At 41.9% G+C, this 72,089-nt stretch overlaps 1 protein-coding gene and 1 pseudogene across 2 annotated transcripts; both read left to right on the top strand.

Annotated features, from left to right (window-relative positions):
* The first annotated feature begins 19,731 nt into the window (after nucleotides 1–19,731).
* On the top strand, nucleotides 19,732–22,929 carry LOC147433621 (protein EARLY-RESPONSIVE TO DEHYDRATION 7, chloroplastic-like). Of its 2 annotated transcripts, XM_086489760.1 has the most exons (3): nucleotides 19,732–20,114; nucleotides 20,202–20,360; nucleotides 20,544–22,929. In XM_086489760.1, exons 1-3 carry the CDS (start codon nucleotides 20,027–20,029, stop codon nucleotides 21,683–21,685), a joined length of 1,389 nt encoding a protein of 462 aa, XP_086345886.1. In that variant the 5' UTR covers nucleotides 19,732–20,026; the 3' UTR covers nucleotides 21,686–22,929. The 2 variants fall into 2 exon arrangements, with proteins under 2 accessions (XP_086345886.1, XP_086345885.1); XM_086489759.1 differs by having other exon boundaries at nucleotides 19,732–20,360; nucleotides 20,544–22,928.
* Nucleotides 22,930–42,710: 19,781 nt separating this feature from the next.
* Nucleotides 42,711–43,113, top strand: LOC147433620 (small ribosomal subunit protein uS12y pseudogene; annotated as a pseudogene).
* Nucleotides 43,114–72,089: the final 28,976 nt, after the last annotated feature.

The following is a 72,089-nucleotide window of genomic DNA, read 5'->3' as shown; positions in this document are numbered from 1 at the left end:
ACCTATGAAGGTCATCAAGTGCATCTTCCAAAAAATCATGAGTTATGCGACGGTTTTTTGGGAAGAGAGCCACCGAGGATGTCTGCACAAGCATGGTTAGAGCAGAAGGAGATGTGTGATGATGGTTTTCCCCCATGGATGAAGAGACTCTCTCTATGGTACGAGCTACCATATTGGCCCAGACTCATGATCAATCACTTGCTCGATCCAATGCACATATTCAAGAATGTGGGTAATCTGTTGTGGGACCATATGACCGGCAAGAAAGATACTTTGGGAGCCAGAGTTCACCTTAGAAATGTGGATCATATGGAGCAATATTGGCCGTAGAAAGCACCCGATGGATTAATAAAACTCCCTAAAGAGATTTTGACAAGAGCCCAAGAACGCAAAGTAAAAGAGACCATTAGATTTGTGTGGAACCCCACTAGCATAATGCGCTCGGTCTGAACGTGTTTCACTGAAGAAGATAAGCTTACTGGTTTGAAGTCACACGACTGGCATAAAATGTGTTAGGTATGTTTGAAGTGGAATATATCATAGTGGCAATTGTGTAACAAATTTGTGTGGACTTTAATATCATTGCTAGACGTGTTTTGCAGTTTATTTTACCAGTGGCCATTGAGGGATGTTTGTCTCCTGACGTTCGTACCACAATCTACAAACTTGCGAAGTTGGTGCAATGGATCTCACAAAAGGAGATCAATGTAGACTCCATACCATTCGTTAAATTGAACGCTGTGGAGGTTGTGTGCATGTTTGAGAAACACTTTCTTGCCTACCATGCTAACCATTCAGGGGCATCTTCTTGTTCACATAGTTGATGAGGTGGAAATAGCTTGCACAGTACATTCCAGATGGATGTTCTTTTTAGAACGTTTCATGAAATCTCTCAAGGGATATGTACACCAGAAGGCACATCCGGAGGGTAGCATGGTAGAAGGTTGGCTGGTATCAAAGTCCCTAGTTTACATTGGAGAGTGGTTAGACGGATTTGATAAAGCCCGAGACACGCTATGGCGAACCATAGATGATGAGCTCATATCTGGGATTTTTCATGTGCAATCTCGGTGTTGAGAAGAAGATGACGGAAGATCTAGAGTCTAAAATCAATGGATTTTGCATGCTTCACAATCCAGTGATGAAAAAGTGGATTTCACAATACGAGGATGCAAAGCAAGAGCGACAAAGGGCACGAATTGAGTAGAGACGGGGAAGACAACCACCGATGCATTATCCGGCGAGTCTGGAGAGCCTACCAACATTCATGAGCTTAAGATGGTTGCACAACCAAATGAAAAGCGCATGGCAGTGCGGTGAAGAAGTGACTGAGGAGGAGTGGGAGTACTCTCGAGGTTGCGTGACCAAGGGAAGTTTGCAATTTATGACTCGCGACTTTCTAGATGTTTGAACGGCCACTCATAATCTTTGTTGGTTGTAGTAGAAGTCATACACAGCAACATGGTGTAAAGGTCAACATTTTAGGGTGGAACGGATCGACAAAAAGCGTTTTACACAAGATTGTGGGATCATGGAAAAACTAAAACAGTCTAATCGACGACGGTCCTTTGATGCAGATCTTGTGGTGGTGGAACTCACTTACTTCGGCATGCTACAAGAGATTTTGAGGATCGATTATAGAGGATTTTTTGTGGACTTGTTCAACGTGCAATGGTTCAAGATAAACATGGAGGGTTGCAACCTACTGTGCGCAGAGGAGAGTTTGGTTTCCTTGAGGTGGATTCAACTAAAAAATGGACCGACTAACTATTATAGTAAAAAATGGCTGCAGACCACAACTAACTATTATATTTGCAAAGCTTAACAATCAAGTGTTTTTTCCTATGATGTGTATAATTGTCATTGATTTACTTCTGTCAATTCACTTTTGTTCAATTACTTTTTTCAGTTTTGTATCTTTATTCTGCAAATAAAACTATGCATGATGGAGTTAATGGTTATATTGTGTTATGGGTGACTACTTTGGATCTATACCTTGCACTTTCTTTCAAAGGTGAATCTGTGCTTATCTTGGACTCATTTAGGTATACTTTATTCTGGAAACATTCAATATGGTTGATGGGTGGCAGGGCACCCAAACTTTTTTACTCTCAGGTGTCACTATAAGGTTCTGCAACGTCGCTATAAGCGTTGCTACAGAAGGACTGCAATCATCGCTATATGCGTCGCTATTTAGCGACGCGTATATGGACGCCTATAGCGACGATTATAGCGACGTTCCCGTAGTGACATCGAAAGTAAAAAAACCTAATGTATTTCCGTCACTAAAATCATCACAAGTGCACCTAACCTCTTGTAGTGTTACACAGATGACCCTTCGATTGTACTCCCTCAATGTAGTCGGCCCCGTTGGTGCACCCGATTTCTATCAGCCTTATCACAGTGTCATCAACCGTGAGGTCGTCCACTTCCTGTTTCACGTTGTGAGCGGGATGGAAACACACACAATGCCTCTATAATGACCCGACACACACTCTTGGGATGATACACACACACATTATGGGGCACCACTCGGCTTACACAACCAACCTGGCCGAGACAGGAAACACACAGACGGAGTGAGAAGAGAGAGATTTCCCACTTGCCCACTCAACACTCACACATACACACTCACACACACTCTCTCAATTCATCTCAAAGGAGGCAAATTGCTATTGTTTAGACTCAATGAAGCTCAGCCCAACACCAATGGGGCAAATAGTTTACACAGTATTGAGGAAATACACCAGATACAACCACAAAGTTAAGTAGAGGCTTCACTCACCGGAGAAGATTACACAGAAAAACAGAAGAAAATTTGTGAGGAATTTGGCAAAATGGAAAGCTCCATTGCGTCCGGAACGCCCAAAAACCCCACCTTACAGTGTCACAGTGCTCAAATCCGACCTCGGATGAGCAGTTTAGGGCCAAAAAACAGCAATTACACACTTGCGGTTGTTCCTCCTCTCTTCTCCACGTTTTTTATGGTCTTCTCTCAGTTTTTTCAGTTCCCACACTTAACTTTATTAGTTGGGAACCCTTGGCCTTTTAGATGACCTCAAACAGACCCCGAACAAGCCAAAAACTGACCTCGCAGTGCATAGTTGTCACCTTTTTGCATCATCTACACACCTGGCACTCATTTCTTTTCAATAATGCGTCTTGCAACCACGTGAAGTGACCCCAAAAAGTGGTCCTAATGATGACCTTTGTGCATAACTCTCACAAGAAAACACCCACGTTGTGTCCGTATTCATCCACGTGCAAATATTGACTCCGTTCGGCCTCCTGACGACACTAGATGCCATCTGACGCACCTGCTTACCTCATGTAGTCGGCCCGTGGATAGCTTCCTCGAGAAGTGTTACGTGCTAACAACTTCTCTTTATTATAGAAAAAACACAGTGGTACTGGTAATAGTGAAAATCGATGCACTATTTACACCCTGTCCTACCTGTACACATGTGGGCCCCACGTAACCACCTGGCTCTGAAAAATGGGCAATTCTTTATTTGATGCACCATGCATGTATATGTACATATGCGCAATCCCTTGCTCCAAAAATTTGTTGACATAATTTTCCCATCCCCTAGCCTGCTAGATCATTCATGATCAGCAACAACAAAGAGAGATATGAGACTCGCCGCATCACAGGTCTCCTCATCCGTCACCAACATTGCTTGCTCCACAGACAACTCATCTTTCTCCACCATCATTAACCTGGCATGATATAATTTAAGACGCAATCCATTTACCCTTGACTTATGTAGAATCCCATCCAGGTTAGCAAACTGATATGTACCATTTGGAAAACACTCCACTACCTTGAAAGGGCCTTCCCACTTAATCTGAAACTTATTTTGGAAGGTGTTGTCCAGCTTACTATTGTAACGCAAAACTAAGTCATGCTTCTTGATACCCTTACTTTTGACCTTTTCATTTATCTTTGCCAAAGCCTTATCCTGCATCTGCCCATAATGCTCCAATGCGCTCATCCTATCCAACTGAACCTAATGTAACTGTAAGAGCCTCTCTTTGAATGCATTACTAGACGGCCCAAGTAGCTTCTCTAGCATCTTTACTGCAGGCAGCTCTACTTCCACAGGCAATAGTGCTTCCTTTCCATATACCAAATGAAATGGAGTAAACCCTGTACCTGTCTTCACCGAAGTATGGTAAGCCCATAATGCACTAGGCAATTCCAAATCCCAATTCTTTCCTTGGTGCTCTGTCACTTTTGAAAGAATCTGTACCAACTCACCATTGAATCTTTTATTTAAGCCATTACACTGCGGGTAATAAGGAGTGGTATGCTGGTGCCTAATCTTCATCTTTGTGCATAAGAAGTCTAGCAGTTTAGCTCTAAATCGTGGCCCCTTATCTGAAAGTAGCTCTAATGGCACCCCAAACTTGCAACATATTTCATCATACACAAATTTTGCCACATCCTTTGCAGTGATCTGTTTTACTGCTATAGCCTCTTCCCATCTAGAGAGATAGTCCACTGCCATCAAGATATATCTTTTGCCCTTGCTTGTGATAGGTAATGGGCCTATTGCATCAATCCCCCACTTTTCAAACACATCAAACGCCATAATGGTTTTTCGTAGCTCTGGCTTCAACAATCTCTTCCCAAATGCTTGACACCTATTGCAAGACCTACAGCAATGGTGAACATCCTTGTGCAAAGTAGGCCATACATACCCCTCTTACAAAATCTTATGCAAGGTGATCTTTAGAGAAAAATGGCCACCACATGCGCCTTCATGATTCTATTCCAACACTCTGTAAAGCTCCTCCCACCAAGGTACACATCTCAACACGAGATCAGCCCCTTTCATGTATAAGACATCACCAATCAATTTGTACCTGTATGCTCTACGCGCAAAGCCATACTTCTTAGACTTTTGAATCTCTTTTGGAATGATTCCTGTTAGCAAAAACTCCTCTTCTTGAGCCAAACTTTCCCGGCCATGATAAAGAGGTAAAGTGGTCCTCAGCACAAATAGCTCCCCAATCATGCCTTGAGCTGCTTCATGTGCCTCTCCATTTAGAGCACGTTCAATGTGTCTGATGATCCATGCTTCGAACTTTTTTAACAGGACTTTAATTCTGAAGCACATTTCCTTCAATGAGGTGTTCTTGCTCTTCCACACACCCAGCACTTGCTTCACCACTAACAAGGCATCACCTTTTATGCTCAACCATCGAATCCCATGCTTCAAACAAATGTGTAATCCGGCTTCCAGAGTAGCATATTCAGCCTCATTGTTACTATGAGAATCCAATTTGAACCCTCTCTTGCATACTAGATTCCCCTATGGATCATAAAGTGCTATACCCCCTGAAGCTGCATCATGTCTCTTTCTGTATGAACCATCAAAGAACAACACATGTGCATTGCTGATCTGTGGCACTTCTTCAACTACCTTTCTCACCACCTCTTCCTTAACAATAAGTGGATTCTCCTTGTAGGTCAACAAATCAGCTAGGGTAGCCCTTGTACTATCTTCCACTAGAAAAGAGAACTCAAACTCTTGCAGCTCAATTACCCATTTCTTCACCACATTTGACATGTTAGTACCATTAATTAACTGTGGCAAAAAGGAATAACTCATCAAGAAAACAAAAGGTCGTGGTAGCAAGTAATGAAGAAATCATCGACAAGAAAATATTACACTGGCCATCACTAGCTCTACTTCCGAGAACTTTCTCTCCGCTACCAACTTCACTCGGATTGCACAATACACTGGCCTCATATAATGGCTACCCTTCCCCTTTTGCAATAGCATGGCTCCAATGGCATCATCCCCTACTGATGGATTTACATAAAACACTTTCTCCCAATTAGGAGCCTGCATGGCTGACAACCCCCCTAACACCTCTTTCACCTCTTGAAACACTTCTTCACACTTGTCATCCCATTGCAATGGATCATGCTTTGCCACTTGCTGTAATGGATAAAGAGGCTGCGAAGACAATGGAATAAACCGTGCCATGTACTTCACTTTGTGTATAAAAGTTGCCAATTTCTTCGTACTCGTAGGTGATGGAAGAAGAATAATAGACTTAACCTTATCTGGATCAGCCTCAATGCCATTTTCTAACACCATATGGCCCAATAACTTCACCCTTGGCTGTGCTAGATGACATTTCTTTGGATTTAGTTGTCCTCCACATTCGTCATATCGAGCCAATACCATCTGTAGCTTCTCATGGTGTTCAGCCCTACTGCTATAAACATAGAAGTCATCCATAAAAGCTTTAACACAACTACCAATGAATGGTTCCAACACCCAATTGCTCTCTCTTGATAGAAGGAAGGTCCATTTAACAACCCAAATGGAAATACTGTGTAGAAATAGCAGCCCCATGGCATAATAAAAGTGGTCTTTGTGCGGTCTTTAAGAGAAATCTTCAATTGAAAATAGCCTGAAAAACCATCACACACACTGTACCTCTCATAACCTGCCACTGAATCCAAGATCTGATCGATGAATGGAAGAGGATATGGGTTCTTCTTAGTGGCTGCGTTTAAGGGTTTAAAATATACACAAATTCTCCACTTCCCATCCTTCTTTGGACTGACTACAACTAGACTCACCCATTCTGTGGTCTCCACAGGGACTATGAACCCTGCCTTCAACAACTTGTCCACCTCTTCTCGCAAGGCTTCCATTTGCTCTTGACCCATCCTTCTGAGCCTTTTCCACACTGGCTTAGCACGTTCTTTCAGCTCTATATGCATCTCTTCGCCCTTGAACTCTCTGATCTCTTCATATGAAGTAATGAACAAATCAGGAAAATTAGCCAGCATGTGCAAATATATATCCTTCTCCATAGCTGAGAGGTCTCCACTGATCATTTGTCTCATCAATTCCTGCTTCTTTGACAACTCAACCTTGGTTTGCATCAGCCCTTCAATCACTTCATAAGGCCTTTCACTTTCATCTTCAACCTCATTCGCAAATGCAACTAAACCAAACTCCTGGATTTCTTTGTCCATCAAAAGAAATGCAACATCAGCATCCTCATCACTGCTGGTAGTGCTATCACTGTCCTCATCTGTCACCGTGGAAGAGTCTTTATCACTAGACTCATCCTCATCTTCATAAAGCTCCTCTAATCGTTTCCTTGTGTCCATATTATAAAGCTTCTTGGTACCTGTCTTTCCACAAATTAAGGGAGACGAAGGAACCAGTGGACTGACCCAGGAGGAAAAGGGAAAGACAAAAGTGCTAAGTGTAGTCACCTTGGAGAAGGCATCAAAGCTAAAGGATACATTAGTGATGCCTATTGGGAAGAGGACCACAGAGGATAAGGAAGTAAGAAGTGCCCCAGGTCCTAGTAAGAAGAAAGGAAAGAGCCATGAAGGCGAGGATGTCAAGGCCAAGAGAAAAAGAAGAGCTCGTCAAAAGTTTCATGTTTCAGATTTTCCACTAGGGGATGGGCAATTAAGCTATGACTTGAAGGAGGATGTTACAAGCAGGAAGGCAGATGTTACTTTTGGGCAGCTTATAGAGATGGTGCCTAAGCTAAAGTGACAGTTGAAGAGGATGGTTAACCCAATGGAGAAAGAGCCAGAGAGAGGTTCAGTAAAGGTGTTGGCAATGGATGAGCTACCAGACATTTGTCCAATAGTAGATGTGTGGCATAAAAGGAAAAATTTGGGACAAGGTTATGTGGATGGTGGAGCCCAAATATGCGTCATAACACACTCATGCGTTGAGAAGATGGGTCTCACAGTGGCTGGGGTGTCAGGTTTCCGAATTAGATTGGCAAACCATCAAAAAGTAAAATACTTGGGTGTTTTAAAGAGCTTAGAAGTGGAGGCATATGATGCAAAGGCAGTGGTTGATTTTCATGTGATGCCAGTAGGGTTGGGAGCAAATCATATTATACTGGGCAGACCATGGTTACGTGCAGTGGGAGCTATTCAAGATTGGCGACATGGTACGGTGACCCAACTCTCCACAATTGTAACATGTGGGCATCTGCCTCCAAAACCTACCATTGCTTTGTCCAACACCATTTCTAGGCCTTTCTTCACCTCCTGGCTGATTTGCAAACCTCCCTCGACCTTGATTATTCCCACTTGACCTAGCATGTTTAGGCTGAGATTCTTCATCAAATCTACCACTTGCCTCATGCCTTAGCCCATCATCTTGCACCGATGTAGTGACCACTGCTGGCATAACCTGAGTAGTAACAGGAACCACTGGTTCATGATGAACCCCTGACATGCGACCTTGTAAAGAGTCCATAGGCTGAAATTCAGACCTCATGGGCAAATACTCCACCCCTAACTCGCTCATTTTCCTCAACTTCCACTCTTTGTTCCTTGCTACCTCTAGTGCATCTTCATATGTCCTAGGCTTCTTTAGCTCCACTCTCCAACGTATATTCTCCCAAAGACCAGCCAAGAACCTGTCCTTCTTCATCATGTCAGGCGGGGGTACCTGTGGTGCAAAGGCGTTGCACATCCGCTCCCATGCCAATGAGAACTTACGTATGTACGCATCTACTGGCTCACCTTCCTTTTGCACCAAACCTTGTACTTCTTGCCACACTTTGTCAGGATCTTCTATCTTCACAAACTCCACTTCCAACCCATGCCGTAGATTGTCCCAACTCAATCTTACAGGTGGATCATCCACATGCAACTCCTCTTCAAATGCTTTAGACCAAACTCGTGCATCACTCTTCAAATAAATTTGGAGAAGACGTAACATCTGCGCAGGGTCATGAATCAGGTTGCTAATGTAGGCAACCTCCATCTTTTCCAAAAAATCTTCCACATCTTCATCACTTCTTCCATGAAACTCCAGATAAGAGAAAGCCATGGCTACCCAAGTTACAATGCTTTGAGAACCCCTTTGAACACACATGCAAGAACCCAAAACTTTTGACTACCCAATCCCCAGAAACTTCAATGGAGCTCAACTTTAGATAAGGACAAACACATGCACATCAAATGAGTTTTCATAGTTGATCATCGGAATTACAACAGGCAAAGGACATTCCAAGATCTCTCGTAATCTTCTTGGCCCGAACATAAAGACTATGCGGTGCTGGAAAAAAATCTTCCTTGACACATGAACATTTATCTGGATTCTTTGAGTTAAATGAAATGGAGTGAATTGAGGGCCATTTTGATCATCCATTAAAGCCAACCATGAAGCTCCCAAGAAGGCACACCTGACTTAACCTCTGATTTTGCCAAAATTTCAGCAGCATAACAGCATAAATGGCTGAAAAGACTAAAAAACCAGCCATCATAACTTGGAAAAAATTTGGCAGAGTTTCCCCAGAAATAGAGGAGTAGGAACCCAAAATATAGACTGTATATGTATGCATAAACTGTCAACAATAGAACCCGAGCATCAAGTAGGACTCACTAGTACATAGCTTATGGTGAGGTCACAAAAAGGGTGCTCCAGCTACCTGTATCACCGAAAGGATCTCCACATTTGAGAATCCCCCAGCTCAATAAAAACCTCACGCTATCGTCCCTCACATGAAGGCTAATGCAAATCGCGTATAGTCAAGTCTCAAAAATGACTATCTTCCAGATCAACTCTCAGAAATGGCTGGGACTGCCAAATACAACTAAGTATGGCTCCACAAATGCGTACAATGGCAGTTTCCACAAGTAACGTACAATCCAGCAGACAATGCGCTCAAATAGGCGCCAAGTGATGCATACCCACAACAACTGCAAGTGACATCACTGCTAGTATATCACTGTACACCAGCTACCTGTACCTGTGTGAATCACCTGTACCTGTACCTGTCCCTGTAACCTGTAACCTGTAGCCCCGAATCTTGAAGCTTGAAGCTCGAAGCAGAAGGTACTCAAAGAAGATCCTCAGTGGGGGCACCAAAAGAATGTGAGCGGGATGGAAACACACACAACGCCTCTATAATGACCCGCCACACACTCTTGGGATGATACACACACACATTATGGGGCACCACTCGGCTTACACAACCAGCCTGGCCGAGACAGGAAACACACAGACGGAGTGAGAAGAGAGAGATTTCCCACTTGCCCACTCGACACTCACACATACACACTCACACACACTCTCTCAATTCAGCTCAAAGGAGGCAAATTGCTATTGTTTAGACTCAATGAAGCTCAGCCCAACACCAATGGGGCAAATAGTTTACACAGTATTGAGGAAATACACCAGATACAACCACAAAGTTAAGCAGAGGCTTCACTCACCGGAGAAGATTACACAGAAAAACAGAAGAAAATCTGTGAGGAATTTGGCAAAATGGACAGCGCCATTGCGTCCGGAACGCCCAAAAACCCCACCCTACAGTGTCACAGTGCTCAAATCCGACCTCGGATGAGCAGTTTAGGGCCAAAAAATGCCCAAAAAACAACAATTACACACTTGCGGCTGTTCCTCCTCTCTTCTCCACTTTTTTTCTGGTCTTCTCTCAGTTTTTTCAGTTCCCACACTTAACTTTATTAGTTGGGAACCCTTGGTCTTTTAGATGACCTCAAACAGACCCCGAACAGGCCAAAAACTGACCTCGCAGTGCATAGTTGTCACCTTTTTGCATCATCTGCACACCTGGCACTCATTTCTTGTCAATAATGCGTCTTGCAACCACGTGAAGTGGCCCCAAAAAGTGGTCCTAATGATGACCTTTGTGCATAACTCTCACAAGAAAACACCCACGTTGTGTCCGTATTCATCCACGTGCAAATATTGACCCCGTTCGGCCTCCTGACGACACTAGATGCCATCTGACGCACCTGCTTACCTTATGTCGTCAGCCCGTGGATAGCTTCCTCGAGAAGTTTTACGCGCTAACAACTTCTCTTTATTATAGAAAAAACACAGTGGTACTGGTAATAGTGAAAATCGATGCACTATTACACCCTGTCCTACCTCTACACATGTGGGCCCCACATAACCACCTGGCTCTGAAAAATGGGCAATTCTTTATTTGATACACCATGCATGTATATGTACATATGCGCAATCCCTTGCTCCAAAAAACTCCTGACAACGTACCTCTCGGCCCTTGACATACTCGAAGCGTCGACCCAACCATCGGCCCCCGCGTCGTCCTGTCAACACATACATACCCTTGGTTGTCCTTCGTCAATGTAGTCGGCTATGTCACGGTAGAGTCGCTGGTGGCTCCGTCACGTACCCGTCGGCCCTCGTCCACATGCTCCATGTGTCATCAAGAAAAGCCCATAAAAAGTTATAAGTATCTCTTCATCAAGGTCACAATGCTGTGACATGCTGAACCAGATTAGTCCCTGCATAATTAAATTGCCATTTATATGTGAAAAAATGAAGATCAGAGCTTTCCATTGTGTTTGCAACTACGTGCTTTGTGTGGCTACTAGAACATGCAAATCAATGTGGGCAAGGAGAAATGTAAGACAAGCGTTCTAGTATTGGACATGCAATGAGCATATGGGATGTTGCTAGGCAGACCTTGGCTCAAAATTGTTGGTGTTATACATGATTATAGAAATCGGACATTGACTATCCGAGGAGCCAATAGAAGGATTCATATAAAAACTGACATTACTAGAAGCTGGAAGAAGGCAACGAGTCCTGAGGAATTATTCAAGAAATATGAGGCAAAGAAAATAGAGACGTATGTAGTGACGCCGACAGGGCTAAAAAAATAACCGAGAGCGTCCGAAAACTCAGATCTTAGATCTAAGTTTTCGACGTGCACTTAGGTAATCAAGGTAGCGCTCTCCCTCTCTCTCTCTCTCTTTCTTCTCCATACACACACACACGAGGAGAGGAAGGACAGCCATGTATGCTCCTTCCCTCTCCTCACTCTCATGTTCCCTTCCCCTCTTTCTGTCTCCCTCTTTCTCTCTCTCTCTCTCTCTCTCTCTCTCACACACACACACACACACACACACACACACACACACGAGGAGAGGAAGGAGAGCCAGGTATGCTCCTTCCCTCTCCTCACTCTCATGGTCCTTTCCCCTCTTTATCTCTCCCCCTCTCTCTCTCTCTCACTCACACACACACACACATTGTGTTTTTGAGAGAGAGAGAGAGAGATAGAACGAGAGAGAGAGAGAGAGAGAGCACAAGCATAAACAAAAAACTCACACACACACATGCATAAACAAAAAACGCACACACACATGCATAAACAAAGAAAGCACACACACATTCAGAGAGGAAAAGAGAGAGAGCATGCATAAACCAAAAACGCGCACACACACATGCATAATCAAAGAAAGCACACACACATTCAGAGAGGAAAAGAGAGAGAGAGAGCATGCATAAACCAAAAACGCGCACATACACATGCATAATCAAAGAATGCACACACACATTGAGAGAGGAAAAGATATATATATATATATATATATAACAAAGAGAGAGAGAGAGAGAGAGAGAGAGAGAGAGAGAGAGAGAAAGAAGAAGAAGAGAGTCTTAACATCGTAGGAAACTATCCCAAGAGACCTTAAAGATCTACTCGACAGGAGTTGAACTCAAGACATGTTATTCATAAGGGAAATGGCATAACCAATCTATCACACTTCGGTGATAGAAAAGTTATACTAGTTTTCTCCTTTTTTTATTGGAGTGCACACACACCCACACACACACCCAAGAAGAAGAGAGTTTAATTTAACGTCGTAGGAAACTAATTAAAGAGACCTAAAAATCTAGCCGACAAGGAGTTGAACTCAAGACTTGTTATTCAAGAGGAAAATGGCATAACCAATCCACCACACTTGGGTGAAAGGTTATACCATTTTTCTCTTTTTATTGGCACACACACACCCACACACACACACAAGAAGAAGAGAGTTTTAACGTCGTAGGAAACTATCCCAAAAGACGTTAAAGATTAAGTTAGATGTAGACTTACGTTAAATTAGATTTAGGTTTATTTAAGTTAAATTAAATTAGATTTCGGTTTATTTTTAGTTAGATTTACGTTTGATTAGATTTAGGTTTATTTACATAAGATTTAAATTTATGTTATATTAGATTAGATTTAGGTTTATTAATTTAGGTTTATTTATGTTATATTGGATTAGATTTAGGTTATTTAAGGTTAGAAGAAATGGCAAGAAAATTACCTGCGCTCACAGCCTCGACAGTCCATGCAGACCAACAATTCCACTTGCATGTTCGACTGCTCCTACCATACAATAAGTCGTCATGTTCAGCTAATGGAAGAGCAAATTGAGCCTACACAGAAATTAGTGATGCAAGATGACGATTCCAAGGGTCACACACACACACACACACACACACACACATCACATCCCGTCAAATCTAGATTAAGAATTAAGTGCCTTGAGCAGACATTAGCTACATTGCAAGAATGGCATACCTGCATGCTACAAACAAAAATCTACTATGAAAAGATGTTAAGATGCTGTGAAATGCTACAGCTAGAGAAGAGGCAAAGGGGTTTTGTCCACTACATGCAGTATCATGTAGACGTGGGTGTGTAGATTTCTTGTACCCACAAATATAGGCATTGACCAATAAAGACGAGATTATAACCCGGTGGTTCTGATCTCGGTGCACCTCTAGATCGAGGTGTGCAGGGATTGGACATGACTAGAGAATGTGAGGTAGTTTACAGTGTGAACAAAGAGAGAGAGAGAGAGAGAGAGAGAGAGAGAGAGAGAGAGAGAGAGAGAGATAAAAGACGAAGAATGCCAATAGAAGATTAAATTTGTTGTCCAGGTTATAATATTTTTTCCCTCATTGTGATCAGTAGTGACGAGGACGTGGGGCCATCCAACCGAAACACCTTTCTCTCAACGAGGATCTTATGTCCTTGTAACCATTGCAAGCATGCTGTGCGATGGACAAGACGCGTTTCTTTGCAGCATGTTCGCGAATTTGGCGAGTTCGATCCATCTATTATAGATCGAGTTGTTGCCAATTATAACTCGTCGGACTTTGACGCTGGCCAACATGCAGCAATCTTGCAACCCAATAGACGTGTTCGCAGGCGCTTTGGTCAAGCAGCATATGTGAGGCCACAAGATGTAGCCTCTGACAACTCGAGGGATGATCATGCAGACCACATTCCCAACGAGGCAATGTTTGAGCCCGAGATTGATGAAATGATCGAGACGATCATGGATTCAGAAAGGCTTGTCTATGATGATATGAAAAGTGAAGCCGATACGCCATTGTATAATGGAGCACATGTGTCTAGATTGAAAGCGCTCCTGGTTGTTCTCAACATGCAGACAAAGTTTGGATGGAGTGACACTAGCGTCACAACGCTTTTCAAGTGATCTATTACAATTAGTTTACTTTAATAAAACTCTAAATGTATAATGATCTGATAGATTTTTACACAATTGTACCGTATTTTTATGTTGTATAGATTTCTCAAAGAGCACATACTACCAGCTGATAATCTGATGCCAAATTCCCGAGAGGAAGCAAGAAAGATTTTGCGAAACTTGGGGATGGATTACAATTCGATCCACGCTTGTCCTAATGACTACATTCTTTTCAGAGGGGAATACATAGACATGGAGAAGTGTCCGAAATGTGATTCCAAAAGATATCGAGTAGATCTCCACGGAAAAAAAAATTCCGCAAAAGGTTTTGCGATATTTTCCTCTGCTTCCTCGCATCAAGCATTTCTTCGAATGTAAGTCCATGGCCGCCCTAGCATCATGGCATGAGGAGAATAAATCTTCGGATGGTGTGCTACGGATTCCTGCAGATTGTGCAGCTTGGAAACATATAGATGGAACATGGTCCGATTTTGCCAAGGAAGATGGAAATTTACGCTTAGGCCTGGCTATGGATGGCGTAAATCCATTTGGTCAAAGATCAACATCTTACAGTGTATGGCCCGTTGTCATCGTCAACTACAACATTCCCATGTGGTTGACTACGAAGAAGGGGCACCTATGGCTAAGCTTGATTGTGCCGGGGCGATATAAAGTGAAGAATATGGATGTGTATCTTCGTCCACTATTGGAAGAGCTACAACAATTGTGGATTGGCATAGAGGTGGTGGATATGAGCCGACACACAGGTCGACGGAATGCTTTGATCAAAGGCATTCTAATGTGGACCATGCATGACTATCCCGGACTACCAGAATGCTCAGGTGATCTATTTACACTCCTCACTGAGACACTGTAAATCTTGGTTTTTCTCAAGCTGATCTATTATCATGTGTATACATGCAGGGCTTCAATCAAGGGGATACAGAGCATGTGTCACATGTGGACCTAGACTGAATGCACGTAGGACGCCCTCACTGAAGAAGAAAATCTACGAAGTTCATCAAGTGTATCTTCCAGAGAATCATGTGTTACGCGACGGCTTTTTGGGAAGAGAGCCACCGAGGATGTCTGCACAAGCATGGTTAGAGCAGAAGGAGATGTGTGATGACGGATTGCCCCCAGGGATGAAGAGACTATCTCTATGGTACGAGTTACTATACTGGCCCCGACTCATGATCAATCACTTGCTCGATCCAATGCCTATATTCAAGAATGTGGGTAATCTACTATGGGACCATCTGACCGGCAAGAAAGATACTTTGGGAGCCAGAGTTGACCTTAGAAACGTGGATCGTATGGAGCAATATTGGCCGCAAACAGCGTCCGATGGATCGATAAAACTCCCTAAAGCACCATGGATTTTCACAGGAGCCCAAGAACGCAAAGTAAAAGAGACCATTCGATCTTTGCAGACCCCCACTGACGTAATGCACTCGCTCCGAACGTGTTTTACTAAAGAAGGAAAGCTTACCGGTTTGAAGTCACATGACTGGCATAAATATATATGCGTCATTGTATTTATATGTGTCATTGCATCATTGTATTTAATGGTCTTTGCGTCCACTCTAGGTACGTATGCTCTAGGTATGTTCTTATAAGAAGAGACGACGAGCACCTCCTCCTCCTCCTCCTCTCTCTCTCTCTCTCTCTCTCTCTCTCTCTCTCTCTCTCTCTCTCTCTCTCTATCTATCTATCTATCTACTTGTCCATGTTTTCTACTCCATTCATTCAATATTAAGTTTAAATGTTCGTGTGTTATATGCAGGTATGGATGATGAGGAGTTTCTTTCCTCTTTGTCACCCTAGCAGAGACAGTGGTACGTGGAGCGTCATCGCTCTGGCACACCATCGCGCGTTCCTACTCCATCCGCATCTCCCTCTATTTCGGAGTCCTCAGCGCGCTCCGAAGCTTCGGTGTCGATGAGATGATCTTCACACTCGTCTAGGCACCGGGGTTCTAGTGGTGGCGGTGGCGTTGGCGGTTGTTGTGGGGGTGGCACCACGGATGCTTTGATACCACCTCGTCTTCGATGAGGCTCTTTACCCTCCCCTTATTTGCCCGTCTTGACACCAGCCACGGAATCGCCATCGACACCAGGTTTTGCATGGCTGACTGCCGTTCCCTGCAGCTACACACCACTAGCTACTCCTCTAGGAGTCACTCCAGTGGAAACTCCTCGCTTCGGGGCTCAGACTCCAATGGAGACACCTAGCGTCCGTACCCCCGTTGAAACGCCGCTAGAGACCCCTACCGAGACACCCAGGTTCACACGTCAGCGGTGAGAGGGATTGCCTTACTCCGTCGACTTCAGCGGCGACATCATCTTGGATGATGAAGGCAAGAAGGTGATTTTGCGCATGCGCAGTCTTTGCTCTCAGGTGTTTAGACACTACATACTAAACACCTAGAGTGAAGTAAGGAATGAATTAAAAGACAGAGTCATCAGCATGCTTCATGACGAGTTTTTCGTTCCAACACGGGATGACCGCTTCAATGAAGATGTTATGAAGGTTCGAATGCGCAAATACTGCAAGCATAAGCGTTCCAAAGTGCAAAAAGCAATCAAGCATGGGTGGAGCAGACCAGATTGGCTGGCCAAAGAAGATTGGAAGCATGTGAAGAAAGAAGCGCGTGAGAATCCCGACAAGTGGAAGCAACAGAAGGAGGCAGCCAGAGCGCAAGTAGAGGCAGGGAGCTCGCACCACTTGGGGAGCGGCGGGTGGACATCATTCGAGGCCGATTTTGTAAGTGTTTTCGCATCTATGTTCGATAGTTTAGGGTTTATGGGATTTGAAATTCTAACATAATGGATTCTTTGTATGTTTTGACAGTGGTCGTTTACAGGACGTGATCCCACACCGTACGAGCGTGAGTACGCAGGCAGGAAGGGCTTAAACGCCCTTATAGACATCCTGACTTCTCGCGTAGGCATGGTTAGTATTAGGGTTTATTCTTTTCTATTTATTGTATTGTTTTATGAACGTCGCTATATGTTTATACTTACAAAAAGCTATCTTATTGTTTTTTTTTGCAGAATCCGACAGATACGCCGCTTGGACGAGATGAGACGTCTGATTAGACGACGTCAGTTTAGCCATAGCTAGATAGCATTAGTTTCTTTTTTGCATAGCTTATGTATCATGAGACCATGTAACTATGTCTTTTTGAAAATCTTGTATATTTTTTAAATAATGACAATGGTTTGTAACTATTACATTTGCAATGATTAACAATCGAGTGATTTTGCTCCTGTGTACAATTGTCATTGATTTACTTTCATCAATTCACACTTGTCATTTTTGTATCTTTATTTTGCAAACAATACGTACTATGGATGATGGAGTTAATGATTATATTGTCTTGTGGGTGACTATTTTGGGTCTATATTTACCTTTGCACTTTTTTTCAAAGGTAAATAGACAAATGAAACCCTGCCACCAAAAAATTTTCATCTCGTGCGTCGCTATGAGCATCGCTATATTAGGCTCTGCAGCGTCGCTATTGATGGCCCTGCAGCATCGCTATAGCCGTCGCTATATAGCGGCGCCTATACGACGCTTATAGCGACTGCCATAGCAACGTCCCCGTATCGACGCTAATAGCGATGCTCTTAGCGACGTTGGGGGTTATAAAAACCCAATGTATTTTCGTCGCTAAAAGCGTCACAAGAGCACACAACCTCTTGTAGTGTAGTGTTGTGCTCATGGATTCTAAGAATCAGGTCGATAGAACAAAGATACAATACCCAGACCAGTCCGGACACTCAAATGAAGCTTGGGGAGAGGATAGTTGAATTGGACGGATGGCCACCCGAATAGCCAGCGCCAGACAGCAGGGGAAACAAGTTTAAATATAGACCACATGGAGAATTTGATTCTATTCTGATGAAGGAAACCCAACAGCTAAAGAACCATATATTCAGAATGGCCTTCTGAGATTAAGCAATCCATTCAATGATTATAATGATGGTATCATAACGGATAAAGAAGCTGAGTCCATGGCTAAATGGAAGGGAGGAGGCCCGAATGGATTACTCCTAGACGATTGAAAAATTGTAGAGTTTATTCTTGGCTTATAAGAAAATCCCAGAATGATCAAAATCAATAAGCATCTGAAGCCAAAGATTAAGGAAAAATCCAAGGCACTATTCCAAAATTTACAAAGATGTATTTGCTTAGGAACATACGGACCTGAAAGGAGTCGATTCAGAGCTGTGCCAACATAGGATACCAGTGAAGTCAGACGCCAGACCAGTTGAAAAACCAACTCAAAAAATTCTGATGAAGAAAACCCAGCAGCTAAAGAACCATATATTTAGAATGGCCTTCTCAAATTAGGCAATCTATTCAATGATTATGATGTTGGTATCATAACGGATAAAGAAGCTGAATCCATGGTTAAACGGAAGGGAGGAGGCCCAAATTGATTGCTCCCAGAAGACCAAAAAGTTGTAGAGTTTAATCTTGGCTCATAAGAAAATCCTAGAATAATCAAAATCAATAAGCATCTGAAGCCAAAGATTAAGGTAAAATCCAAGGCACTATTCCAAAAGTACAAAGATGTATTTGCTTCGGAGCATACAGATCTGAAAGGAGTCGATCAAAAGGTGTGCGAGCATAGGATACCATTGAAGCCAGATGCTAGACCAGTCACGTCACAGAGGTACATGATGAACCTCAACTATGCCAAGAGAGTGAAAGGGGAGATTGATAATCTTCTCAAAGTTGGGTTCATCACAAAGGTTGCAAGTAGTGATTAGATTTTTTCCATAGTGGTGGTCTTAAAAAATAATGGGAAACCAAGGGTATGTGTGGACTATAGGAAATTGAATGCACAAACAATTCAAGATCCTTTTCCACTACCCTTTATAGATGATGTTCGATGAGATTGCAGGCCCCAAATGTATAATTTCATAGACAGGTACATTGGCTACAATCAGCTCACAATTGCACTTGAAGATAGGACCAACACTACGATGAAATCTTGTAAGTGAATGAATAAAATAGCAGGGGAGCGAGTAGAATGCGGCCAAGATGCAAGCATTTATGGAGTTGCAAGCAAGCATTCTTGTAATATGTACATTATGGTTGATACATGATGGCGAGATGTAACATGAGCTTATCCCTAATTTTGGATCCCTGTAGAAAGGATCGAGTCTTAACTGAAGTTTCATTTTTTTGTCTAATTAATTCGAAGAGCGCTTATGGCAAAAAAGAAATTTGAGCATCGTGGGAGGGAGTTCTTATTAGGGGCGGTTAAGAGTGTAGGAGAGACGTGTCAGCTATATATAAGCTGCTAGGTGCCGGGCGGCAGGCAAGGGAGGCGACACGTGTCGAGCGATCTGTAATGATAAGTGGTGGGTGCAGTCAGTAGGGTCTCATGTGTACTGAGCATCGCCACTCGCACGCAAATTACAGACCATTTGGTGCATGCAGATCCTTGCGCTGTCAATTTGTCAAGGCTCACCCTGAATCTTTCTCTCTCTCTCTCCCCCCCCTCTCTCTCTCTCTCTCTCTCTCTCTTCACATACGTATACACATATCCACAAATGTCCTCTGGCATCGACGCGCAGGAGCTCCAGACGGACGTAGTTAGTGATATCCACAAATGTCCTCTGGCATCGACGCGCAGGAGCTCCAGACGGACGTAGTTAGTGGTGCTGGTAGTGACGGTTGCAGACAAATGTAAAGCACCTGCGGACTTGGACATGCAAGATTTATATCATCATGGCTAGATCACAAAGGGAGCTATTCAAAAGAGGAGGTGCGCAGCTTTACCTCGTAGATGGTGATGAGAGCGCACTACTGCAGTGCGGTGAGTTTACTTTGCTTTTTGTGAAACATTCGCACTCTCCGCTTGCTGCTGTTGTCGCAATGGTCGACGACATACAATGGCCTGTAGGGAAGGACTCTCTTGTGAGCAAGTTGGGCGAGACTGGTTTTTCTTTCTCGAACTTGCCTGCCCGTCTCAAGTACGCTCTTTCTCTAGACAATCTCGACACAACAGAAATTCGAAAGCTTGAATTCCTCTTTCAAAAGTATTCCACCTATTTCCATGCAGGTACATGCGTATGGCATGCAGGTGTGTGCGTATGTATATGTTGTGATTGTGATTGTAATTAATTTAGCAAGGAAAACCCTAGTAATGTACACAAGCTTCTCTTTGTAAGAATTGACATGTGTATAACTAATTAATGTTCTCTAAGGTCCGAGTAATTCAAGTGATTCAGCTTTGGCTCTGTAGATATTGATGCTACTCAAGCAACGGCCACCTTTTGGACCAGGCTTGCCAGGAATATGGACAGAAAGAGACCCGAAAGCCTACCTGACGACGTTGATCTAGGTGGACTGGCGACATTATCAGCTGTACAAAAAAGAGGCATAGTAGACTGCATGCAGAGCCCAAACCTGGTTCGGAGGATGCAGCAGGCGAGGAGAATGTCTGCAGTTGCCAAACTCTTTGTCCGAAGCATCGAGCGCGGCACAATAAACGCATCAACCCATGTCGAGAAGGTGGACACGGATGCACACATTGAAGAATTAGCTATAGCCAGCGTTGATGCAGTTGCAAAGGTGGTGGAGGCCGTGGAGACTGCTGGTAAAACGTTGTTAGAGAGTGCACACGCTGTAGGGAGTGACATTTTGGCGGAGTCAGAGGATACACATAGAGGATCAGGGAAAGAAGTTGCAGAAAGTTTCGATGTTGTTGGCAATCTCATTACCTCCGCATGGACTTTGAACAAGGTTGGCTTGCACATGTTGTTTCGGACAATTGCCAACATTAATAGCAGTGCCAGTATGCGGACAGTTAGCCAGTCCTCCATAAGCACAGATGCAAGTGGCAGATCTTCAACCACCTCAGATCTTGGATCTGTCTCATCAACGTCAACCAAGTCACCTGCAGCTTCTGCAGAGAACAACTCATCTCAGATGCAATATGGTGCATCACCATTGCTTGGTGGGCTTTCCATGCAGAGCACTAGCGCTCAACAGGCTGGGATTACCTCACTGCCTAATGATGGTATGATCAGCAGATGTTTGCCAATTCCTGCTGAGCCAAGCCTACCGTGTTGGCGCCGAAATCCGCCGATGTTACCTGTGCATTTAACAGAGAGAACAGCAGCGCCTGGTCCACCACCGCCCCTACCCCCTCGATTCTACGCTCGATCAACAGCATCTGACCATTGTGGAAGCAGGGGTGTGATGACAGGGCTGACGCTAGCTTCTGGGGGCTCAGCCACGGGGCCAGCTTCTCCAAGTTCCCATGTGTACAGGTCACATGCAACTCCGTTACAGGCTCATATGTCCTCCACAATGACGATGCCACCACCATGTTCGCCACGACCACGTCCCCGGTCACCTCGCCCTCGACCTCCGTTTCATTGACCCCCTAGCTAATATAGCCGAGGACACAGCTCTCTTGAGCTGAGAACGGATTAATTCAATCAAGTTGTTTGGACACTCTCTCCATAAGTACATGCTGCAAACTTCTTAGGTTGGAGTCAGGCAGAAATTTATAACACCATTGGTATATAATATGGAGAGTGTTCGAGATCTCTCAGGGTCCCAAGGTTCTTTTACCCGGCCCGGCCTGGCCTGGCCTGTAGTGCGTGAGGTGATGATTGCAGATAATTGCAGATCACTCCCACAGATCTAGAGCCACCTAATTTCAAATCGGGATGGGTTTTTTCTGCAAGACGAAGGGTTTGAGTGTGACAGTCATTAAGTAAGGGTTTTTGTATGTTATTTCTTCGCATGTAATCGTGTGGGGCAAGTGGGCGCAGGTGTTTCTTACTTAAGAGGCTATATTCACTTACAATTACAGTGTTGCAAATGGTGGAATTGTAATTGCTGCAAATGGTGGAATATGTAGGCTGTAATATTTTGCCCCATCGCATATTGAGTTGCTTCTTTTAATGTCTCCCCCGAGCAATGTTCGGAAAAAGCGTGCCCGGAGCCTCGGCTTAGCTTGGCTTAGCTTTGAGCCGCTTGAGACAGTAGGAAAAAGGAAAACTGCAGTAGAGAAATAAGTAACTAGTCATGCTTTGTTGACCTTGCAGATCTGTTTATGTTTTCAAGATATAATGGGATAGATCCACTAGAAGAATGCTTCACAAATCACAACACAAAATCAGCTCTGCAGTGGTTAGCAGTCTTAACCCGAGGGAAATCAAGTCTTGAACTGCTGAGAAACAACTCTTTTCTGAGCACGTAGTCTATTTTTCATCATCCCTATGAAGCAGATTCTGCATGGAGCCTTCAATATTTACCACCGCTAAGACTACCCTACTCCAAATAATTTGGTTTGGGCCCATACCTATGGGTAATTGTTTTGATACCCGGCTTCCCACATAAGTACGACCTCACATGCCTTGCCTACGGCGGGTCTCGCTCGCTCTTACCAATGGTTTAGAATGGTCAATCCTTTATGGTTTTTTCAAGCTCACTCATGAGCGCGCACAGAACTCGCATTATATCGCTCATTTCTCTATTCTCTGTTTCTATAATCTCTTATGTATGCATGTAAGTGTGTTTATATGTGTGTCCGTATCTAGGGGTGTGCATATGTCTATAAACCATTTTCAAGCCTATATGAAAAATCATATCGCACGGGTCAAGATCGATATATCAGTTTATTTGTCCTATTCTACCTTTGACAATGGTTCGAATATATATAAAGGTAGTATTTGTGCTATTTGTCCATAGAGTTAAGGATGTTCTAATGTGAGCACTCTACTCGATCTTACCAAGGCGTGATTGTTATGGCAATTTTAGCTAGATTCATAAGGTGAGTGAAGATGGTGTCACATATTGCAACTTGACTAGAAAGGATCAATTAGATTGAGTAAAGAAAAATTTATCGATAGCCCTCACCTATGTGAATGGGTGTTAGCCTTGAATGCAATAGTATGAACAATTAGATTGAGCAAAGAAAAATGAATCGATAGCCCACACCTATTTGAATGGGTATTAGTCTTGAACTCAATAGTATGAACATTTAGTTCTCATACACTGAGAGAAAAGCTACATTGTATAATTGATTGAGGACTAAGCCATTGCTATCTCATATGTATCATAAGCTTCATCCCATAGAAGTGCCACCGCTTTGGAAGAAGCTAATAGGGATGACTACACTTAAATTGAAGAAACTAGTAAATAGTGCTTTACCCTCTAATTGGAAAGCTAAGATTCTACAGACAAGATATAATGGGATAGATCCACTATAAGAAGATTGCTTCACGAATCACACAAAAAGATCTTCAAGATTAGGAGTCTTTAACGGTTAACCCAAGGGAAATCAAGTCTTGAACTGTTGAGAGAGAAATCTTTTCTGAGCCTATTTTCCATCTTCCCTATGAAGCAGATTCTACATGGAGCCTTCAATATTTACCACCTCTACTTTAGATAATTTGATATGTGCCCATACCTAGGGGTAAGTGTTTTGATAGCCCGCTTCGCACAAATAAGTAGGATCTCACATGCACCATCTACGACGGATCTCGCTCACTCTTACCAACAGTTTAAGAGTGTGAATCCTTTATGGTTTCTCAAGCTCACTCATGAGCGCGCACAAAACTCGCATTATATCGCTCCTTTCTCTATTCTGGGTTTCTATTGTCTCTTATGTATGCATGTAACTTTGTTTATGTGTGTCTCCGTATCTAGGGGTGTGCATATGTCTAAACCATTTTCAAGGCTATATGCAAAATGGTATCGCATGGTCAAGATTGATATATTAGTTTATTTGTCCTACTTCTCTACCTTTACAATGGTTTGAATATATATATATAATGGTAGCATTTGTGCTATTTGTCCATAGAGCACCAATTAAGGATATTCTAATTTGAGCACTCAACTCGGTCTTGCCAAGGCGTGATTGCTATGACAATTTTAGCTAGATTCATAAGGTGAGTGAAGATGGTGTCACATATTATAAGTCTAGAAAGGGTCAATTAGATTGAGCAAAGAAAAATGTATCCATAGCCCTCACCTATTTGAATGGGTATTAGCCTTGAATGCAATAGTATTATGAGCACTTAGATTGAGGAAAGAAAAATGTATCGATAGCCCTCACCTATTTGAATGGGTATTAGCCTTGAACTCAATAGTATGAACATTTAGTTTTCACACACTCAAAGAAAAGCTACATTGTATAATTGAGTGATGACTAAGCCATTGCTATCTCATATGTACCATAAGCTGCATCCCATAGAAGTGCCAACACTTTCGAAGAAGCTGGTAGGAACGAATGGACTTAAACTGAAGAAGCTAGTAAACGGTGCTTTATTCTCTAATTGGAAAGCCAAGATTTTACAGATGCAAGAGATTGGTTAATATCGGATAAAAAAGGGGTACAAAATTCATAAAAGATATTTTTTGCAAATAGAAATAAAAAGAAAGTACAAATGTAGATATTTGAGAAAACCAATAACATCATTTAGTAACTTAAACCACATCAGTATCATACATGGAAAGACATAGTCAGCATCGATGTTGGTGGACACCATCAACACAGCATTTGAAAGAAAAATTAAACTAATCATTGGTATGCGAACTTTCTTATGCTTTATGGGTCATTTGTTAATATCTTGTAAACAAAGCAACTTGGCAACAAGCGATATGTAATTTTACCCATCATTAATGCTGGCTTTTTGAATGGAGTTGGCTAGCTCATAGACTCTTTGTGTATCCACAATTACTGATTGCGTTCAAAGAGGTTTCTGTACGTTGGCTCTCTCCAACTGGGTGAGGGTCTCTTCCTTGTTGGCATAGTCCATGATCTCTCGTGCAGTCATGGGGATATCCACAGTGTTTCCTTGTGGGTCTCTGAATGTGCCTTGGTAAATTGTCGGACCTCCTTTTTCAGAGTTCCTTTATTCACCTAAGCTTTTTGTTGGCTTTAGTCATTGGGGATTGCATAGGGCTCTATTGCTGCAATTATGTCTCTCAAGGAAAGTCTCTTCTTCTTTTGCAATTATGTCTCTCAAGGAAAGTCTCTTCTTCTTTGCTAAAGATTTGTTGGTTTCCATTGATCGTGTGTGCACGCCAAGTGCAAAAGTTAGTGTCTTTCACAAAATCTGGCAGTTGATCAGTTTCAAGCTATCCAAATGACTTCAAAATAGAAACATAAGCTAATTAGAACCTAAGGGTGCGTGCTATACAAGTTGAGAAAAGTGCATTTTGATGTTTGAATCATGCTGCGAGACATTATATGCATATGATGTCTAAGTGCTCAGAATGAGGTGATATTTCATATGTGTATAGCTCATGGAATTTACATCATGTATATATGCCTGGATTTCAATCTGGATGTCATTTGGCCAAGTTGTGACCATTAGAACTCTTTTCCGGATTTAAAGTTGGATTTTGGCTTAGTTTTGAGCAATTGAGGTTAAAATGGGATGATACTTGGTAGATGCTCCCACAATCATGTGATGAAGGCTTACACTGGATTAAGTTAGGTTTAAGCTTCATTTTCGGCCTAAGGAGACATCATACACGTATGATGTCTACTTTGTTCAAAAGGGCTCAAAATTGCATTAGAGCTAGGTTCTAGCTTTGCATAGACTCATGTCGTATCAGACTTTGATTTGGAATTATTCTCATGTGTTTGAAGCCAAAAATCAAGTATAGAGCTTCAAATTTTCAAAACTTGGGTTTAGATGGATATACAGAGTTAAAACTTGATGGAACTTGAGTTGTGGGCTAACAATGATGGGATAATGACATTGTAAATGAAAAACTATCCCAAATTGGTCATTTTGGCTTCTAGAGACATCATATGTGTATGATATCTCTTATGGGATTTTTGGCCCAAACTTGATCTGTAGGATCCCTAGATGATAACTCTTATCATCTCAAATTTTGATTTGAGATGGATTCCTTGTTGAGAGAGAGAGAGAGAGAGAGAGAGAGAGAGAGAGAGAGAACAAGAGATACACCATGTACGCTCCCAAAGACTGATTCATATTGAGGACAAGATAGAAATATATAGGTGTGTTAAGTATGGAGCCTGATTTACCCTTGTAATTTTCTGTGGTAAAAGCGCACATTTGTAAGGCCCCATTATGAGGAGAAGCCATCGTGCGTGAAGAAAAATCACTCACCGGAAACCAAAATTTTCACCGACAAGAATCAGGGGCAACTTTAAAGGCCTCGGGGACGTAGGCCCCCGAGACTTTTTTTCCGCCGGAATATTATGGCCGGACGGCGGCCGGAAAGTGGTCGGAAAACAACCGGTCGGTTGGCCGGTGGCCGGCAGTCAATGGTCGGTGGTCGGAAGTCAATGGCCGGTGGCCGATGGTTGGAAGTCAATGGCCGGTGGCCGGTGGCCGAATTCAATGGCCGATGGCCGAATTCAAAAGCGGACTTGTCTTCTCAAGGGCGGCCACACATGGACGGATTTGAGGGTCCGATTTGGACTTATTCGCACAAGGGCGGCTACACATGGTTGTCTCTCATAAGAGAGGGCAACCCTTTTGGCCTATAAAAGGAGGCCATTTCTACACACATTTCATAGTGTGAAGTTGATGCAACAAGGTGAGTGTGAGCTGGTGAGAGTGAAGCAAGGCGGGAGCTCCATTAAGGGTATAATCCCTTTGTAAACTACTTCTTGTTTTGAAGTACTAAAGCCATTGAGTGGCTACTTTCCCGTGGACGTAGCCCACATTGGGTGAACCACGTATATCGTGTGTACTCTCTCTCTCTCTCTCTCTCTACTCTATAATCTCGTGTATATAAATCTGTCTCTCTCCATTAAGTAATCTACTCAATTATCTATTTAGCTACGTCTTATTAATTCCTAACAACTGGTATCAGAGCAAGGTTTGCTCGTAGCTAAATTATCTCAAGGAAAGGATTCCTTGAATTGAGTGGGAGTTATGGCGGAGGAAGGTAAGCTCAAGATTGAGAAGTTCAACGGCAAAAACTACCAACATTGGAAGATGCAGATTGAAGACTATCTCTACCAGAAGGACCTCTATTTGCCACTAGGCGGTCTTGCGAAGAAGCCCACAACAATGGCAGATGAAGCATGGATTGTCCTTGATGGAAAGGCACTAGGAACAATCCGGTTAAGCTTGCCGTCAACGGTGGCCTTCAATGTTTCGGAGATGAAGACCACGGAGGACTTGATGAAGTCACTTGAGGACTTCTACGAGAAACCATCGGCATCCAATAAGGTATTTCTTATGAAGCGCTTGTTCAATCTAAAGATGGCAGAGAATGGTTTAGTTGCAGAACACCTAAATGACTTTAACACAAACATAAGTCAACTTCGATCAGTGAAAATCAATTTCGATGACGAAGTGCGAGCTCTCCTTATACTATCATCTCTACCAGATAGTTGGGACAGCCTTGTGATGGCTGTAAGTAATTCTATCTCTGGCACAAATACTCTTAAGTTTGATGATGTTGTGGGTGTTCTCCTAAGCGAGAAAATGCGAAGGAGAAGCACAGGAGAATCATCAAGTGCTGCACTATTAGTGGAAACAAGAGGAAGGCTTAAGGAGAGGTTCAAAAACCAAAAGGGTCGTGATCGCTCAAGGCGGAGCAAGTCACGCACAAAGTCAGTTCTTAAATGTTGGAACTGCGGCAAGAAGGGCCACATCAAAAAGGATTGCTGGTCCAAGAAGAAGAAGGAGATAGAGTCTCAAGACAACAAGCCAACATCGGAGGCCAATGTGGCAGGTAAAGTAGAGCAAGATGCTCTAATTCTCTCATTAGACAATGTGTCTAATTCTTGGATAGTAGATTCCGGGGCTTCATTCCATGCGACACCACACAAGCAACATTTCCAAGACTACACCAAAGGTAATTTTGGGTATGTATACTTGGGAGATGATGAAGCTTGTGAGATTGTCGGCAAAGGTACAGTTTCTGTCAAAACTGCTAACGAAAATGAATGGAAGCTTAAAGATGTTAGGCATGTTCCTTCTCTTCGCAAAAATTTGATCTCTATAGGACAATTGGACGATGAACGTCACAACATTGCATTCGGAAACAAACGGTGGAAGATCTCAAAGGGATCTTTGGTGGTTGCCAAGGGTGAAAAAGTCAGTACACTTTACTTGTGTACTGTTAGCACACAACCTTCAGCTTGTGCAGCAACTACAGAAGTTGACAGTGCGGTGTGGCACTACCGACTTGGGCATATGAGTGCCAAAGGAATGCAAATCCTTCAAACAAAGAAGCTTCTCCCAGGTTTGAAAGAAGTGGACTTAGAGTTCTGTGAAGATTGTGTTTATGGTAAACAAAAGAGGGTAAAATTTCAAAAATCAGGAAATGAAAGAAAAAATAAAAAACTTGAGTTGGTTCATTCTGATGTTTGGGGTCCTACAAGTACACCATCACTTGGTGGCTCATTGTACTATGTAACATTCATAGACGATGCGACTAGAAAAACATGGGTTTATGTCATGAAGAATAAATCCGATGTATTTTTCATATTTCAAAGATGGAAAGCCTTTGTGGAGAATGAAACAGGTACCAAGGTTAAATGCCTCAGATCGGACAATGGAGGCGAATATTGCAGCCAAGCTTTTGAAAGCTTTTGTGCTAGCAATGGCATTCGGAGGCAAAGGACAACCCCAAGGACACCTCAACAAAATGGGATTTCGGAAATGATGAACAGGACAATCATGGAACGAGCACGAAGCATGCGGCTACATGCAGGCCTACCGCTTGAGCTTTGGGCGGAAGCTGTAAGTACGTCTGTGTACTTAATCAATCGGTCACCCTCAACGGCATTGGATGGGGGAGTTCCAGAAGAGGCATGGACAGGTAAACCGGTGAATTATGCATTTCTCAAAGTGTTTGGGTGTGAGGCTTTCATGCACATAGATAGAAGCCTAAGATCAAAGTTAGATGCAAAGTCCAAAAAGTGTTTCTTCATTGGCTATGGAGAAGGAGACTTTGGGTATCGCCTATGGAATCCTGAAGATGGTAAAATCTTAAGGAGTAGGGATGTAATTTTTAACGAACAAAATATGTATAAAGATTACTTGGAAAGAAAACAAACAAAAGAAACAGGTGATGAGTACATGGAGCTTGAGGACGGTGAAGACTCAAGGACTGCAAACGGTGACAATGTGCAACAACACCAACCAAATGAGGAGCCTCAACCTATTCCTCGAAGATCTACAAGAGCAAGTAGACCTCCAGAAAGGTTTGTTCCTTCCTTCAACCATCTCTTGATCTCAGATTCTGGAGAGCCGGAATCATATGAAGAAGCTATGCAACATGAATCCAAAGAAGAATGGACGAAGAGCATGCAAGTGAAGATGGACTCACTACATCGCAACCAAACATGGGAGTTGGTTGAGTTGCCTAAAGGTAAGCGGGCACTTCAAAACAAATGGGTGTACAAGCTAAAGGAAGAAGAAGGTGGGAAGAAAAGGTACAAGTCTAGGCTTGTGGTAAAAGGTTTTTCTCAAAAGAAATTAGGTATTGACTTCAATGAAATATTTTCTCATGTTGTAAAAATGAACTCGATTAGGCTTGTCTTAAGCCTTGTGGCTGCTCATGATCTAAATCTCGAGCAAATGGATGTAAATACAGCATTCCCTCAGGGTGACTTAGAGGAGGAAATCTACATGCTTCAACCAAAGGGGTATGAAGTAAAAGGTAAGGAGAAAATGGTTTGCAGATTAAAGAAGAGCTTATATGGTTTAAAGCAAGCATCAAGACAATGGTACTTGAAGTTTAATCGATGGATGTTGGATCATGGATTCACAAGATGCAACTCGGATCACTGCGTCTACACGGAGAATTTGGGAGATGGGAAATTCATCATCCTAATGTTGTATGTTGATGACATGTTGATTGCAAGTGCTAACATGCAGGACATCAAAGACCTAAAAGAGGAGCTGTCCAAATCTTTTTCAATGAAAGATTTAGGTGCTGCAAAGAGGATACTTGGTATGAACATATCAAGGGACAGGACGAAGAAGACAATAAAGCTATCTCAAGAAGATTACATCAAGAAGGTACTAGAAAGGTTTGCAATGCAAAATGCAAAACCAGTTTCTACACCTTTGGCTGGTCATTTTAAACTAACGAAGGATATGTGTCCAAAGACACAAGAGGAGATAGCCTATATGTCTAAAGTTCCATATGCTGCAGCGGTAGGTTCTCTAATGTATGCTATGGTCTGGACAAGGCTAGACATTGCACATGCAGTGGGAGTTGTGAGTAGGTTCATGGACAACCCAAGTAAAGAGCATTGGCAAGCTGTGAAGTGGATACTTAGGTATCTAAAAGGGACAACAACAAATGCTTTGTATTTTGGAGGAACTGATATTTTTCTAGAAGGGTATACTGATGCAGATATGGCAGGTGACAAAGATACTCGAAGGAGCACTACTGGCTATGTGTTCACGGTTGGAGGCACAGCAGTAAGTTGGGCTTCAAAGCTGCAGAAAGTGGTTTCACTTTCTACCACGGAAGCAGAGTATGTAGCAATGACGGAGGCAAGCAAAGAAATTATGTGGTTTCAAAGATTCTTAGAAGAGCTTGGATTCAAACAAGACAATTGTGTCTTGTACAGTGATAGCCAAAGCGCTATCCATCTTGCGAAGAACTCAGCCTTTCATTCAAGGACAAAGCACATTGAGGTGAGATATCACTTCATACGCACTCTTTTGGAAGAGGGACAACTAAAGCTAGGAAAGGTGCATACAAGTGAAAATCCTGCAGACATGTTCACAAAGGTGGTCAACAAGGAGAAGTTGAGCTTTTGCTCATCTTCAATCGGCATTCAAGGATAAGAAGCCAGAATGGAAAGCAGTCACAGGTTTGGTTTGGAGATCAGTCTCCAAGTGGGAGATTGTTAAGTATGGAGCCTGATTTACCCTTGTAATTTTCTGTGGTAAAAGTGCACATTTGTAAGGCCCCCATTATGAGGAGAAGCCATCGTGCGTGAAGGAAAATCACTCACCGGAAACCAAAATTTTCACGGACAAGAATCAGGGGCAAATTTAAAGGCCTCGGGGACGTAGGTCCCCGAGACTTTTTTTTCCGCCGGGGATATCATCGATAAGGAGGCTTGTTAGGCGCTGAGCTTCCTTGAAGGAGATCAATGTGATGGTCATCATCCCCTCATTTTGGAGGTAAGTCCATAGGGATATCATCGATGCACGCATCTTGAAATCCTTTTAGAAAATCCGACAAGTCTAACTCTTCTTGATTCTTATCATTTACATTTGATGAAACATTAGGATCTTTTAGACACTCTTTGAAAAAAATCATGTACACAGAAACTGAGCTCTTTATTGACTTATCAAAAGCAAGAGGATTTACAAGTGGTATAGTGTGACCACGCTCACTAGCATCTATATACATGTTCTTTCCCCTGTAGGTGAAGTAGATTCTCCTTTCAGGGAACTTCATATTGGTAGCCATGCGATCAAACCATGGCGCCCCTAGGATAGCATCCTCATGTTGGAGAGGAGAGATGGAGAAGTCTTCTTTGTCAACATAGCTTTGGACATGAAGCCTCAACTTCCCAATCAAGGGAGTAACGGAGGCTTGTTGTCCCTTGAAAGCTGCATCAACCATTACCATATCTCCCATCTCGAAAGCTTGAATACCCAACTTGGTGAAACTCTGGTTATATGAAGTTGTGAGTAGAGCCAGGGTCAAACAAGATGAAGACATCATGCTCTCTTACCTTTCCCCAAGCATAGGAAAGTGATGATCCTTTGCAATGAGCATCCTCTTTTGAAGCTTCGATGGTGGAAGCCCTAGGAGTCTCATTGCGAGTATTCTTCCTGGGGCAAGAATGATAGCAATTTCCTTGCTCCCCACACTTGAAACACCTATGGTCCTTGAGAAAAGCTTCAAGATCTTCAAGAGAGAGTTTTTTTTTACCTTTGTAAACTCCCTTCTCTTTGGACCGATTCTTGTTGTTGTTGTTGGAAGTGCCTTGGGAAGAATTTTGAACATTGGTTTTTCCCTTTGCATCATTTTTGTCTTTGTTTTCCATGGGCTTGACATTACCTGTAGCCCCTTGATGAAAATTGATGTGTGAAGCAACCATGGTGTGATGGATTACTTCGCTAGTAGTACCAGGCCATTGAGAGTTGATGTATTCGGCCATCTCTTCAGGTAATCCCGCTCAGAATCGCTGCCTTTGCTAGGCAAAGTCTATCTTTTGAAAGACACTAGCCTTGAGATGTAAATCCCAAAACTTTTCTGGATAGACTCATGAGAGAGAAGCTTCAAGCTGCACCATTTGGTAAGCACTTTGTCCTTTGCATCGCTTGCAAGGAATTGTTTCATGATGGAAACTCCTAGAGTTTTCCATGTCTTTGGAGATTCACCATTGCCACGAAGGCTAGCCCACCATTAACAAGCTGATTTTTGGAAGTGCATAGCTACATGGCGTAGCTTGGAGGACTCTGTGAAGCCCCAAAGGCCGCATCAAATTGTTGGATGAAGGCCAACACTTTGTCGGTAGCACCAAAGGTGCCATCATAGGTGAGAAAAGAGATACTCTTTCCTCCATCCTTGAACTTCTTTAGCTTTTGTGACCTTCGCCATGCAGGAAATGATTTGCGATGTCCTCCCCTCTTGTATTCTCTAGGAGAATAGCCATAGCTTTCATTGGAAGATGAGGAAGGTGAAGAAGAAGCAGAAGAGGGTGACCTCTTCTTAGCCCTTTTCTTCCTTTGTTTCCTCTCTTCCCTTTCGGAGTGGCGAGGAGAAGGACTATGTGTTGATCTTTTCCTTTTGGGAGGAGTGGGCGATCGTCTAGACCGCCGTCTTCATGGAGCCACATCTTCAGAGGAACTTAAACTTTCATTGCTTTCTTGCTCTTTGGATTCCTCCTCTCGAATGGGAGAGAGTATTATTTTGGGGGTCTCTTCAAGAGGCCTCCTAAGCTCTCTCTTCTCTTAGAGAGGAAGGGAAATTCCATAAGCACAAAGTTGTTGAGTAACGTCATCTTGCAAAGCAGGTTTGACCATAGCTTGCTGCAACCTAGTGACGAGATAATTCACAAACATGGGAGCATCATCATTAGCACCTTCATGTGCAAAATCAAAACTATCAATGTTCATTCTACTCTCTTGATTATTGTCAGCCATGTTAATAAAATTTATGTATGTACCTAGTGTATGATTTGGCAATTCAAAACCTTAGTTACCACTCATCTTAGCCTTTGAAAATCGGCTCTCAAGTATCTACGTCCATGGCTCGAAGTGGTTAATTATAGAGAGTAGAGGAGTAGGTCTAACATAGCAAAGTTGTCGAGGGCTAGCTCCTTTCGGACTTCTTATGACTCAATAATGGTAAAGCTGTAGGCAAGTCTAAAAAGACTTCATTATTAAGTCCAAAGCTCCCGAGGTGCACACCATATCCCACCTAGTGGGCTCAACAAAACCGATAATTAATAGATCCCAGTTCCACTTACCCTAATATAATTAACACTAGTTTTGTAATTGAACACTTAAGTGTCATGAGACACTAAAGTGTCCTGTTTTCCTTCCAAGTTTTGGCAATTTATTTGTCAAGCTAGAAAGAAGTTTTTTATACCTTGCTTCTACCATAGGTTGGTCATGAGGGAAAGAAAACACTCAATTTTTCTTCATGTCAAAATACAATCCGTATGGATAGAATTCTCGTAAGTTCTAAGTCATAAAGTTTAGTAAAATTTCAAGCTGTTCTGCCCAAAAAATTATAAAATTCTTATATCTTTTTATAGAGATCACCCTTTTTAAGTTTGTAAAAGCCAAGTGTTAGCATTTAGTGTTACAAAACAGTGGAATGCACTTTAAAGACAAGTTTCCAAGTCACATGCAAGTTATAGACATAATTTCATACTTGAGCACGTGCTGAATTAGAGCATAATTTTGGTCTTCCAAAGCTCCTTCCATGGAATTGGGGCTATTCTAGTGCAATTTGACAACTACAAATGACTTTATATGTTGAAACCAAGAAACTACGTATTTTTTGGGCTCCATAACTCAATTAAATCTTTTTGCTTGAACTCTATCTTGAATTTTTTATCGTGGAAAAACTCTTCAAAATCTTGAGTTCTCAATAATAATATTAAAATCAAGGTTTTGGGCACCCCAATTGTGTATGTACCATGTACTTCGATACATTTAATTGATCTACATAGAAAGTTTGATATTATTTGAGGTTTTGAATGCTTATGTCTCAAGAATGAAAATATCAAAGTTCTCTCTTATGCTGTTTTGAATATTTAAAATAATCAAATAATTGTTGCATACCAAAGCCCTTCTATTTGCCATCTTGAGCCCTAGATGGAAAGGGTAAGCAATGCATCACTTTCTAAAACTCACAAATACATCAAAAACATATTTTTCTTTGTATACAACGATATGCTTGAAATGGATATATCAAACACATAGAACTTTCCATTATTTTATATACTCCCAGGTCAATTTTTTTTCACATGAAACTTTCAATTATCTACATCAAAATTGTGGAAAAGACACCTAAAATTTTCTACAAGGTCGCTTCATATTTTCTTGAGCTTATAAAGTTGATTTCTTAAAAACATCAATCCCAGTCTTATGAGGGTCAACTTGATGAGTATAGTTATGGATCATGATAGATTCTAAAATGCAAGGTTATATTTTTAAAATACCCTCTAGCTAACATATTTAAGAATATCAAGAGGGTTTTCTTAAATAAATTGTCTAATGCAAGAAGCATTCAATTTAAATTTGTAAAAAGAGGACACTTACGTGTCTTGTTTTTGTACCAAACTAGTGTTAACAACATCAATCATTTACAGGCTACTTAAGGACCTCTCTTCTTAAGCAAGAAAAGAGAAACCAAATGCTCTGAAACTAATGTAATGGAATTGGTCTATTTAACTTGAAAGTAGCGGAAATTAATGAGAGTACTTTTGAGAAATGACTTTGTGAGCATAGCAGGTGAACATAATTGAAGCTAGCAACATAATCATAGCAATTAGTTAACTTGGCATGAACAATAATTTTGCAAGAGAGAGAATTTAGAGAACATGACAACAGTTGAGGACCGGATTTATGTGGAGCCGATCCCCCCTCCAATAGGCATCTGTATTATGATTTCTCCCATTAAGAGAGACTTGTTACAATACAATCTTTGTGTTCCTTGTGACCTAGGTGATGCTTGAAGTTCATTGGACCCCTCCAGGCCTAGCTAATCACAAGCAGGAGGCATTACAAGCAGTAAGGGTAGCCTTGGGACAAGTGTCCTCCTTTCCCCTTTGACAGAGAGGACTTTATAAATGCAAAATCAATTAATTAAATCTCCTAAATTATCATTGGACCCCTTGGGTGGCCAACCAATAGTCTTCAGGCACACCATGAGGGCAACTTGAGGAGGAACTTGAGAAGTGTCCCTTATGCTGTCTTTGTACCATGCATGCCTAGTGTGAGTGTGTGAGTGTTCTCTCTCATCCCACTCATGTACAGATCGCCCCCTCCTTGTAGGGATTGAATATTTGACTTTTTCACACCTCAAGCCCCTCATGCATAGGCCCAGTTCCCAGCACAAGCTTGACCCTTAAGCACTTTAAGCTTGGGCTGGTTTCTCACCTCAAGTATAACCCTAGCATGTCAATCATCAAGCACCTCAATCATCTCAAGCACCTCAATCATCAAGCACCTCAAGCACCTTAGTCATCAAGCATGACAAGCAGGACAAGCACCTCGAGCTGGGTCGGGTTCCCGCCTCAAACTCAGCCCTAGCTTACCTAAGGTGAAAGGACTTTTACACACATTATTGGACGTCTTCAATGAAGCTAACCCTAAGGTCTTATGCTCCATTTGGTGAGCCTTGCTCTTTGATAGACCATCTCTCATTTGAGCCCCTTTACCATTGGCCCCGTGTTGAGATAAATCTATAAGCACATGTCTATATATTAACCCTTGTTCCCGTTTATTCTCCCTCATTAAGTGATCACTTTAATATGAGATGACACCATGAATTGAATCGTTGCGTGATTGTTACCGCTCTGATACCATGTTGAGATGTAGAGATAAAGAGAGAGAGGAGACAAAAAAGACACCATGTACATTTTTAAAGAAGACCGATTCAGGTTGAGGACAAGAAAAAAAAATATAGGTGAGACCAAGTTGAGTAGAGTGAGCCATATATAGCTCCAACATTCATGTGGTTGGGAACATAGATTGTGTCCTAGGCTAGGATCTCCCTACTTTGGAGTCTAAGTGGTCACAACCTTCCTCAAACTTGTCCAAATTGCATGCATGGCCTTTATACTATATACCATAAGATGCATCCCATAGAAGTGCCACCCGCTTTGCAAGAAGTTGGTAGGGACGAATGCACTTAAATTCAAGAAGCTGGTAAACATTGCTTTACCCTCTAATTGGAAAGATAAGATTTTACAAATGAAGAGATTGGTTAATATTGGATAAAAAAGGGGTGCAAAATTCATAAAGATATTCTTTTCCGAATAGAAATAAAAAGAAGAAATTGCAAATGTACATATTTGAGAAAAAAAATAACACCATTTAGTAATGTAAACCACGTCAAGTATCATACGTGAAAAGACATAGTTAGCATCGATGTTGGTGGACACCATAAAAGCAAATTTGAAAGAAAAATTAAACTTATTATTTGTATACGAACTTTCTTATGCTTCATGTGGTCATTTGTTAGTATCTTGTAAACAAAGCATCTTGGCAAGCACTTTGTAATTTCACCCTTCATTAATGCTCGTTACTTACACTGGTGGTAAATGAATGTTTATCGCTACATCAATGATTTTGGTCTCTCTCTCTCTCTCTCTCTCTCTCTCTCTCTCTCTCTCTCTCTCTCTCTCTCTCTCTCTCTCTCATCTTATCTTCCATGGCTCTTTAACTCCAACTCAAGCATTCACCTCTTGAAGCCTACCTGATCCCGCTCAGAAATTTCAATGGCATCTCTCTACCGCTCTCTGAGCCTCTTTCTTGTGCCACATGGAAGACTGAAGAAGGGCTCTCCCTTATAGAGTAGAATAGATGGTGCAACAATGATGTGTGTGATGAGAGAGAGGGATAGAGGTATGTTCGATATCCCCTTGCACCCTTGCTCTACTCTAGAAAAGTCACCCGCGCACACACATACACGCACACAAAGATCAATATTCAGCTTTTCTCAGTCTAGACCATGCCGGGGACGATGCACACATCACATGGCCTTCGTATCCATTTCGACACTTCTATTCCCCTTCTTGTTGGCACCTTTTTTAGCAACTTAAGTATTTGACCTTGATGCCATGTTGCTGAAGTACAAGAAGTTTGAGGGTGGGAAAACTGTTGAGGGTGGTGACAGAGACATTCTAAAAGAGACAACTCTATTTGCAAGCAACCAAGGTAATGTCAGTGTTATATATCTGTCTCCTCCCATGTTTGAATCATGGTCACCGTGTTCATTGTTGTCACAATATGCTACCCAGGTAAGTGGTGACTCTGTAAGGATGACAATGTAGCTGAGGTAGAGGATCCTAAAATGGAATCAACCCTGTAATTTGTAGGGGTGGATATGCGGAAGAAGAGAAAGAAGCAGGTGGAGGATGAGCTGTCCTAGGACCCCAAAAAGATTACTGGCATACTCCCCCCAAAAATTAGAGCATGCAAGAAGCTTTGGCTTCTTGCAGCTTTGTATCTTTTTTTTTCATGCTATCTTGTTTAGATTGCAGCTTTGTATCTTTTTTCCCTGCAATATAAATTTAAGTAATCTCTCTTAGTTTCGGTCCATTTGTGCTATGTACTGAAAATTCGTGTGGTTGGCTCAAAACCCCCACCACCCATGATGAGGTAGAGCACATTGATCGCCAGCTTCCTTGCTACAAACCAATGTCTTGCTTCCCAGTCCATAGAGATTTGGCAGTAATTGTAGACTTCAACAATGTGCTTTCTTGTGTGCATGATAAGCACAAAGTATTGGAACTCTCAGATTTAAACACACTGTACTTTGACAAAGTAAAGGAGGATGATAACGTCACGTACTATGTACAGAACGATGCAGAGTTATTCTTGCTTGGACTCAGTCGATAGCAGAGACTTTTTTGTGGTCGTCGCACGCCTACCACAATCTTGAGAAGGGTATGGACAAGTCCCTATCTCAGGCCAAGCGTTATCTAGGTGGGTGGCTAGCACATAACTGCTGCCATGTTAGTAGTTTTTGAGAATATGGAAACCCCCCAAAGCAAATGTTTTTCAAAAAACTAGAAACCTTTTGGTACCTCTTTCTTAAGTTCCATAAGTCTAACACTTTAATGCTGGCTGATTCCCTTTATAAGATGTGCCTCAATGTACCAGTAACTTTGTCATTCTACCTGGGATAGAACAACAAAATTTGAGGCAGTGGGAAAATTTCCTCAAGGAGGATGTTGCCTTATTTATAATATAGTGGGATGAGACTCCTGCCAGAGCCAACACTGTTAGGGAATGTCCATTTGATGCCAAGAAGGATGAACTTGCACAATTGGACTAGGAGCTGGCCGCACATGGAAAAGTACGGGCACAACACAAAATTCTTGCATTGAAAATGCCACCTCCAGCAACCAATTACAAGCGGCCACGTCGACAAGAATGGCCAGAGCAGTCTTCTAACTAACTGACTTTACTCCTTGAAAAAGCTAACTCCCTATAAAGAAAATTGTTCTTGTATCTTAACCTGATATACTATGAAGAATTTTGCAAGCTAATTGTTTCTGCTGCTGTCAGCTGGATTGGGTGTTAAATGTTGGTTAAGTGGTCAAGTGGTTCAAAGTGATGTCCAAGTGATACAAAGTGCTTAAAAGTGCTAGTCAGGTGGTCCAAAGTGGTCCAAAGAGCTGGTCAAGTGGTTCAAGTGGTTGTTAAGTGGTGGTCAAGTAGTACAAAGTGATGTCCAAGTGGTTTAGGGGGTTGGTCAAGTGGTTCAAAGTGTTGGTCAGGTGGTTCAGAGTGCTTGTCAAGTGGTATAAAGTGCTGGCCAAGGGGTTTAGGGGGGCGGTCAAGTGGTTCAAGGGGCTTGTAAAGTGGTATAAAGTGCTTAAAAGTGATGGTCAAGTGGTCCTAAGTGGTCCAAAGACCTTGTCAAGTTTTTCGAGGAATCTCATAGCTCGAGCGAGATTCTCCGAGCAATCCATAAAACGAGCGAGATAGGGCAAGGCACATATACAAAACAAAAACCAAACATGATTTCTTAGGTGACTTCAAGCACAATAACAAAAAAATTAATTGAAGATTGCACCTATTTTTTATGGTAAATCAACCAGAAATTTTTGACCGACAAAACCCTTTGAACAAGGTTTGGGTAGAGTGTTTTCTTTGATGGGCTAGAACACATGGAACCATTATAATGGCATATTGATATTCGTCTCCAATTTCAGCCCCCCAATCAAAGGATTAAACCACAAGCTTTACACTAAAAAGGTAAGGTTGTTGCCACTAAACTAATCTCATGAATAAAGAGAGTTTGGGAGCTCTTCACTTCTTCTTCTTCTTCTTCTTCTCCTCTCTCTCTCTCTCTCTCTACATCAAGTTATTATGGGTCTTCAGGAACGTTTAGAGATACCAAACGTCGACTTTGATCTGAGCCTGCCCTCGATGAGATTGACACCCTCCTCCTCAGTTCGCCCCATGGACCTCCATATCTGTGCTACGTGAGAATGGATAGGGATCATCTCTCTCTCTCTCTCTCTCTCTCTCTCTCTCTCTCTCTCTCTCTCTCTCTCTCTCTCTCTCTCTCTCTCTCTCTCTCTCTCTCTCTCTCTCTCTCTCTCTCTCTCTCTCCCCCCTTCCTTTTAATGGGGTGTAATCATTGCCATTCGGCTTGGAAGGAAATAGCAACGAAGAGGAAAGCAAAGGAAAAATCTCTGACAGGGAAAGGATAGCCTCTCTCTCTCTCTCTCTCTCTCTCTCTCTCTCTCTCTCTCTCTCTCTCTCTCTCTCTCTCTCTCTCTCTCTCTCTCTCTCTCTCTCTCTCCTTCCATTGAAAACTGTCTTCTACTTATTGTCTCATCGTGCTACCCAGTCGGGAAGACCTCCAACATCTGCCTCTTAAGATGTGTCACAATTGCCTCGCACAAAGCTGGGTGCGAACACATATGCATGAGTGGTGCCAACACACCCTTAAAAACATTTGCGGGCATATCCTCGAGCAGCATGTTGCATGCATACCTCTCTAACCATGCAGACATGCGGCTGACCAAAATCATCGTAAACTCCTTACTGCCATTCTCTTTGTCACTATCTAGCTGTATATCCTCCTTTTACTCTCGCTGCAATTGCTGCTCTATGAAAATCACATTGGACCAGGGTTCCAAATTGTCAGAATTCCCTGACGCATCATTCACTATACTGATGTACGTCCGCCATGGAAGAATTTGGCACATAATCCTTTGCACATGGACAATATCAAGGTAAGGACATATAGTCTTCAAGAAGTGTGACCTTGAGTCTCCATGGAAGTCAAAATGCATGGGAGTTTTTATCAAATACTAATAAGTTCCTGGCCTACCATATAAAGGAATTAAATAGATTGGTAGCTCTAGTTTTAGCTATGCAGACGTGCACCTACGCATGCAATATCATGACCAAACAAAATAAGTCTTCGAGGAACGTCAGCACCGTTCTTACGTTCGTCATTCTACAGAGTAGCCACGTTGCAATGACGGTGTTGGGATGTGCTGGAGACGAGCAGCGATGCATAATAAATAACAATACAGGCTAGCTAATTAGGCGAGCACTCCAAGATCAAAGGTGTTGAACGTTACTGCTTGTCTCCGGGTTACGAGCTTGGTAGCGTTAACTACTATGTGCGACGTGTAATTGTGGACAACACCCGTCGCTCCTTTCACATGACAATGGACACAGCCTCCGACCTTACGTGGTTGCAATGCCAGCCCTGCCACCCATGCTTGGAGCAGCTGGACCAACCCATCTTTGACCCCCGAGTGGACTCCACGCCTTTCCATAATCAGAGGTGACTCCCCTCTCTGCAATCTCCTAGGCCGCCTCCAATTAAATGTCGAGGCCGGACAGCTCCACCTGCACCTACCTCAAAGTGTACCAGGACGGCGGCATGCCCGTCGGCAAGATCATCTCCAACACTCGTGCTGCTTGACTTCTTGTCGGTGCCAAAAAAAGACTTTTGCGCCTCTCTGTTATGTGTTGCGCCACATCAATGAGAATTCGTCCTCCTCAGAGTCAGCTCCAGCATGCAATCAAATAAAATCTTTAAACTTTCTGTTTACAACCTGCAGGTGCGGAACTAATGCTTGCATGTACATGTGCATCTCTCTCTCTCTACTCTACTACACCTACTCGCTCTACTCTTATTAAAATACAATAACAAAGAATATTCTTTCTTCCCTACATGAATACCTTTCCCCAACCTTGGTTGTATCGCCTCCTCTGCGTGGGCAGCAACAGCAGCCCCGTTGTGCAACAAGTTTTCCTCCACTACGCATCTGCCACCATGCTTACTGCCATACAGAGCGCATGGACAACAGGACCTCGCGTGAGAGAGAGAGAGAGAGAGAGAGAGAGAGAGAGAGAGAGAGAGAGAGAGAGAGAGAGAGAGAGAGAGAGAGAGAGAGAGAGAGAGAGAGAGAGAGAGAGAGAGAGAGAGAGAGAGAGAGAGAGAGAGAGAGAGAGACTGTCACATCATGCACCTTCTCCTGCTGATCAACCCTCCAACATTGTTCAGCCCTTGCCATCTTTTATGTTTACCGCTAACAACTAGACACCCACCTGGGTGCCAACCGCACCCCCAATCCCTCCCATGCTGCCTACCGGCTCTCCTCACTCTCTTTCCCTCTCTAGCCGCCACACATTAGGAATTCTGATCTCATGCGAATTATCTCACACAAGCTTTCCCTGATGCAGCAGGCCATGATTCCCCTCATGCAAGCCTTCCCTCACACAAGACATGCTTTCCTCTCACTGGACTACCCGTTCGCGTCTCGTGAAAGAAAGACCACAGGCCAGCACCTGCTTAAAGGTGAACGCGTAGGTGATGCATATAAAGACAGGCCAAAAAACACAAAGGGCCAGCACCTGCTTAAAGAATCCACAGTTATTGTTGAAAAGAACCCATAAGTATACACAAGGCCTCTCTAACCGTAGCATCCTCTCCTGAAGAGACTGCGCACAACATGTGAACCTCATTATTGGACGGGTGCAAAAGAGCCTGGCTTGCCAAGGCGCAACAGAAAACGTGCTAGCTAGAGAGAGAGAGAGAGAGAGAGAGAGAGAGAGAGAGAGAGAGAGAGAGAGAGAGAGAGAGAGAGAGGTCAAATTTGCATGCATACCTTCCATGCAACTCATAGAAGTTTGGCAAATCTGCATGGCGCAGGAGAGAGAGAGAGAGAGAGAGAGAGAGAGAGAGAGAGAGAGAGAGAGAGAGAGAGCTCCTGGGCACTAACAGCAGTCGCAGGCATAACAGCAACAGCCACCATGGGGAAAACACGTGGTATGGGAGAGCTGGTCGCAAACTGGGCAGACAAGGCATATAAGAAAATAAATCTTGGAAACGAGTGGAAGAAGCCCTTCGCAGGTTCCTCCCACGCCAAGGGCATCGTTCTTGAGAAGATTGGTATTGAAGACAAGCAGCCCAGCTCTGCCATTCAAAAATGTGCCAGGGTACAACTTATCAAGAATAAAAAGAAGATTGCAGCCTTTGTTCCAAATGATGGTTGCCTGAACTACATTGAAGAAAACGATGAAGTGTTGATTGCTGGGTTCGTTCGTAAGGGACATGCTGTTGGTGATATTCCTGGAGTGCGGTTCAAGGTTGTGAAGGTATCGAGAGTGTCTCTCCTTGCCCTTTTCAAGGAAAAGGAGAAGTCAAGGTCTTAAGATTTGAGAAGATATGTGAAAGTCCTGCAGGATTTGTACCTTATTGATTAGCTTCCTGGGAATGGCCAGGGGAGATCATCACAAAAGTTTTGTTAATCTCATGAGATGAGCCAGCTGCTATTTTTCGATGCATGCATTTCCTTCTTTTGAACCATGGGATGGAGAATCATTGTGTCAATGAAGATAAAGATACTTTGTTTGTCCTCAAAAAGAGAGAGAGAGAGAGAGAGAGAGAGAGAGAGAGAGAGAGAGAGAGAGAGAAAGAGAGAGAAAGGAGATTCCTACTTTGGCATGAGCCTTAGGCTAGCATAGGCTCCTCCTAAACAACAGAGATTGATATAGGGTCTCTGGCTCCCATCTTGCAAACCTCGGAGACCAGAGCCTTGATGCCCTCAAAAGAGCATGGGGCTACATCAAGGCTCACAAGCTCCAGAGTAGTACTGAGATATTGCAGATCTTATGTGATCCTCCCCTTAAGAAGGCACTTGGACAAGACAATGTTAAGGTGTTAGAAGTGCTCAAATACTTGAGTCCCCACTTGTCAGCACATTTTTCTGTTGATTCTATTAGGCTGTTGGCGATGCAGATGGTAGAGGGCAAAGAAATAGAACAAGTAAATGTCAAAGTGGACATGTGCGTAGAAAAGCTTACGATGGTTATAATCCTGAAATAATTAAGCCAGCCGCTTCAATGCAGCTAGCTGCTTGTGCTTTTAGCAAAGTGTGTATATCATTGCTTTCAAGCACGACCTGTCAAGTAAACTTTGATATTTTGGAACTTAGGAGGTAGTATATCCATTGAAAAATCTTTTTGTTGTAGTGCATCCATATATAGCAAAAAATAAATATTCTGTTGATGATAAAATTTACTATATTGCATACAAACACTTGCTCGGGTTTGTCTTTGCTCGGAAAAACTCGCTCGGTGCGTGGTAAGACTCAAGTTTTTTAGGGGGCTTGTACATGGTGGTCAAGTGGAACAAAGTGTTGTCCAAGTGGTTCAGGGGGTTGATCAAGTGGTTAAAAGTGTTGGTTGGGTGGTTCAAAGTGCTTTTCAAGTGGTATAAAGTGTTGGCCAAGTGGCTTAGGGGTTGGTCAAGTGGTTCATAGTGCTTGTCAAGTAGTATAAAGTGCTTAAATGTGTTGGTCAGGTGGTCCTAAGTGGCTGGTAAAGTGCTCAAAAGTGCTTTTAGGTGTTTTTGGGGACTAGTAAAGTGGTTCATTTCTTTCGGTAAAGTGTTGGTCAACTTCCCAAGTGCTTAGAATTGCTTTCAAGCATTTTAAAAGATGTCCCTTATCACTCTATTGTGAAAAGTGTTGTCTATTTCAGCAGGGGTGATTAACTATAATTTTAGAGAGAAGTAGTCAGGTGATCCCCCCTTCCCCCTCATCTTTGATGTAATCCTTCTTGACTCTCTTCAATATAGTTCACTACCTTTTTTTAATTTTTTAAAAGTGCTAGCTACTGTTTAAAGTGCTGGTCAAGTCCTCAAGTCAAATTTACATAGATAAATCTTACAAGTTCTCCTCTAGGGGCATGCTATTATAGATTTTCTTGAATATGTCATTTGACATATCATATACATTATGCTCACCTTCCCTCGGGGACATGGAAAGCTTGATGCATCACACCAGATGGGAGTAGATTAGAGTAGTGGGCTTGTTGTCCAAAAGGACATAAGTATCATCTCGGCCATTTACCTTATCGTAGAATAGGCCCTCAACCACATACAAATTTTTCTTAATGATGTTGTGCCATTGATCCTTTTCCTCTGTTTTGGCCAGGCGCTTTGTATTGGTGAATTTCAGGACGTAGAAGTATGTACCTGCCTCCTCTACAGTCACTACAAAGTTCTGGCCAACCATCAAAGCATCGCTCAGGTCATCGTGGTGGCCAACATACATGGGGGCGTATTCATTCTCATCCTCGCTTGAAGCTTCTCCATTGATTTCATTTGTCACTGTGGTTTGTATTTGCAAGTATACCCACCCCTAAACATGATCTTTGTTGGCACATCTCCTCCATTGACCTTTCATGTAGACACCACAAAAGCAAGGGAGAAGTCTGTGCCTTAGTCTGTGCATATCCTTTTGACTGTAGCCATTGACACAGTGTCAAGATCAAGACCCTGTCATGCGCTTGCAATCCCATGTCATAACTCTATCAACATCATCAAGCTTGACCTCTCAAAAAGCACGATCAACTTTCTTGCCTGTTTGCGAGCATTGATTTCTGAGAGTTGCATTGAGGAATGCAGCAATGTTTGAAGTGTTATGCAGCTCCCACCCGTCAGATTTCAAATGCTCGTGTGTGTGGGCTCTTTTGACCATTGCCCTTTGTGTTCACCCTTTCCATGGATTGAAAGCAAAGAAATTGTGCGTCATTTCAAAACCTGTCATATTGAAGAATCGTGCAACAAAATAGAATGGCCGCATTGCTTTGAACACACCCAATGTCACTTGACACTATAGCCTTGTCTTTTCAGCCATTCATTGTGCAAAAGAAAACAGTGCTGCACAAACAAAGTGTCATGTGTCTTGGCATCAAAGATGTAGAAGTGAGTGGTCTTTTGTATGGCTCCAAGCACATCACGTAAGTATGAAATGTGAACAAAGATTGTGACCTGAGATGAATACCAATGCATTGACTGGATCTCATTCTGCACCTTGAAGGAATATTTTTTTTTCAAAATCCACTATAGACACCACTACATCATCAAGAAAATTGGCCAAACACTTCTTGAACTGTTGAGTTTGCCACCTTGAACTTCCCTAGTTTCCCTTGGAGCACAAAAATGAAACTGAGCTGCTAAACCCACGAGGTCTTTTCAACATTTATCTAGACCTTCTTCATTTGTTTCCTGTGTAGGAACCTTGTCAAAAAGCATGACAATCAGTCTAGAGATACCATCACTCTCTTTGATGGGACACAACAAGAGCCTTTCAATCCCGCAATCAGTGCATGTTCCCAAAAGACATTTGCTATTGTTAAAAGCATTATCAGTTGGCTTTGGACACAATACAGACTCCCATAGTTCTATCAAGGATGAAAAAGTGGCTTTTGATGTTGTGTACTATGCTATTACACCACTCGCACTGCACACAAGACACCTGCAAAAGCATGACGTTCCATGTAGCCCGTATCTTCCATGGCGCATCTGATTTAAGCATTCCTTCTAGTAAACAAGCTAAACATGGTATTCACAATAGTAGTTGTTGAGGTCCTTCAACTTGCGTACGAAGTAAGGCTTCAAACCCTCAAATCATCTAAGGGACATCCTAATGTTAGGATGAGCCTCCTCAAACCGCATGTACAAATCCCTTTCCCACACAAAACTACTATAATGTACTCAAATCTAATTGCAATGCTTACCTACTACCACCTCGAGGTGTATTTTCACAAAAGTAGGTATGACTTCATCTTCTGTCCACCAAAAAATTAGGTATGTCATTTGTCCACCTTTTCAACCAAAGTGAGGTGGGGTTGGTTGAGCAGTGGGAGTTGGCATCTATTTCTGAAAATTCACAGTTTCTACTTCAATTTTTTGTACTATTGAACTTATGTCCATTAGTGAAGCACTTTAATGCACTTGGAGAACACTCTCAAGCACTTTGGGGCACTTGAAAGCACTCTGAAGTACTTTGTGGAACTTTCAAGCATCTTGTCATGCACTTTGGTGACTTTGAAGCACTCTACAACATTGTAAAGCACTTTGGGGCACTTGAAAGCACTCAAAATCACTTTAGTGCACTTTAAGAGCACTCTGAGGCACTTTGTGGCACTTGATAGCACTCTTCAGCACTTTACCAGCACTTTGATGCACTTTGGAAGCACTCTAAACTACTTGATGGCACTTTAAAATCAATTTCAAGAACTTTGTGGCACTTCAAAGCACTCTGTGGCACTTTCAAGCACTATGAAGCATTTTATGGGAGTTTCAAGCACTATGAAGCACTTTTAAAGCACTATGAAGAATTTTGGGACACTTTGGTGCACTAAATAGAAGTATGTGGCACTTTGAAGCATGCTGAAGCAGTGTAAAGAACTTTTTGATGCTTTCAAGCACTCTGAAGCACTCTAAAGAACTTTGAAGCGCTTTAAAGCACTCTGCAACACTTTAAAGCACTTTTGGGCACTTGAAAGCACTCTGAAGTTGTTGACGCTAGGTCAACAACACGACATAACTCAATTTCCGTACCAAAGTCTTATCTGTTGAGAGTTATGAAATAAATATGCTGCAGATTATGGTTAGAAACATCATTTGTAATAAGTAGGTAGTCTACTTGCAAAAGCCGGGGTGCAATAGCACTTCTAGATTGTAAATGCCAAGCCATTTGACCCCTCAAACTCTATTTTTTGGTTAACCTAAGGTATCCTTAGTATATAAGGTACCTAGGTCACTTTTGTAAAAAGACTTCTATCATAATCATAAGTTTAGCGCCTACTCTGTGTGAGAGAGGAAGAGAGAGAGCGTGAGCTTCATCCTAGCACTACTCCCAACTCGTTCATCACATTGGATAATCGACAACACTATTGCGCTAGCCTCAGCAAGAGCTACGCAACAATGCCAAGCATTCCTCACGGAACGGAGCGAACGCGCTTGCGCTCGCACATCTACGAGCTATTTGCGACCTTAAGTATATCAAACGATGTCTGTTTTCTGCCTGCAAGTAGTTGTTAGAATCGTAATGACATGAGTCACGTATAGGTACTCATAGATCTTAGTTTTGGGCACTTTTAGAAGTCGACTCTGTCTTTATACGCTTTTTTGTAGATGAGACAAGAGCTAGGATTTTGAGTGTAGAGGCTTAGGGACATGTGTATCCTAGTGCGGGGATGGTGTTCCTTAAGTTTCGTATGATTCTGGTATGGTTTAGTGAGTTTCCTTCCATTTGTGTGTATGTGGCCTAGGTGGTGTATTTGAGAGTAGTGAGACTCTAGATTGTGGTTTAGTTGGCCTTCTAGAGTGTTGTATGTGTAGGATGGTCTCAACCTGACAAGCTAAAGATATTTTCTCCGTGCACCTATCGTGTCATCTGTGTCCTCGATTGACATTATGTTGATCTAGGTTGTGTTGCATGCACTTTATGGGTGGTGTGATTCACTCCCGCAACATTGGTGCCGCTGCCAGGGACACAAGGACTTAGGTAGGGATTCCTACTAACACTTCTGTGATGGTTGCTTGCTTTAGTTTCGACTAATGAAAGAATTTTTCTTAAGTGGATTTGGAAGAGGTTATTCCAAGATCAAGTGGATAGCCAGGAAGCTTGTGTCTTGCTGAGGGTCTGCGAACTAGGTAGATTTAGTTAGAATTTGTAGACTAGAGTAGTTGTTGTGGTTTGTGAGGTGATAAAAGTGTTTGATAATCGATGTGTGGCATTGAAGCATTTTTCTACTCATAGATGCAAAACCCCATATGATTTGTAGGAGTAGCTTTAGGTAAGTGATCTGATTTTGATCTAGAGCTATTCATCATCACTAAAGTATTTGCTAAAATGCTTGTTTGCATTCATGATCTCTGAAAAGTCTGATTTTGAGAAAAAATTACCAAAAACAACTGTTTGTTGACATTTTTGCATGAATGATTGGTGCTGAGCATATAAGAGGGCACGTGCAAGGGTTTTGTGAACAAAAATTGCAATTATGTAAACTTGGACTTTATATGCGTATAAAGTCTCAAGGGGCATCTAGAGACCAAATTTGAAAAATCTGACTGCACGAGTGTGTTCAGAAGGGGGGTTTTACCCCAAGTACACATTGATTTCTTTGTGAAAACTGATGATTTTGTGTACTTTTGACACCCAAAATTTGTTGTGAGCACATATTCTTGTTCTACACACTAAGGAGCACCTCTAGTAGAAACAGAACTAAAATCTTAGCAAAAGACATCATACACGTATGACGTCTTAGAGGCTAGAACTAGAGCCAAAAGTTACAACTAAGTGTACCCTTGTGATCTACAGCATCTAGGAGGCACATAAGCCAAATTTCATCAAATTTGGATCACTTTTGGGCTTGCAAAGACCATAAGACGCATATAGGAAAGTGAATGCATGTTCTGGCCATAACTTGCTCAAAAAGTGTCAAAATTCAGTTCTGAAACTTGCAGTGAGTTTCCAATATAGTGAGAAACCTCTGGAGTGAAACTCACTTCATTCTGATCAGTTAGACATCATACACATATGATGTCTAAAGGGCACTTTTAGAGACCAAAATTGAGATCTCAGCATACCAAAGGTGTTAAGCACAACAAGACAAGCTTACTCACCAAATTTGGGCTAATTCTGAGCACGTAGACATCATACTTGTATGATGTCTCAGGGTCAAATCTGAAAGTCAAATTTAACTTTTGACCACATGGGAGGGTTGGAAATGATGTTTTAAGCCTATTTGCAAAATTTCATGTCATTCTGAGTCAAAAGATTTTATACACGTATGATGTCTCATAGGCCAAATTTGGGTCAAAACAGACATTTGAGAATACCTCAGTGTCCTAGAGCATAAAAGAATTCCCTAGCCAAAACTTCATAGATTTTGGAGTTCATTTAGGCTTGCAAAGAGCAAAAGACAGAAAATTGCAGATTAAGGCTTGTATTGGTCTTAACTTGCTCAAAAGATGTCCAAATTGAATTCTGAAACTTGCTGAGAGTTTCTTGAGTGATAAGGAATTAGTGGAACAAAAGTCACCTCATTCTACCACAAAAGACTTTCTACGCGTATAATGTCTCAAGTGTCAAAATAAAGGTCAAATGCACAAACTGAAACTTGCAGTTGGTAGAGGACATCAAGGAGAGCTCACATACCAAATTTTGTCAAATTCTGAGCACATAGACATTATACGCATATAATGTCTCAAGTGCCAAATTAGAGGTCAAAAGTTACATATGCGCTCACAAAAGTGTTTGCAAGCATAAAAGAAGCCTAGTGACCAAGTTTCAACAAATTTGGGTCACATTTGGTCAAGATACAAGCAAAAATCCTTGGTCTTGAAACTATTCTGAGTGTTGTTTCAAGTGCAGCTCATCAAAACTGCTCTAACGTTTGATAGACAACTCCAAATTGAGTCAGGTATAGCCAAATTGTGTCAGGTATAGCTAGGACAAATGGAGTGCTGAGATAGGTACAACCTCCACCTCCTGCGTTTTGACCTGAAGAAAGAAGGTACGAGATGGACGAAAGGACATTGCGATTCATTGCTAATAGAGGCTTAGCAAGGACAATGCCTGCATATAGCCTAGAGTAATTGCAAGAAGAAGTTCGTCAACCAGAGGCAGATTGCCACAAAAGCCTTGGCAACCACTTGGTCAAACAATGTCCTGAGAAGGAGATCACTTAGGTGAATGCCTATTGTCTAGACTCTAGTGTCATTCACTTGATCCCCGACTGTTCCAAAAACCCAAACCGAGTCAGAAAGATCACAATGAACCCAGTAGCTTGGAAAAAGAAAATGTCGTACCAGTTCAGGTAGTTACAAGAGCGCAAGCTCAAAAGGAAGCTGCTCAGAAGCCAGAGACAATAAAAAAAGAAACTGACGTGAGTCTAGAGATGGGTGAGCCAAACACCGACACACCTAGTCAAAAGACCAAGAGAAAACGAAACAACTGGAAAGCTAGAAAATCCAGGATGAAAGCACGTAGGGAAGGAGATTAGAAATCCCTAGCTGAGAAGCTTACTCAAGCTGAAAAGAAGATAAGACAACATGAGGGAATGGTTGCACCTTCTCTTATGCAGATTTCTCAACCTCCAAAAGAACCATCCACAAATGAGGAATCGAGAAGTGCTAGATCCGGAGGATCAGTATTGGTCGAGAAAGTTAATGAGCATTTAGATGCACTCCTAAAATCATATGAAACACGGCTCAGAAACAACCAAACCCAAGAACAGAGATGGATGACATATCCATACACAAAACTAGAAAAGGACACGCTTAAAATGTGCAAAAAAATGATTCAAAAATCCCAAGCCTTACTAGAACCACCATGTGGAAAACCTGAGGGTGTGATCCCCGTCTCACCTACACCAGTAATCCCTCCAAACCAAGAACGGAAAGAGACAGATTCCAGTACGAGCACGGAACCAAGCTCAAGGACACAACATTAGAACCAAGGATAGTGTTGAATACCATGGATAACTCTTCCGAGGGATTTCACATAACTATACCTGAAAGCTCTAAAGAAATAGATGGTTTTGATGACTTGTGGAAACAAGTCAGAGACGCCAATGAAGCAAGTGACATAAGCAGATGAGTAAACCATACGGGTGATGGAAGAGGAGTGTCTCTTCCACCAATAGAGGAATTTGAGGCTGGATCTTAAATGAATCTAGAAGTAGAATTGTATTGGGGAGACATGATAAAGTTTATTGACAGTCAACCCCATTCATTAAGAACACTACCATCCTATATGGGAGAGTACAAGGCCAAGTCACATGTTATTGTAGTCCCATCACAGAGGCTGTCTCCCAACAAGGTTATTGATTCAAAAGGATTGATAGATATTTTATCTACCCCAGTCACCTGTACAATAACATTACCCAAGTTGCTCAGAATACAATCAAACATGTGGGCTATTGTGGGAAAATGCCTAGAGAAATTTTTTGTTAAAAAACCAATGACTCAGATCGAGGAATGGATAAAAGAGCTTGAAAGTCCTCAGCTATAAACACTCGGCCAGTGCCATTAAACAAGGTAGGTGAGTGTTATGAGGGAGAAGATGGGAACACCACTCTTCCCGTGGATTTTCAAGGTGTAAAACCCATAGCAATCCTTGACAGCGGAGATGGCATTTCCATCCCAACAAAAGAGGTCTAGAAAACATGGGGAAAACCAGCAGTGAGGGCTACACAGATGAAACTGCATCTTGCAGTCGGACATAGAGAAAGGCCCATAGGACTGCTAAAAAAAGTTATTGTTACTTCTTGTGGAATTGAATATGAGAAAACCTTTGCTATTGTTGACTTTGGCAAGAAGAACACTATGATCTCATTCTAGGAAGACTATTCATGCGACAATTGAAAATGGTCCAAGACTTGGGATATGACCATATCTACCTGAGACATATGGAAACCACAATGAGGATAAATCTTAAGGACCATAGTTACAAGGACCTGACAAGAACACCTTTGGAGAAGTTTGATTCCGCTACTATAGAAGGATCAGAACTTCCAACATGGTTGGGAAAGCCTAAAGAACTGTGGATTTGTGGAGCTTCACAATGTGGAAGCTTAAAGTGAGAGGCAGGAATTCTAGAAAGGGAAAATGAAGATGAGGATTATATCCCAGAACCCTTTCATGAGGAATAAATAGAGCCACTTGAATGGGAACACATCTTGGCTACTCTCAATGTGTGCGCTATTCAAGAGATTCCAACAACAAAGTTTTGTGATGAAGATGGCTATGATGTTGTTCCTTATTTTGCAGTGAATGTGATCCAGGGAAACAAAGATGAAGAAGAATATGAGTTATATGACTTTGTAGAACACTTGGAGCTTCAAGAAGATGCAAAAAACAAAATCCGAACGACATAGTAGTGCACCAGAGTGGATTCCAAATTTTCCTTGACGATGAAAACGGAACTGCAACAAGCACCCTCATCCATGGCTACCATACATGAAGAAAAGACTTAGCCAAGAGGAACACAACCATGTCAACGAGCTCCCAATGCCCTAATCAAGTGGATACCAAAATCATCCCAAAAACAACAATCCAAGAGCAAACAGACAATAACTTTTCATAACCAGCCAAACCACAAAGAAAAAGTCCTAGAATGCAACCTTGCTGAGGACAACAATGACAATGACGACTCTTTTGACATTCCTTACCAGAAACTCAAGTCATCACCATCACTAGCAGCTTCTGTGACAACCAAAGAAGGCCAAAAGAAAAGAACAACAAGTCAGAACCAAAAAGTTTGAAAATTCTGGATACCAAAGAGCCAGATTGGCCAAAAACAGCTATGGATGAAGAAGACAAGGACCTTTGATGAAAAATCACAAGATCCAATGCCGAAAGGAAAACCGTCGAAGCCTGCAAGAACGTCTACAAATTCACAAGCTTTTGCAAATTGGATTTGGGTTTCAAAGAAGTTGACTCAAGCACAAAGAGGTAAGGAGTTCATTTGGCCCATTCCGAAACGGTTAGATTCTCAACTCCCAAAGTCTGAATCTCATCGCCAACCAAGAGTACAAGAGCTGAAGCAAACACCGATGGAGACTCACACAAAGACAAGGTGGATCCCAAGGAAGTCTCTTCAAACACAAACAAAGCAGGGACAAGTATGGGTTCCCAAACGAGCAGCATCAATGAAGCAGCTAGTAATCACAAAGAAGTGGGTCCCAATGGAAACCAATAACACTACTGTCATTGCACCGCTGCTTGAATTCTTTCAATTCCTTCTATGTTTATAGTACAATTAGCAGAGAACCCACTTTGAAGAACAATGCCAAATACGACAACCAACCACGGGGCTATACTTCCAAAGAAGCATCAAAGAGATAAGTAAGCCTTCAAAACAGCTCTACAACCTTCAATCATGCAAACGACAAAGGAGCTTCAAAGAACATCACATTGCTTAGGAAGCTTTGCCAGCAAATGCCAATAAGAAAATTGGTTATACCCACATCATAAATATTTTCCATGCATTGACTGTGTATGCATAATAAGGTTACATTATAAGGCCTACATAGGCACAATTTTTGATTTCCCAAGCACAACACATACCCTTGGTGATACCCTGTTGTCAAGGAGGACTCCCAATAGGAGGGGGACAGGCATTCTAAATGTGGACCTAGATTATGAATATTAGATCTCAATGTTTTATGACTTGTATTGAATTTTTACGTTTGATTGTGACATTTTATGACCAAATTCAGAGTATATGTCCTCATATTAGAGTTACATGAAGAGTATGGAGACAAGAGCCATATATGAGCCCCTAGGGACATTGTACAGTGTACATAGCATTTAGAATTCTATTAGAATGATTTGCTTTTTTGGTTGAGTTGATTTTTGGTTTTCTTTCGTTATTTTTGCAAATTTTCCAAAAAAAAAGGCAACAAAATAATATTTCATAATCTAGATGAAGAAAAGACAGAGCCATACAAAGCAAAGAAGGTCCAAGAAAATCACAAAGCATGTCTGAAAATTCATATGCACAATGGGTAATGTTAGAGGTAAGAAAAGCATGCTGACCAGTCTTAAGCAACAATATGAGGCCAAACATGACTGAGAATGGTCATAAAAATCCGGGATGGCCTGCAAGGACAAAGAATGTTGGTGATGTGACTAAACGAAAGCAACCATCAAGTGTCAAGTTGCCTATGAGTGACTACAAGGCCGTACACAGGAAGTAGATCTTTATATAGTAAATCTTCTATCTTGTATGTGACTTAATGAATCCTAGCAAACAAAAGGGACTAACAATACTGACCAGAGCAAAAGGGGCAGAGATGATAGTTCTGTCATCTATTCTGATAGATGTCTATAAGAGAAACCAGAGATCAAGCCCAATTTTGATCATCATCATTGGTTCTACATATAATTGGCAGCCAAAAGGTGCCAGAGATGCCCATCAGTCATTCTTGAGACTGAAACTCAAAAAATTAAGCTTGGAAAGCCAAATGCAAGTTCAAATCAAGACAAACTTTGCAGAATTCAAGCTAAGGGTTTTTTAAAAAAAAAGTCTCTTATCCTTAGCCAAAGATGCAAATTTTCTCAAATCTAAAGCCATGATAGCCATCTACATACCCTGTACATCATGTATATGAGTTTTGGAGACAAAGGAACAATGATAGATCATTGATGCCGAATGATGTCAGATAAAGCCCTTTTGATGCAAATTACTAACTTGGGGAATTAACTGGGGTTTATCAGGCTTTAATTAAGTCATGTATCAAGTAGAAGTAGTATAATGATTTACATAGCACACAAAAGCTAACAATGGAAAATGCGGCTTTGAACCTTGATGCAGGAACAAAGAAGTCCCCAATGAAGAAGAGAAGACACAAAAGTAGTCAGAGGATCTCAATAGATTGTCCTTGATGAGACATATCGAATGCTGAACATGGGTTTGGAACCTCAAGTCAGAAAAAAATTATCTCCCAGATTCGACTTGACAAACAGACTTTGCATTGGAGTGCAACTTGGCCTAAAGAAGTTAAAGGTTTAGCTAGACGATTTCTACAAAATCCTTACAAAGTTGTCATTGTCTCACATTATCTGAAATCCAATTACTCAATTCTACAGATTGTAGAAGTTGTTTCTGAGAATCACAAATACTCAAAATTGATAGATTTGCTGGAGCAAGTGATAAATGGAGCTTTCTCTATCCATAATGACAAGAGTCAAGCTGAATGAGATTGGGTTCTTTTTGAATTGAAATCTGGCAATAGCCCTATAAAGACACCAAATGATGTTGTAGCTCAAGGCTTGGCAGTGAAGGACACAAAGTTCGTCAAATCAATTATGATTTTCCTGAATCATTTGAAGACTATGTACATCGGATTGGACGAACAAGATGAGCTCGTGCAAAGGCTACAACCTATACTTTCTTTACATAAGCAAACCAACAACAAAGACCACACCGACATCAACAACCAGGTCATGTCAGGGACAACATGAATGCGGAGGGGGGGGAGTGTTGACAGCTAGGTCAATAGCACGACATAACTCAATTTTTGTACCAAAGTCTTATCTGCTGAGAGTTATAAAATGCTGCAGATTATGGTTAGAAACATCATTTGTAATAAGTAGGTAGTCTAGTTGCAGAAGCCGGGGTGCAATGGCACTTTCAATTGTAAATACCAAGCCATTTGACCCCTCAGACTCTATTTTTTGGTTAACCTAAGGTATGCTTAGTATATAAGGTACCTAGGTCACTTTTGTAAAAAGACTTTTATCATAATCATAAGTTTAGTAATGTCATCTACTATGTGTGAGAGAGGAAGAGAGAGAGCATGAGCATCATCATAGCGCTACGTCCCGCTTGTTCATCACTTTGGAGAATTGACAACACCATTGTGCTAGCCTCAGCAAGAGCTACGCAACAATGCCAAGCATTCCTTGCGGAACAGAATGAACGCACTTGTGCATCTACAAGCTATTTGCGGCCATAAGTATATTAAATAATGTCTGTTTTTTGCCTGCAAGTAGTCCTTAAAATTGTAGCGACATAAGCTACGTATAGGTACTCATAGATTTTAGTTTCAGGAACTTTCAGAATTACGCTCTGTCTTTATATGCGTTTTCTGTAGATGATTCAAGAGCTAGGGTTTTGAATGTGGAAGCTTAGGGACATGTGTATCCTAGTGAGGGGATGGTGTTCCTTAAGTTTCGTACGATTCTGGTATGGTTTAGTGAGTCTCCTTCCGTTTTGTGTGTATATAGCCTAGGTGGTGTAGTTGAGAGTAGTGAGACTCTAGATTGTGGTTTAGTTGGCCTTCCAGAGTGTTGTATGTGTAGGATGGTCTCAGCCTGACAAGCTAAAGAGATTTCCTCTATGTGCCTATCATGTCATTTGTGTCCTTGATTTACATTATGTTGATCTAGGTTGTGTTGCATGCACTTTAAGGGTAGTGTGATTTGCTCTTGCAATAGAAGTGCACTTCAAGGGCTCTTTGAAAGCACTTTAGTGCTATTTATGAGCACTCTGAGGCACTTTATGGAACTCTGCAACAATCCAAAGCACTTTAGAGTTTAGAAAGAACTCTGAAGGACTCTAAAGTACTTTATGGAACTTTCAAGCACCATGAGGCACTTTAATGCACTTTGGAAGTGCTCTAAAATACTTTGAAGCATTTTTTGGCACTTTCAAGCACAATGTAATGCACTTTTATGGCACTTTCAAGCATTTGCAGCCTCTAAGTGATGCACTTTGAATCACTTTGAGACACCTATAAAGCATTTCCAAGCTTTTGCAGGCACCCAAAACTACTAAGCAAAGAATTGTGACAGACTTTGAAGATGTTCTGGCTGATTTACTTGAGGTAAATCAAGGAGATGCACGGGATGCACCACATGTGTCCTCTTGCCAATTCTCTTTCGAACGTCATCTTTCTTGTTTGGGGTACTGGTCCTATGTTGTTGACGTTGACACGTGTCTAAGGGAAGTGACCCCTCCTCCATATCAATTTGCACGCAAAACTTGGCTCACACAACATTTCTTCGATGAAGTCCTAATGCCTTCACAACATCATTATTGCTCATTACATTGTCAGTCCCATTGACTCCATTGAGGCATGCCATGACGGTAGCCCGTTTCAAAAAATAGCTCATTGTTCGAACGAGGATTCTTCACCTCAGAAAGTGTATGACAAATGTTAGAGAAAATTAGCCTCCCAACTGTCTGCCATGTGGGTTGCAACTGAGAAGTTGCTCTAGAATGCTCCATTGAAGACCCTCAAAAATCCCGTTTGTTTGATTACGCCAACACTTAGAAACTTCCCTACAGATTTTCTTTGCCTCCTCCTCATCAATGTCACCATCCTCTTGCGCTTGTGCCATCCTTTTTTGCATGTCTCTTTGTTCCCTCTTCTTTGCAGCCCAATAGTTTCGTAGACTCGGTAGAAGATCCCGTGGGATATGTTGTGTAGCAGATAATGGAGGAAGGTAAAAAAGGTTTGTACTACCATTATGAGTATTATGTGATTCCATGTGGAAGGTGCGAGGATGCTAATAACACGACAATGAAGACAGTGAAAACAATGCTATAGTACTTAGAGAGAGAGAGAGAGAGAGGTTTCGTTGAATCTGAATATGGATGGCAATGAGGAGCTGGTTGATATGGCTTTGTGCTACACCCGCAAGCACCTGTAGCAGCTATGGAGGAGAGAGAGAGAGAGAGAGAGAGAGAGAGAGAGAGAGAGAGAGAGAGAGAGAGAGAGAGAGAGAGAGAGAGAGAGAGAGAGAGAGCACTCAGCCCGCAAGCCTGCAGACGTTGCACGAGCCCGACAACAAAGGCTATGGAGAGAGAGAGAGAGAGATATAGAGAGAGAGAGAGAGAGAGAGAGAGAGAGAGAGAGAGAGAGAGAGAGAGAGAGAGAGAGAGAGAGAGAGAGAGAGAGAGAGAGAGGCACAAGAGGCAAAGGGACCCATTGAGGCAGTGTTGCAGAGAGCACACAGGAGTGGTGGCAAGAGGGAATTTAAATGCGCAGGCAGTTTGCTACTTTAAGCTTTAGTGTTAGAATTTCTAGCCCGCTTAAATTCCAACCTCTCAGCCAAAAAAAGTTTTATCTTTCCTTTATATGAAATGAAAATCAATAACCCACCACCCATGCCATCTCCTCCCAAAGGAGTGTCCAAGACACTCCTTTTTGGCACCACCTAAACATGCTATCAGCCATGTGCAGAGTACTTTGAGTATTGTAATACATAATTTGAATGGCCGGAGTGTGAGAAAATAAGTGCATGCCTATTTAATATATAGATTCAATGATAGTGAGCAAAACATGTGGCTAAACTAAACTTAAGGAAGCACTGACAAACTCAAAAAGTACAAAAAGCATCAACATTCTAAAAATTGAAATGCACTATCCACCTGGTAATTGTGTACGGGTGTTGTCCAATTGTGTAAGCTAGAGGACAATGTTTGAATCAATCTACTGTGAATAGTTAAGATTTTGTTTTGCACCTAGGCACATAGTGATGAATTTAAAAAAATGAAATGTATGTGTATTTATTCTCCAAATCAAGCATAGTCAATTTTCTCTCATTTCTCATAGAACCTGAGAGAGATAGAGATAGAGATAGATAGAGAGAGAGAGAGAGAGAGAGTTCCTCTGCAGTGTAAGGTGTCTCTTTCACTCTTAGCATTCCTTAGTGTGTTACTGAGAGTCTCAAGATCTTGCTCTACCACCTCAACTCTTTGAATTGGTACCTGGAGAGTTCTTATGAGTTTGTCGTATTGTTCTTGCATATTCCCCTCCCTTGTTTGGAGCATACTATTTTCCTTTGCTAGTGTGAGAGATCATGATTTGATTCTATTCAGTATTTGGTGAGCATCTCTCACATGTTCTTCATTATCAACCATTATGTTTCTTGTCGATGGTATGGGGAGTGGGACTGATAATGGAATCTGACGTCCCATACTTAGCAAGAACCCTACTAGAGGAGGTCTCCATGGGCTAGCCAAAGGTCTCCATTGTGGTGCAGGTGGAATCTCTACCAACCCTAGTACTCCAGGTTTTGGTGATTGCATTTTTGGTGTCCTTTGTGTATCTTGGTCCCTCCGCTTTTCTTTAGTTCTCTCTTTGTCCTGTGTAGCCCATGGTGGGATAGAGGTTCCATATACAACCTTAGACGCATCCTAAGATGAACGTCTAGCTTTGAGGAGGTCTTCATACATTCATCTTTTGGCCTTTTCTTTCTCTTCTAGCATCAATTCAACCTCCGGTTTCTTCTTAGGTAAACCCTTGTGTTGAGATGCTCGGGGTTTAGGGCTTGGAGGTTGGGACATAGGCACCGGAGAGGGTTCAAGTGGTGGAGGACTTCTTCCTTGCTCACTTTCCTTGTCCTCCTTGACTTGTGTTTTTGACATCTCTTTTAGCTTTCTTTTGATATCTTGGACCTCTTTGATAGTGAAGGGCTCTAAATTTTTTTGTTTGACCACTCTTTCAGATTCTTCATAAGCTTGAATATAGTGATCAAACTGATCTTCTAGCAACCTTGAGGAGCTGCCCCCGATCTTTGCTGGATTTGGAACCCAATACTCCTCAAAATCCCCCTTTATAGCTCGCTCAGCCTTGAATTGCTCAATCAATCTCTCCATTAGAGCTGCCTTTTGACTGGTTGTTTCTTTAAGCTTCTGCTCATCAGCATTTTCCCTTTCTTCTTTGGTGGTTCTTTATATTTTTCCTCCTCTACTGGATCTAGCTTTCTCCGGAGCCGTGTCGTAGCAGGTGGTGCCACTAGTGGTTCATCTTCTATATCTTCTTTAAGTCTTAACCACTCATTCTGGGTTGGTGGGTATGTCCATCGTCCTCTTGCTCCAATGGCTTCGTATGCAATCTATGTTAAGACTCATCCACCTCTGATGTACTTTGCTTTGTCCATTCCCATTCCAACTACTTGCTCATGCAGATACTGAGCATAATTGACTCCCTTGGGCACTTTGCTTCTCAATGCCCATGTGATGGTGGTAGCTATTGCAGATGGCGGTGTTGTATACTTTTGTGGCCGCTTGCTGATACATGAAATTATTGGTTGTATAACTTGCAGATCTTTGCTTCCCTTGGATCCTCTAGGTCTTTGAAGTGGGGTTGGTTTTCTTGTGGGAGTAGATCTTCACTTTGTCTCTTCTTGCTTTGACTGAGCTACCAGCATTTTGTAGCCTCAAAGGAATTTGCAATGATCTGAGTGGTGATTATCACCTCAGTCTTCTCGCCATCTAAAGCAGTAACCAGCACTTTTTTGTTTTTTTGAATGGAGTTGGCTAGCTCATAGACTCTTTTTGTATCGACACCTGTTGATTGTGCTGTGAAGAGAGGTTGTGCAAGTCAAATCTCTCCAACTCGATGAGGGTCTTTTCCTTATTGGCATAGTCCATGATCTCTCGTGGATTCATGAGGATATCCACAGTGTTTCCTTGCGGGTCTCTGAATGTGCCTTTGTAAACTGCTAGACCTTCCTTTTCCAGAGTTCCTTTATCCACCCAATCCTTTGATGGCTTCAGTGTCTCATTCGTGATTGCATAGGGCTCTACTGCTGCAATTATGTCTCTCCACTCTGGAAATTACCACGCCCTCGACCCCGTCCAATACCTTCTTGGTTTTTGCCGCGCCTTGTACCAGTACCACTGGTATCTAGTTTCTCCTTCTGAGAAGCGTTGGCAGTTTCCACTCTTACTGGTTTGGAATTGGTAAATGCCACCACTGACATGGGCACTCATTGGGAACTTGGTCCTAGATTTACATTTTGAACACCAAAATGACTTTTCTCATCTGAAACTATTTTGACAGTGCATACCAACAAATGATGTGTTCATAAATGAAGCAGGATCTGGAATTTTCTATCTTATTTAGGAGTGCCTTGGCTTCCACCCCCTTGCTCACATAGCACGTTTTCATGACTATGTACTTGTTCTTTTTGGGACGTGTTACCTTCTTGAAAGGTCTCATGAAGTTTAATCCCCACTTCACAAATACTTCTAAGGGCTAAATGGTGGTTAACAATGTCATATTTGTTGCAATGGGCCTATCCATTTTCTAGCAAATATCACGAGTTTTGCAAAAAGTTAAAACATCTACCATCATGCTTTTCCACCATAGTTCAGCTACTAGTAAGATTTTATTATTAGTGATTATAGTGGAGAATATCCTCCAAAATTTCTAGTATGAGCTTCTGGAATTGGAGCTGATCTCTTTAGATAGCTGATTCCAGTGTTTGAAGTTTACAGCTAAACTGGTGATGTGTTAATTCAAACAGTAGAACTGGAAAAGGAAATAGAAACTGAACTAGAATACATCTACTGAAATGAGAAAAAGACAGAAGTATTGAGAATGATGTTTAGATTCAAATTCAAATTCAGATTCAGAGAGAATGAGTACAAAGTATGTATGGCTGAAGTACACTGGACTGTTGTATTTAGGATTACAGATGAAAGATTACAAATAAAGATGATGTAGCTTAAGAACATCTTGGAAACTAAGGATTATGAATCAAAGGCTAAGCAGAAGTACAGCCGACAAATGCCAACCCGATTACAATGTAATGGGTCCTATTCATATGCCTTGGGAGTTACTGTGGTAATTGCCATGGTAATTACTGACTGATTGTTCGTCTCACAGGAGTCGGTTCCCACCCAGTGAGACTGTCTCCGCCATCTACATCCTTCCCTCCTTTCTTGAATTTTGGCAAGATTTCAAAATTTTTGAGAAAAAAATTCACCGTCTGATTCTTTTGGAATTTTGCTTGTTGAGTGCTTGACACCCCTATAGTTTTAATTCCAAGGGCATCCAGCCAAGAGAGACCAAGTCGGACTGAAAAAATCCACCGTCTGATTCTTCTAGTGCTGGTGAGGCAGTCCGGGGCGGGCAACACGAAGAGCGGCCTCTAAACACCCTTCGAGGCTCCCGTGCTGCTCAATTGGGGCTGGGGCAAGCACAATCAGAGATAACAACAACCCACAGGCAGAAACCAAACAAGAAAAGGGGCACCACCTAGTTGTAGATGCGAACTAGGACACACGTGATATCTCCTTATACTCAAACGCACAAAGAGAGGGGAATGCAAGATAGCCACACACACCAAACACAAACATTCACCACACCAGAGAGAGGTAAAAGCACAAATCAACTTGAGCAACTCAGTCTTAGCCTTAAAGGCTAGATGCACACAAAGCTTGATGAGAAATAGAGAGACAACACAAAACTTGACCTTGTTGCCAATACACAAATTGTCTTAGGGTCACGGGAGCCCTCTCACCGGGCACCCTCTTACAATTGACTTTTTAGGCAAACAATTCAACAAGTCCTCAAACCATCAAGCATGAAATAACACAATAGACTTCAAGGACAATATACCTTCAACCACCTGATGAGCCAATTTATCAAGTCAATTTGGAGAGAAGAGTCGTAGTTGCAGCATACAATTGCACCCAAAACTATGAATTTTATTTATGGACAAGAGTAGGCTACAAGTGTGATGCAGAGTATGGTATCACTCCACTCCTCTAGATGGCATAACTAACTTCAAGCTTCTCCATGCACCTATGTGTAGTGATGGAATAAAGCACTCACAATGCACACACTCTACACAACTAGGCTTGAAGAGTGGTGTGTTACGTGTTGAGGATGGTGTGGTGTAGTGTGATCATGTGATGATTTACAAGAAGAGAAGGGTTCTATTTATAGGTTTTAGAAGCCCCGATTAGGATTAGACCTAATCAAGTTTATTTGAAGAAATCAAATATTATACATATTTTACTTTTTTTAAATGAGGGTGGGTCTCTCTTATCCTTTGAGTCACATGGATGTGGGCTCAAGGGAAGAGAATTATTGAGGATGAAAGGAGAGAGGATTGAGTGAATAATTTGGGAGTGCCTACTCTAGTAGAGGGTGCATTTTACAATAAGGTCAGTGGTTAGTAGTTAGTAATAATCACTAAAAAATATTTACAAAATCATTCAGCAAATGGTGATATATATGATGGGAAAAGTTAGAGAAGGGATGAGCTTGTAAAGAGAGGTTGAAGCTTTGGAGAAGTTGACATTCACCTCTTTACAGCACCGGAAGAAGAAGCGGTCAGCATGGCGAAGTAGCACGTGTCGATGAAGCTATGTTACCCTCAAACCTTGGAAATTTCATGATAAAAGCCTTCATTTGCAGAGGTTAACCTTGGATTTTTGCTGATTTTTTGAAGTTCTTTACAAAGCTGAAGAGGGTATGGTAATATGGACATATATGTAGAGAGAAAGGGGAGCACCTAGGGGTGTAGAAATGGAGGATGAAGGCTATGGAGGTGTGAGAGAAGTGGCAATGGTGAGGAGAGTGAATTAGGACATGGGAGTTGCAGGTTTTGGGAGTGGGAAGGAGAGGGAGGAGTGTGTGTGTGTGTGTAGAAGTGTGGAAAGAGGTGAGAGAAGACTAAGGGCTACTTGTGAGAAAAGTGGGCAGACTGGGGTCCACTCAAAAAATCATAGCTCACCGGTGGTTGCTCCAAAAATCACCAATTTTTTTAAGGTGATTATTCAGCTTTTGTTCCACATTTTCTCTTTTGACCACCGCTCCAAATTTGGAGTGGAGATAGGTGCCAAAAATCTCACCAGAAAGCCTGTTTTTTATGCCTGCAAAAGTCTTTTAGTGGCCCCCTCCTTTGTTCAATTTGTACAATGCATCCAAGAGTGAGCCCCTCCTTTGTCATATCATAATACAAAGCATTCAAGTTGCCCTTTACATATGCATGGAGGAGTATTATTGGTCAATAAAGCAATATATACATGGTGGGACTAGTGTATGGACTTCGCAAATGCAACTAAACCAGACTCCTGGGTTTCTCTGTCCATAAAAAGAAATGCAACATCAGCATCCTCATCAACTGCTGGTAGTCCTATCACTGTTCTCCTCTGTCACCGTGGAAGAGTCTTCATCACTAGACTCATCCTCATCTTCATAAAGCTCCTCTAATCGTTTCCTTGTGTCCATATTATAAAGCTTCTTGGCACCTGTCTTTCCATAGAGCCTAATAGTACCACGTCGCCAATCTTGAACAGCTCCCACTGCACGTAACCATGGTCTACCCAGTATAATAGGATATGCTCCCAACCTCGCTCGCATCACATGAAAATCAACCATTGCCTTTGCATCATATGCTTCCACTTCTAAGCTCTTTACAACACCCAAACATTTTACTTTCTGATGGTTTGCCAATCTGGTCCGAAAGCCTGACACCCCAGACACTATAAGACCCATCTTCTCAACGCATGAGTGTGTTATCACACGTATTTGGGCTCCACCATCCACATAACCTTGTCCCATATTTTTTCTTTTATGCCACACATCTATTATTGGGAAAATGTCTGGTAGCTCATCCATCGCCAACACCTTCACTAAACCTCTCTCTGGTACTTTCTCCATTGGGTTAACCATCCTCTTCCACTGTCGCTTTAGCTTAGGCACCATCTCTATAAGCTTCCCAAAAGTAACATCGGCTTTCCTTCTCGTCAGATCCTCCTTCAAGTCATAGCTTAATTGCCCATCCCCTAGTGGAAAATCTGAAACATGAAACTTGCGACGAGCCCTCCTTTTCCTCTTGGCCTTGACATCCTCGCCTTCATGACTCGTTTCCTTCTTCTTACTAGGACCTGGGGCACTTCTTCCTTCCTTGTCCTCTGTAGTCCTCTTCCCAATAGGCATCACTAATGTATCCTCTAGCTTTCATGCCTTCTTCAAGGTTACTACACTTAACACTTTTGTCTTTCCCTTTTCCTCCTGGGTTAATCCATTGGTTCCTTCGTCTCCCTTAATTTCAATTCCATAATCATTTGACCTAGTTAGCACCTGTTTTGGCAATGGATACATGTCTCCTCCCATCCTTGGTGGTTTATCACACTGCGCGCTGATGTGACCCAACTCTCCACAATCATAACATGTGGGTGTCTGCCTCCAGAACCTACCATTGCTTTGTCCAGCACCATTCTTGGGTCTTTCTTCACCTCCTGGTGGCTGATTTGCAAACCTCCCTCTACCTCGATTATTTCCCACTTGACCTAACATGTTTAGGCTGATATTCTTCATTAAATCTACCACTTACCTCATGTCTTGCCTTAACCCATCATCTTGCACTGCTGTAGTGACCATTGTTGGCATAACCTGAGGAGTAACAGAAACCACTCGTTCATGATGAACCCCTGGCATACGACCTTGTGAAGAATCCATAGGCTGAAATTCACACCTCATGGTCAAAGACTCCACCCCTAACTTGCTCATTTTCCTCAGCTTCCACTCTTTGTTCCTTGCCACCTCTAGTGCATCTTCGTATGTCCTAGGCTTCTTTATCTCCACTCTCCAACGTATATTCTCCCAAAGACTAGCCAAGAACCTGTCCTTCTTCATCATGTCAAGTGGAGGTACCTGTGGTGCTAAGGCCTTGCACATCCGCTCCCATTCCAATGAAAACTTACGTATGTATGCATCTACTGGCTCACCTTCCTTTTGCACCAAACTTTGTACTTCTTGCCACACTTTGTCAGGATCTTCTATCTTCACAAACTCCACTTCCAATCCATGCCTTAGATTGTCCCAACTCAATCTTACAGGTGGATCAGCCACACGCAACTCCTCTTCAAATGCTTTGGACCAAACTCGTGCATCACTCTTCAAGAAGATTTGGAGAAGACGTAACATCTGCACAGGGTCATGAATCTGGTTGCTAATGGAAGCAACCTCTATCTTTTCCAAAAAGTCTTCCACATCTTCATCACTTCTTCCATGAAACTCCGGATAAGAGAAAGCCATGGCTACCCAATTTACTATGCTTTGAGAACCCCTTCGAACACACGTGCAAGAACCCAAAACTTTTCACTACCCAATCCTCCCCACAAACTTCAATGGAGCTCAACTTTAGATAAGGACAAACACATGCACATCAAATGAGTTTTCATAGTTAATCATCATCGGAATTACAACAGGCAAAGGACATTCCAATATCTCTCTTAATATTCTTGCCCCGAACATAAAGACTATGCGCTGCTGGAAAAAAATCTTCCTAGACACATGAACATTTATCTAGATTCTTTGAGTTAAATGAAAAGGAGTGAATTGAGGGCCATTTTGATGATCCATTAAAGCCAAAAATGAAGCTCCCAAGAAGTAACACCTGTCTTATCCTCTGATTTTGCCAAAATTTCAGCAGCATCACAGCATAAATGGCTTAAAAGACCAAAAGACCAGCCATCATAACTTGGAAAAATTTTGACAGAGTTTCCCTAGAAGTAGAGCAGTAAGAACCCAAAATATAGACTGTATATGTATGCATAAACTGCCAACAATAGAACCCAAGCATCAAATAGGAATCACTAATACATAGCCTATGGCGAGGTCACAAAAAGGGTGCTCCAGCTACCTGTATCACCGAAAGGATCTCCACATTTGAGAATCCCCCAGCTCAATAAAACCTCACGCTATCGACCCTCACACGAAGGTTAATTAACACTAGGTTGGTAATGGGACACTTTTATGTCCTGGGACACTTTTATGTCCTGTTAAGCGACCATTTTCCTTGAATTATGTCAAGAGTTTCAAAATGGATTTTGAGGTGCTATCTGTCTAGAAAGTTGTCTCATGAGCTGAAAAAAACTCAACATTTTTTTGGAATATCAATTCCATCTTTAATCTTGTCCTTGCACAACATTTCACAACCTAAACTATGTGAAAAAACGGGTCCTGTTTTTGGCTTTTTTCAACTTTTTGCAACTATACCACTCTAGAATTCTTGTTTGTGAGGTCTATAATGCTAGAGAACTATCTTTAGTAGTCCTCAACATGTCCTGATGCTTCTAGGGAGAAATAAATGTTAAAGTTGTAAGTTATGACCAAATTACAAAAATTATCAAATCCTGTTTTTTAGCCAATTTTAGCTCTTCTATGATTTTTTGGGTGGCTTTCATGATATCCAAATGTAGTTTTGATTCTCTATGTCCCATATTGTAACATAAAGCTAATATTCCTTGAGTTTTTGGGCACCTAATACCCTATTTTGCATAGTAGACAACGATGGTTGATTTTTTCAATTATAAAACAAAACAAAACATTCTAGTATATCAAGTATAGCTTTTTCAATATTGTTAGTTTCTTGTGACAACTACATGAATTTTGTAGGTAGTAACCATATCTAGTCATAAGGGTCAAATTTGGCTAGATATTGAATAGTTTCTATGGGATTCTACAACTCATAATGTTGAACCCAGTTTTTTCATGTTTGCTGTATTTAGCACTTCATCTTTGTCCCCAAGATTCCCCTTTGTAAGAGATTTATTATTCTTTTGACATGCTCCATGGCTCCATATGAACCTAAATGACACTAGGGAACTAAGAAAACATGCATATATTATTTGTATTGAGCGTGGCTATAGAAACTTTGATGATAGGTCTGCAGAATGGTAAAAATTCAACTTTTCTGTACCTATTTCTTTTGGTAAAACAAAAAATAGTGAGTGAGAAGCAATCATATGTTCTGATCACCAACCCATTGAAGTTAACTAGGGAATTTATCTCAAGTCCTACAAAAATCCCTAATCTTATTTTTATGCAACAAAACGTAAGAAATGACTATTTTGACGAAAATGTACTGGTCCATCAACTTTGGAGGCTTGGTGTGACCAAAACAAGTTTCTTATTTTTTACATGTGTAGTAGGCCTTGAACTATAACCTTATGAAAGGATTTTACAAAATGAGTGGATCTACTATGGTTTTGGATGTTTTTTTCAAAACCCTGAAAGGACACTTTTATGTCGTGTTAGGTTACCAACCTAGTGTTAATGCAAATCGTGTATAGTCAAGTCTCAGAAATGACTATCTTCCAGACCAAGTCTCAAAAATGGTTGGGACTGCCAAATAAAACCAAATATGGCTCCACAAAGGTGTACAATGGCAGTTTCCACAAGTAACGTACAATCCAACAGACAATGCGCTCAAACAGTCGCCAAATGATGCATATCCACAACAACTACAAGTGACACCACTGCTAGTATATCAGTGTACTCCAGCTACCTGTACCTGTGTGAATCACCTGTACCTGTACCTGTCCCTATAACCTGTAATCTCCACCCTGCAACCAGTAATCCCAAATGTCGAAGCTTGAAGCTCGAAGCAGAAGGTACTCGAAGAAGATCCTCCGTGAGGGCGCCAAAAGAATGTGAGCGGGATGAAAACACACAGAATGCCTCTATAATGACACGACACACACTCTTGGGAAGATACACACACACACTATGGGGAACCACTCGGCTTACACAACACACCTGGCCGAGACAGGGAACACACCGATGGAGTGAGAGGAGAGAGACTACCCATTTACCCACTCCACACAAAGAGACACACACACACACACACACACACACACACCCAAAAAATTGATCTCAAAGAGGAGAATTTCCGATGTTTAGATACAAATGAGCTTGGGCCAACACCAATAGGGAAAATAGCTCACACAGTATGAGTAAAATAAGCCAGATACAATCACAAACTAGAGCAGAAGCTTCGCTCATAGGAGAAACTTACACAGCCAAAACAGTAGAAAAACAGTGAAGAATTTGGCAAAATGGACACTACCATCGCATCCAGAACGGCCCAAAACCCTAGTCTACAATGTCAAAGTGCTCAAATCCGACCTTGGATGAGTAGTTTACGGTGGCCAAAATAGGCTCCAAAAACCCCAAAAACACAGTTGCGACTGTTCCTCCTCTTCTTTCCACGTTTTTTCTGGTCTTCTCTCTGGTTTTTCAGTTCCCACACTTCACTTTATCACTTGGGCACCCTTGGCCTTTTAGATGACCCCAAATGGACCCTGAACAGGCCAAAAACTGGCCTCACAATGCATAGTTGTCACCTTTTTGCATCATCCGCACACCTGGCACTCAGATTTTTTCAATAATACATCCCGTAACCACGTGAATTGGCCCCAAAATATGGTCCTCATGATGACCTTTCTGCATAATTATCACAAGAAAACATCCATGTTGTGTTCGTACTCATCCACGTGCAAATATTGACCCCATTTGACGTCCTGACGCAACTAGATGCCATCTGACTCATCTGCTTACCTCATGTCGTCCGCCCATGGGTAGCTTCCTCGAGAAGTTATACGTGATACCAACTCCTCATTATTATAGAAAAAACATACTGGTACTGGTGATAGTGAAAATCGATGCACTATGTACATGTTGTCCTACCTGTACACATGTGGGCCCCACGTAACCACCTGGCTCTGGAAAATGGGCAATCCTTTATTCGATGCACCATGCATGGGTATGTACATATGCACAATCCCTTGCTCCAAAAAACTCTTGACAGTGCTTTTTAAACCACTTCTTTCTCCATAGGGGTTGGTTGTTGAGGGTTGTCTGGATTTGTGTAGCAGTTACAGGGACATCCCTGTAATCCCCTTTGTGGTTGGACGTGAGACTAGGCAACATTTTCTATTTCCATAAGAGAGCCTCTTGTCTCATTAACGGCGATGCAATCATATCGTGCCAATGGTTCTTGACTACTTCAGCAGGTGTGATCATTAGAAGTGCATCCAACTCTAGTATCTTGAGTTCATACTGCATATATTCTTTGTGAGAGGGATCATGCATTTTTGAGATTCACCTCTAAGTTTTCTCTCGGACATTTGCTTGATCTTGTTTATTATTTGTATCTTCAAATTCATGTAATCTTGCTTCTGTAGAAGTGCTAGTCAATTCTACAGGAGGACGATCCATGGTCCTATGTTCCTGCATGGTGTTTTGAGGAGCTTCTATTGTGGTTAACCGGGATTTCATGGCATTAATGTTCAAATATTTATGTTCTGAAGCCATGGCGTGTGCGGTGCTTTGAGCAGCTAGCTCTTCTTTTTCCTTTGCCAATTGTTCTGGTAGCATTTCATTTTCATCCTCCTTTTGTTTTTGAATGGCCCTATGCCCAAGTGTCATGTTGCTCTTGGTCTAGGGCCGCCTTGAGATCCTTCAACTCTTGTACTGCTAAGGATGGTGTACTAAAGTAAAGGCAGGGGCTAGGGTGTCTTGCATTGGTAGGAGTTGTGTAAGTGTTTTGCTGACAACCCCATAGGATTCCCCTAGTTTTTCATTCTTTTGCCTTTATTTTTCCATCTCTTCTTCTAAGCATTGTTGTTCGACCTATAAATTTGTGTTAGCCTCATTGAAGGCTTGATATTCTTGGTAGATATGAGCATCATTTGCCTGCTCCCTTTGTAGCTCAGCTTGAAGCTCTTGTTGCTAGCTTCTCAATCTTTTGTTGTAGCTCTTGATTGACCTTAAGTGATTTTGCTACTTATCCGTTGGTATATTCTAGCTCCACTCCTCATAGGTTGTAAAATTCTCTTTGACATTGGAATTGTAGCTTGATTTGTTCCAGATGATCGTCAATGTCAAAAGAGTCTATCAACTATCTTCCTTTTTCTATAATGGCATGTGAGTAACGCGACCTAGATTTGGTTGTGTCCTTGGAGGTTGGCTAGAGGTGCCAGTTTTCGGCATTCTCTCTGACTGCCTATTTCTTGTCCGTATCACTTTGTTGTTGAAGTTCCAGTGGACCCTACTCTGTCTCTTTTCCTTTTTTCTTCATCCGTCACTTGATTCGTGCATGGTGTTGGCAACACTTGCTCCATTTCCGGCCTTGAAACCTCTATTGTCTGCTCGATTTTCTCTCTATCAACTTCCTAGTCAGTTGATTCTTTAGTAGGAGGAAGAGTGGTTGGTCGATTTAATGTTGATGGGATATTTTCAGTATGGAATTCCAAAGAATTCACACCACCCTCCTTTTCTGTATTTTTCTCTTTAGTGGAGTCCTTTCAGCCTCCTTGGACTTGGTATATTTGTTGGATGATTCAAGAGCAACTTAGACTCTTGCTATTCCCTTTGCTCTACTTTATGTTTGAGCTGTTCTCTAATCCTTTGCCTCTATTTGCCGGAGGCTTCTAAATCCACTATTGATGGCTAACTATTGGAAATCCCATTTTGTGTCCTTTAATTGATGGATTCCATTGTAAATATTTTTTGAGATTCAATCAAGTTTCGATATTCTAATATATTAAATATGCGGATCAGATGAACCCTTGGTAGAAAGTAGGAGGTAATTTTGATAAGTTAGAATCTTCAAGACTGATGTATAAAGGACAACTTTTGTAGCCCTAAGGACAAATCTTTTAAGTTAATCATCTTTTGAGATCAACTAAGTGTGCCGTGACCATGTATTGTGTGTGAGAGAGTGAATGAGGTCATCTTATACGATATCTCTCAATGGTTCATTACCAGTACTCCCGTAGATAACCTGCATTCAGTCGGTATTTAAAAAACCTGTTTTTTAACATGTCTAAATGAGTAAAATGACCCCTTACTTTAGGCTTTTTTTTTTCAAATTTGAATATTAAACCCCCTTATTTTAATGCATCTCTGTTAAATTGCCTAGATTTTTTGCATTTTAAAACCCGGCCTCCTTTTAAACTCACATTATACATTAACATGGTTGTATATTGCACCCCCGAGTACGCTCTACACGCGCTACGAAAGCTACATTACGAAGGCGACTACACCATCTATTTAGAAACGGTAAGAACTATGCTTCAATGCCAAGCTTGCACGATTCCGATCTCTTTGTGAAGAGCTCTCCCACAAGCTTTGAAGTGAGTTTTCTCTCCAATCGTGTATCCATCTTGTGATTGCTATATGTCATTGCATTCATGACAAGTTGAACTACACTTTAGGCTTAAACAGGTTGAGAATTGGTAACCTGTAATTTTTGGCCTGTCTTCATAGGGGTTTTTGACACC

This window comes from Adiantum capillus-veneris, chromosome 19, assembly GCF_014529385.1.
Source record: "Adiantum capillus-veneris isolate H3 chromosome 19, ASM1452938v2, whole genome shotgun sequence".
In the NCBI taxonomy this organism is placed as follows: Eukaryota; Viridiplantae; Streptophyta; class Polypodiopsida; order Polypodiales; family Pteridaceae; genus Adiantum; species Adiantum capillus-veneris.
The sequence above is the reverse complement of the archived record's forward strand: the minus strand, read 5'-3'. Positions and strand labels throughout refer to the sequence as shown.

Coding starts and splice junctions, on each gene's coding strand:
- LOC147433621 (XM_086489759.1), top strand. CDS start 20,027: ATGGCTAGATCACAAAGGGAGCTATTCAAAAGAGGAGGTGCGCAGCTT. Junction 20,361..20,543: donor TTCCACCTATTTCCATGCAG/GTACATGCGTAT, acceptor TTGGCTCTGTAG/ATATTGATGCTACTCAAGCA.